Here is a 58,077-nt window from a genome sequence, read left to right on the forward strand (position 1 = left end):
TGTAGGTGCCTCTGCCGTATTTCTAGGTTGTCTGTCTCCCAGGTGGCCCTCTAATGATGTCAGAGGACTTTCCTGGTACAAGTCCCTCTGCAGGGAGTGGAGGCTGCACCTGGCTAGCATAGGATGGTGGTGGTTGAGAGCAGCACACCCTCCTCTTCCCATTCCAGCCTGGGCACTTTGCTTTGGGAGAAATGCATTTATTTGGTGACCAACTGAGAAGCAACCATCGATGCTCCTGCAAGATGCTCCCAGCACATGGTCCCACAGAACAGCCACACTCCCTTGCGGGGAGGTCCAGCTCCTCCATGCTCTGTTGGCAGGATGCCTACAGGGAGAAGTTCCCCAAAGCCAGGGGGGAGCAAGAAGCAGATGGTTCAAATCTGAGCTGTGTTGAGTCACTGCCATTATGGTAGAGGAATGGCCATTTCTGCCTGTTTCTGGTGATACAGAGGCAGCTCAGCAGGTCCAGATGAGATTTAGCTGGCTATAGGGCACATCTACCTTACAGCATTTGTGGTGCTCAGATTGACACAGGAGATCTGGGTTCCCAAGAAAGTCTGGAGGGAATTATCACTACAGCAGGCAATTCTCAGCTGGGGCTTTGCAAAACCACATCCCAGCAAGAACCTAGGCTTGGATCCAAATGTTCCCAAGGATTCAAGTGTCCTCTGGAAAAGATGCTGTGCCCAGGGATGCTGTGGGATGTAGCTCTGGGAACTGGCAGCTTCTGCATCTCTGGGTGCAACAGAAAGGCCTTGCTTCATCTGAGCGAAAGAAAAACATCTAAGCCATAGGTACGGACAGTGTTAGTGTTGCACAGGTTTATTTTGACTCATCACATCTAAAATCTCACGTGTCTGCTGCAGGTGATTGGGGTTAGAGCCTCATCGCTGGGAGCATCACTACTCTTCAGCAGCTCCCCACCACAGTTTTTTGGGTGAAGACAACTTAAACAAGATAAATTCAGGCCAAAAAACATTCAAAACCCATGATGAGACTTCAGAGGGACCTGACTCCAGCCTTTCACTGGTGTCTTACGGCAGCTCATTTGAAATCCATTACACAACTAAATTAAAAATAAACATTTACAGAAGAAGGAGCGGGTGACAGTGTGTGGTCTGTTACTGTGATGAGATCGATGTCCAGCCTTGGTAGTGACACCTCTGCTACTAAACTAACCCATGCTAGACCTGGTCTCTGCCCCTGAGGCCAGCTGACCCTGTCTGGCCATGACCATGAGATTAAATGCTCTTGGCTATCAAATTTGGGTGGCTGCATCCAACTTGTCTGTCGGGAAGGGGCCCTGGTCTTGCTCATTCCTGAGCCATGTCCTGGGATTGCTCATCCCACGTCAAAACCAGACTGGGGACTGTATTTCACCAGGCTTCTGTGCCTGTGCCCGTTCCCTGACGCGTTCGGTTCATGGGCATAGGCCCAGTTTTTGTTTTGATGAGATGTTGCAGGAAATGTTGAGCCTCCCGTTTACTGCTAAGAGCTTAAATGCAGCTGTAGATGTGTCAGATGGTTTTAGCATGAAGGGAACAGCTCTTCCATCTCCCCACTCCCTCTCCATCGTCAGCAGCCCCAGGAAGGGCGAGTGCAAGCCGTGGGGTGCCCGCCTGCAGCACAGCAAGAGCTGATCACCAGACTGAGTTTGCATATGCATATCTGAAATCTGACAAAAAGGGGTGCTGGCAAAGAAAAAATAATTTTTAAAATTGCATTTGCATCAGAAATGTGAAAATGCTGTTCTTCACTCTTCGACTCTGCACTGCTGCATCTCACAGGGCTCCCGCTCCCCCTACACTTGGTGCTGTACAGGCACAGACTCTAAATTACTGGGGGGGTTTGTAGCACCCCTGGTCTGGCTGTCATTTGAAAGGAGGTGGGAAATCCCAGCCCTGCCATGCATTTTGTAAGGCCTTTGTTGGGATGCCAGACTCAGGAAAGGGCTGTAAATCTCTCCCCGATGCCCGTGGGGGAGAGGAGGGATGGTTTAGGCAGGAGAAGGGTAAAAAAAAAAAAAAAAAAAAAAGGGCTGTGAGGAGGTTTCTCTCACAAAAGCTGAATGTGGGAAGGGGCCTGGATGATTAGGTGTTGATGGCCAACCTTAACCCTTCACAGGACCAGGTTCGCACACACGGCCAGTGGTACTGAGACACCCGATGTGCAATAAGCTGCACGCAGGGACGGGTGTGTGAGATTCTTTTGAGAGCTGTCCCCAGGCTTCAAGGGGTTAACCGTCAGCTTCTGGTGAAGGAAAGAAACCCCCTCTGTCCCCTGCCTTTGCTTCTGGCCCCGAGTCAGCCAGCAGCTGGGGCACGTGCCTCTATCAGTCCCTCCTTGGAAGCAGTTAAAATCGTTTCCAGTCCCACTGGGGGAGACGTGGGAGCAACAGGCGCTTTCCCAGTACAAAAGACAGGCAAAGGCTGGTTTCTGAGCTGGTTTCTGTCCGGAGATGGATGGTGCCAGCAAGCGGGTACTAACCACGGTGCCCCGAGATACCCACCCCAGGGCATCCCGGGGATGCTGATGCAGCCTTGCAAAACTCCCCCTCCACACACACGCTGACCCCTGGGCGAGCCGTGGCATCTGGAAAACGTTATCCCAAATCTCTCCCGAGCGCCAGAGGACCCCAGGCTCCTTTGGAGAAGGGCTCATAGCTCTCCACGGCGTGCAACGGGAACAGCCGCGGGGACACCAGCCCAATTCGTGTCGGGAAGAGCCACAGGCTCCTTTGGGAATGCACCAGCTCTCCGGGCATCTCCTGAAAGTCTTTTGGGTCCCTGCCCTCAACAACACCCCTTCATCCCTGTTACCCACGCCGAGGGCATCGCTACCCCTCCTCCCTCGTTTGGGTGCCGGAGCCGGAGGATGTTTAGGACCCAGGCTGTGCAGCTCCTCCCTTTCAGGTCTCTCCAGGGTTATTGCTTGGTGGGAGGTAGGTTCAGGGCTTGGTGGTATGAATGAAAGAGAGAGAGGAAATCTGGACTGAAAAGCTCAAACTGGAATAGCTCGCCTGTCTCCAGGCAACAGGCCTGACGCAACCGCTGGAAAAAAAAAAAAAAAAGTCCCTTAAATAAAAAAAAAAAATCACACACACACAGAGATTTCTGAAGCGAGACAGAGAGGAGGATGAGACAGTCTCCTGGAGGCACTGGTGGCACCGCTCTGCAAATACCAAGTTGGAGACCCGAGGCAGAAGGAGGGAACCAAGATGTCCGTGCAATCTTCCCTCTGACTCGGTCCCCGGTAAGTTTGTTGCTCGCGTTGACTTGGCCATGATGGGGCTGGGGTGAAGGGGGAGCACAGCCACCCTGGGGACACCCCGCTGCACCCAGGGCAGGAGCTGTCTGAGAGATGCCCCATGCTAGAGGGGCCCCCCCGGCTTTTCTAGCCCCCGCGGAATGGGGTAGCAGCAAGGACCAGATCCCTAGGGAGCATTGGGGTGGGGGCGATGGGGACCCCCATCCATTGTGAAGTTCAGCACTGGTGTGCTGGCTATGACGTGGTGGGGCTGGGGGGCTTGCACCCTGTCCCCCCCACCCCAACCTCCTGCCTTGCCGAAATCCTCTGGAGATGGCCGGCACGGTGGCTCCCAGTTGATTGGGATGGGGTGGAGTCCCCATCCCTGGGTGTGTTTAAGGGTCGTTTGGATGAGCTGTTGGGGGATGTGGTGTAGGGGAGAACTTTGTAGAGTCGGGCTGATGGTTGGATTTGATGATCCCAGGGGTCTTTTCCAACCTGAATGATTCTGTGATTCTGTGTGAAATCAGGGCAGGGTTTGAGTCCTGCTTTACGATGAGGCTTGTGGATTTTTCTCTCAGCTGGGAGTGGGGTGGGGGTACTCACCACCTTCAAGGGGGTTTTTCTGCACTGGATGAGGTGTAACAGGGAAGAATCTGGCCAGGTTTTGGGACGATCACCTGTTGCTCCCTCTGCCCCCTCCCCGAGATTTCCAAGAGCCCTGGAAAGGTTTGTCGGTTTTTGCAGTGCAGACATAATGGGATGAAGCGTGGTGGCCTCGCAGGGCGTAGCTACCTTTGATTTTTGAAGCAGGCACTGTGTGCTGAGCAGAGCAGGTTTCCACCTGCTCAGGTCTGGCCCTTGCAGCTCACGTTAACACTGAAGGGAGGGGGAAATAAAAAAATCACCCAGAACTTCTTCAGAGCCCTTTATAACAGCTTGGGGCTAATTGCTAAAATAACACCATCGGCCCACACCCCTCCCAGCACAAGTGTTTGTGCAACCCCAGCCAGTGTGCCCTGGTGCGATGCACACCCTTGCACCCACACCACCCAAATCCTACAGCCTGCACCCTCTCCAGTCCATGCAGACTGACACCTCTCCCACAGCGGGCACCCACGCAGGGCTGAGGAGACCCCTCCCTGTTTTCCTGTGATGCTCCCTGTATTATTCGGTACTGCTCTGCTTTTTGGAGCTTTTCTACATCAGGGACCTTAGTGGAGAGGGGGACAAAATGGATGAAAACCAAGTGCCTTGTTTCCAGTGAGGAGCTGTGTCCAGCTGAGTCCTTTGGCTTTGTCTGCTCATCCCCTGTATCCTACAGACTCCCCACTTTCCAGCGGGAACAAGCCTGTTTTGGCTGCTGTGGGTTTTCTCTCTGCCAGCCATCATTTTAGCATACTGGGGCTGTTGCTGTTATTTGCATCTCAGGTCTCCTCCGCTTTCAAATGCCCATTGCAGTGGTACCTCTTCACAGGGCCATTTGTACAACACAAAAATAAAGCAGAATGGGAGGGATCCGGCTTCTCCCAGGCTCTGAGCTTTGCAATAGCTCCGCAGCCATTAGGTGTTTGCAAAATGTAGCAGAGACACTGCAGGAAAAAAAAATAAATACTCAGCCTCAGAGTAATGTAGCCTTTCTGGGAGAAGGGAGGGGGGGGGTCTGTTTGTAACCAGCTCGCCTTAAATAATATTAAATAACAAAGTGCAGCTCAGCAGTGGGAGAAGGCAGAGGTTTTACGATCATTGCTGGGGCAGCCGCCAAGGCGGGTAATTGGATGGGACAGGGAGCATGTAAAGGGGATTAAGGGATCGACGGGGGGCTGACCCCGCTCCCCCCGATCACTTTAACTGGGAGCTTCGGGGTCTTGAATGGGAGCTGGCCCTGGCACTTGTCTCTGCAGAGGGTAAGCTCAGTGCTGGGCAGAATGAAGCCCAGCAAAGACAGAAAGAGGGTTTTTTTTCTGAAAACACACCCTTCTGCCTTCCATGCTGCATTTAGGGAAAAATAACTCCTGTGCTTGTCTCCTGAGAAGAGAGCATTTCTCAGCCTGACCTGGCCCATTCCCAACGAGTCCCAGCCCTTCACATTACCCTGGGTGCACAGGCACGGAGGTCTCCGTCTGCTCTGTCTGCTCTTTCCTTGCTGAAACACAACTGTGCTTGGGATGGCAGCAGGGAAAAGAAGGGAACGAACTGGCTCTGTCAAGCCACAGGTCCTTTGGGGTCATCTCTGGGGACAGGTTAGGTGTGCCACCTCCAAGATTAGGTCCCAAAACCTGCTAGGACCCTGGGGCAGTGCATGGAGAAGCAACCCTTGCCCATAATCCATGGGTCCCTTCACCTCAACAGACCTTACCAGAACATGACTAGGGTGGACAGGGTGTCTTCACCAAGAGGATGTAAACTTGCCTTTGCTGCTACTGCTGCTTAATCCCTTTCTCTTGAAGAGTAATTACACCTGATTTTGGCTGATGGGCTGAAAGCATTGACCCCGTCCAGCTTGCCAGTTTGCTAATACTTCCCACTCACTGGAAGACTGGTTTGTGGGAATGTCAAATATCTGGCAATGCCTATCTTCATGCAGGATTTCCACACAACCGCTGGAAATCTGCTGATCAAGGGAAGCTGAGCTGCTCTGAAAATGGAGCTGCTAGGGTCCATCTGAAGCAGGCAGCAATCTCAGCCTTGCTTCCTTGCAAGGATTTTGTGCAGGGGATGCAGGAGGGATAAGATGCCAGGAAGGTACAGATGTATTTATTGAAACAGGTTCTGACTCTACTAGTGATGCTGGAGATCAGCCAGGGAGAAGTACCTTAGGGCAGGGAGTGCAAACTGGTCCCCTCTTATCTCTGCACTTCTGCTCCACTCTTGTCAGGCTGGCGGGTTTTCTGCAGTCCCCCACTGCTCTCCCCTCCTCCCTTCATTGCAGTGTTTAGGGGTTTTTTCTGGAGGTTATTTGGGCAGAAGGACATGCCAGGGGGAACCTTCACCCTGCTCCAGGTCATACATGAGTGGGAAGCCCCACTTCTTCCCTCTTTCCCCCCATGTATCTGTGAATGTCATGTCCACATCCGAAGGGCTGAAGCAGGAAGGGCTGCTTCCCCGCTGCTGACCTTAGCATCCAAGCTGTCTGGAAGGTCTTCTGGGGGTTTGTTCATGACAGTAAATGGACAGGAGTGTCCAGGTGCACTCAGGATCCCATTAAGCTGGGTGCTGTACCCCATATCTGATCCCACTGAGTGGGGCAGCTCTGTGACCACCTCCTCAAATGCCTGCAAGAACATTGCATTCTGGATCAACCCATGGACAGAAACTTGGTCTCCTCCTTGGGCTTTTCTCATGTATTAGGCTGGAAGTCAGGTCTGTGAGGGAGTGAAGGGACACAGTCAATGTGGGCAGCCCTGCAAGGAGGCCTGAAGGTAAAGTTACCAGACATGAACGCGTCTCCATGCTTGTGATACCCAGCTTGGTTGTTTCAGTGTCATCACCTCGTCCCTGGAAGAAGGGACAAGCTTACAGCCCACATGAGCATAGCCAGGAGTTCTCCGTGGGCGCTATGTCCAGTGGGCACTAACTGAGGGCTGGGGGTTCTGCCATGACCCCCCCAGCCTTGCATGGGCAGACCCCCTTCCATCCTGCCCCAACCATGATGAGCAGGCAGAGAGCATCTGATCCTGACAGCACCAGTTTCCGCAGGGGCCTCTGCCCTGGGGGGAGTCCTGACCTCAGGATCAGGCGGATCTTCAGGCTGCTGGAGTCTTCTCCTTTTGGGGGGAGAGAGGCTGAAGGTCACTTTGGGACAGGCGAGAAAGGCTTTTGGGAACCAGATCAGTTTTCTGCAGGAGCAGATTTCAGGTGCCACAGAAAAGGATTGGGTGGCCCAGTGCTGGGTAATATAACCCAGGGAGATCGGCTCTCCTCTGAGTCAGGGGGATGGCCAGGGGGAGCGATTTGCTCTCCATCTCTGTAGGAGCCTTGTGCAGAGCAGCATGCTGCAGCCGTGCTGCTTGGGGGGGCTGTGGCAGGGGACCCCAGGGTGAGGAAGAGCCCAAGCTCACCAAAACCCACAAGCACATCAGCTCCCTTCCTGAGGTCATTTTGGCATGGGGAAAGGAGTGATTCATGTGCAGCCTTCCTGGAAGGGAATTCCAGGGACCTGCAGAGTTGACCCAGATGGGTCTCTCCTTCCCTCACCTGCTGCCCTGGACCTCAGCATCTCCACTGCCTGGAGGATGCTCAGGAGCCTCCATCCACCACCGTGCAGCAGCTGGAGTCCTCCCTTACTCCATTGCTATGGCAACCCCCTTGCACAGGCATCTCCTCCTCCTGCCCCGCTGCCAACCTGCTGCAGACCTCCGGGGGGGGGGGTCAGCCGTCCTCCCCCCATCCCTGTCTTTGTGCTGTGCTGAGAAGGAAAACAAACACCGCTCTCCCTGCATGGGATATGCACACTGGGTGCCCTCTCCCCCCACCTCTCCATCCACCTCGGTGTTTCTTCAGCCCACAGTTCCAGGCTCAGGGTCCTCCTCACCCACTGCGACCTGTGGAGCTCAGTGAGGATGTTAGCAGATGCGATTTACTCTAGAGTTTTCTTTTGTAGGAGAGTGCCCCTGCACTGATTACAGTGAGAGCGTGGGCATCCAGATGAGGTCGAGAGACCTGAAGATACCGGAGGTGAATTCTGTACAGATCTGAGGCAGATCCTCAGAGCTTTTTTCTTTTTCCTATTTTATTTTTTCTTTTTTTCAGTGGCATGAACTGCCTACTCAGTGAGGGAGAAACTGAGGCATAAAGGAGGCTGAAGTGCTTTTTAAATGCTGTTAACACGCTGAGCCGTTACCTCAGCCCTGTTTAACCCATGCCAGAAATGTCATCCGTGGGCTATGCAGGCACCCCTTCATCCTGCAAAACGGCTTCCCTCAGCTGGGCTTTGTCTCATACTGAGGTTTTTTTCTTCTCAGAGAATAGACAAGCAGAGTAATACAGACTCTTACAATCACTGCTGCTCCTCTGTAATAAAAAATGATATTACAATAAGCTGAAGTCCACTAGGAATAGTGAAGGGAGAAAAATAATTTCCTCCCCACACCTCTGCTTTGGCTGATTGTTTTATTTATCCTGCTTTTTCCCATCCATTTCCATCCTGAGCGTTTCTCCCTTCTTTATTTCCTTTCTTCTCCTAGACTTCTTGCTCCTCAGTGTGTGACCCTCCAAAGCACCACATGCCCTTATTTACATCCCTGAATTTAGCAGGCTGTACCTGTGCTGGCCTGGCCTGGCACACACCAACCAATGCTTCTTCATGAATGCCTCACGTTCGAAGCTGATGGGGAAAGTACAGATGTATAAAACTTCTCAGGCACATAAATTTCCCACAGGATAAAAGGCTGTGTCTAGCATCATTTTGTGCAACTTCCCTTTAGACCATGAACCACATCTGAATAGTATCCATCATCAGTGACAATGAAGTGAAGCTTTTTCTCACACCCCTGTACACCTCCCCTTGCCTCCTTACCCCATCACACCTGTTTTTTTCAGGGGATGTTCACACTGTTCTCCTCATCCCCTGCTGTAATGCATGAAGTGTGTGATGGGGACAGGTCTTCTGCATCTGCTTCAGGGTTGGAGGAATGGCTGCAGAGGGAAGTTGTGGTGGCAGATTGTGCTCCTGGACCTGGTTTCTTAGAGCACAGGACAACCCATGAGCTTCACAAGGTGTGTCTGGCGTGGGAGAGAGCAGGAGTTGCATTGCTGACCTGTAACCAGGCAAAAGCCAAGCCTCAGAGCATGCCAGCTCCGTGAGTCTTGGCATGGTAGGACTTCACACACAATCCAGTTTGACAGTACTGTTATTCTCCATCCTGGACATATGTTTCTGCTAATCCCTTTGCGTTACAGCTGGCAGGGTAGGTCAGTTAAGCTGTTTTCCCTGATGGAAACCTAACTCAACAAAGAAGCGAAAGGTTTTTTTGTTGCCTCAGTGACCTGATCTGCCTTCAGGATTGGTAGGATTCACAAAAGGGAAGGGGGAAGCCCCTGTGCAAAGGGTCTTAGTGAGGTGGGAGCAGACCCTCACCCCATTTTGGTGTCAAACTCCTGTTACCCCTATTTAGGCATAGAATGAATGCCCTGAGCCTGGCAAATGTGGTAATGAAGACAAGTCAGGGGTTAATCACTTAAACTCCCTTGCCAGCCTAGGGGAAAATTGAGCCTGGGGCTGGGAGACTGGGAGACTTCTGTTGACTTGAACCAGAGGCCAGGTTTGTTTCTGGGAATTAGGTAGCTCTCAGGCATCGAAGAGGTTTGTATTACAGCCTCGTACACAGACATTTTTCACACGCTTAACAGTTTCACATCTCTTTTTCTACAACAGGTCTTTGATCCAAGTCCAAGATATTGATAGGAAATTAGAGGCAGCTGCTTTCTGTCATTTCTAAGTTCGGACAGGCTGGGGAACAGACGTGTCTATTTAGGGGGTGTCCCTACAGAGTGAATGAGAGGTTTCATGTTGCACCTGGGAGGAGGTGAAGGATGGGTTGGATCTGCGCGGCTTTCAGGGCAGAAAAATCAAATCCCTCCACAGCTGCTGGGAGGCGGTGAGGGGGAAGGGGAGATGGCAGTGGGGTGGTGGCAAACAAAATGCTGTTGTGCTTTCATAGTCTGATGCTGTAAATGCTAACTGAGCTGTACTCAGGGCCCAAATAGCCAGGGCCTTTTTCCACCCTGAGGATTTTATATATGCTGAAGAGACAAGGGTTTGTGGGGGCTCTGATTTGTAGCTGTGGCATTCAGAAAAATCAGCTTTACAATAAAAATATTATCTTTGTTAGGGGTTACCAAATCCAGTAGCCCAGTGTGGAGTTGCAGCAGACTCTGCTGGGCTTCTGGTTTTGACCACCCCTACCAATCTCCACCTCAAAGGACAGAAAAAGAGCTCGGAGGTGAGGGTTTTTAAGTCATTAGGTGTTTTCCTTTATTGATTTCAGTAGGCTGGAGCTGGAGGCAAGTGAAATTTTCATCGACATGCCCTCAGCTCTGTAGAGCATCTGTGCAAGAGCTGGTGCAGGACCTGACTGTCTGACAGGGCAGCCCTCTGCTTTCCCCGCCATACAATCTGTTTTTCAACAGAAGAAGGAAAATTGTTGCTGCTCCAGGAATGAGAGCTGTTGGCTTCAACCTGATATAGTATCTGTGTTTGCTCCCGCTCACCGTAAAACTCTCATTAACATAAATGGGAGCAGGAACAAGACCGTAACATGACTAATTCTCCACCCCCAGACTGTCTGTGTGTATATTATCAACTCCTCGTTCAGCTCATGTGCCTGCACACAATTGTGGGATAAATCTTACTCTCAGTTGGTGTTTATTTTAAACTGAATCTTCTTACTGAAAATGTTCAAGAGGCATAATTATGGTCTGGATTTCAGAGTTACACACGTCTTTGTGGGTGCAAATAGCAGGGAAAAGAATGGCTGAGTAACTCATATTGCTGTGGTTTAGTGCATCCTGCTAGAAAGCTGCATACGTCCTGGCTGGTCTTTCTGGGCATGTTACCAGGCAGGCAAAAAAGTATTTTGTTTTGTGTTCAATGTGTAGATGAGAGCTCTGGATCTATTCCTAGCTCAGCCATAGATGAGCATACGACCTTGAGAAAGTCTCTTATCTGATCCTACCAGCAAATGAATGCAGAAGCTGCCTGAGCTTAACTCTTGCGGAATTGTTTGAGTCCTCTGTTGCTTTAGGTCCCACGGTTTGCTATACCAGCTTTGGGCAGAGCTTCTCTGAGTCCACATGCGGTGGCAGAAGGAGAAGCCGGGAGGAAGCTTCTGGCTTCTCCTCCACCAGCGTGTTTTCAAGGGGACCGTTCCCAATGGGCAGACAGGACATGGCCAAGGATGAAAACCGCAAGTCCAAGTCTCCCTGAGTGCAGGTATCTGAACCCAAACCATGCCAGCACCCCAGCTACTGCCCACACTTGCCTGGGGACCAGGCTCCTGCCCTGAGCCCCCTGGACAGATCTTATGGCTGCAGATTGGCATCTTTAGCAAACTTCGACCTAAACACAAAAATGTAAAACTGGGGGGGGGGGGGGGGGAAGCCACTTTTCCCAGCTCTCCTTTTGTCTCAAACTCTAGGGAGAAGTTTGAGTGGTCTTACTTCACCTGGTCCTGTTTTGTCCAAGTGGAAAGATACAGGTTTGCCAGCCAGAAAAGCAGCAAAACAGCATGAATAGACACCCCAACCCCCAGCAACAGCCATTGCTGTGTCCGGAGGACGTCGAGTTGTGTGAAACAATTCCAGATGGGTCTGTGAATGTGTCCTGGACTCCTTGGCAACCCTTTTATGGCCCCTTGAGTTAAGACTGGAGATGTAGGTAACCAGAGCTTCCCTAAAAGCTAGAGCCTGTCTGTTCCTGCCCCAAAAGCAGTCAGATAGCTGAGGTGAGGTAACACTCCCTAGGAGCACCTTGGCACTGTGCCTCTCCTAAAGCCCTTGCTCCCTCTGCTGCAGCAAGAGCTGTCTCTCCCTTTTTACTCCCTTTTCCTTCTCAAACTGGAAACCAACCCTCTGCTTCTTATTCTAGGTGTTCTTCCAGGGACAGCGCGGTGCTTGAGCAACAGCCACTGCCACTGCAGCTTTCCTCCAAGGGGCTGCGTTTGTCACGCTGCAGGAGCTGGTCCAGCCCTGAGGGTTTCCCACCTTCATCCCTGGCCCTTTGCAACACACACCTATGCTCTTTGAGTTCCAGAGAGGATGTCTCTACCCAAAATCCAAATAGAAGAGGCTCTGGACAACACAGATACTGGCTCTGGAGGTGCTGCTCCTCCTGATGACCATCTGAGAAGCCTCAAGGCATTGACAGAGAAGTTGAGACTGGAGACCAGGCGCCCATCCTACTTGGAGTGGAAGGCAAAGCTGGAGGAGCAGGCATGGAAGAGCCCTCAGCCAGCGGGAGAGGAGGAGGCAACCGAGGCCAAAAAGGCCATGGGGGAGCCTGTCCCCTTGAGGAAGGTACAGCTGCACCTCAATGGAAGCCCTGCCCAGGACAAGGTGACTCTTACCTCAGGGAGAATAGGTGGCTTTGAGAGCATTGACGAAGCTTTGACATGGCTCAGAAAGGAACTGGTAAGTGGTTTCCTGTCCCTGTTAGATAGCACAATTTTCAAGAGGGGAAAAAAAAATAAATGAGGAAACAAGTGACTCCTTGTTCCTACCTGCCTTCAATCCCAGGTGAAAAGACAACAATCAATCATTGCAGTTTTGGTGGCTGGTGGGAGCAGGAGCAGCCCAAGGAAGGGAAAAGGCAAATGTCAGAGCACCATAACCTCAGAGAAGGAGCTGGGTCCATGTGAGCATCCCTGCTGTCATCCAGCAGGCTGGGGAAATATGGTTGCACTAGTTAGGACTTTTTAGCAGTTTGCCCCCTCCCCTGCTTCTCTAATTGTATCTCAGTGCTGAGATGAATACAGCAGGTGTGAATACACCACGTATACATGGGCACTGCTGGTGCAATAGCCCATCTCTGGTGGGGATTGGGAAGGGATGCTTCGTCAGGGCTGTAGGAAGGAGGCGTGACTAGATCCATCCCCTGGATCTGCTCTTGCAGCTTGTGGCTGTTGGTGGTTTAGGAACTCCCTCAGCGGGAGACTGTGTGCTGACCACTGCATTTAACAGTCATTAGTCGATCTAACCTCCAAGTGTTTGCCTAATTCCCCTCCTTTTTTTTTTTTTTTTTTTAAACTCATAACTCTCTATAAGGTCTTGTGGTAACTTGCTTCCCCCAAGTCATTTCTGCACAGTGAGACCAAGTGTTTCCTTTTGCTTCAAACCATCTAATGAATAATATTCCTTTTTCTGTTGTATGCATGACGCCGGAACCTTATCTCAGACCCCTCCTCATCCAGTTCTTACAGGTTCATCATGTGTTGGTTCCTGCTTCACTAGAAGCTGGTCCACATTTCCATCATCCTCCCATCCCAACCTTGGGCCCTATCTTACACATGTTTATTTCTGATATTTATGAACTGGCAGATTCGCAGAGAGAAAGACAAGACAAAAATGCTATACCTGTGCTAGGAAAGCACACAAAGCCAGGGCATGGGCTCTGGAAGCTTATATGTTATGTTGCCATCATGGTCTTTCGCACAAATTTGGCCTGGGCCAGCTAGTGCTGATGCAAGCAGATCCCAACCCAGCTCAGGAGTCAGCACAGCCTGGGGATAATTCCCAGGAGGAAGCGTGGATGCAGCACATCTTTTCTGGAGGCCACAGCATGTCAACAGGATGGACATGACCAGATCAGGGCAGCTGTTTTTAGGCCTGGAGAATGGGTCCCAGTGCTCTTCACAAGTGTAGGAGCAAGCAGACACCAAGACCCGTGATCCTTCCCTTCTCCTCACTGGAATAAAAAATCTTTATTTTTTGGCCCACATGACTGGAAACAACTCATGTCACGTGACTTTGTTTCTGTTGCCTAATTGGAAGTTTGCCTGTGAGTCCCACCAGCATTTGCAACTCTATTGACAGCAGCAATATTTTCAACAGGGTCCCAGGGGACTGGGACATCACTTGCGGTTCAGGCGCACTTGTGAAAATGTTCCAGTGCAAATGCCTTCCTTTTGATAAGCACTGAAAGTCTTAGAGCAAAACATTGCGCAACAATGAATAATAGTTCTTAAAAATTCTCTGCAACTTTTGCTTTATATAATATTTATTTGTCAACTTTTTATTGCCCTTGCTGTATTCACCCATCTAGATTGATCTCTAGAGAAGTTAGTTGTAGAGGTGGTTCTGGATGTCACAGTTTTGGCAATTGAGTTGTTCCTCAGGCTTTCAGAAGGTGGGTGCAGTGCTTTCAGGAATCCAGGACTCTTAGGAAGAGTTTTGAGCTGATCTCCAAAAATCACTCAGCGCTCTGGAGAATCTCAGCTCCAAATCTGAGACCTGAATCTGGGTCCGTGCTTGTATCTGTGATGCAATCTTAAATTCACAGTGCGCTTGATGTAAGCCCCGAATCTCAAGATGCCCAAAGACAGTAAGAAGCAGATTTACCTTCTCAGAGCCCCAGATTTTAAAACGTTAGGTTTGTGCTTTCAGTTTCTGCCCGTGTAGAAGTATAAAAAGTCTCAGTTGTACCCTTTAGATTGGGGTGTGGTATATAAACCACCATCTGACGAAAACTAAAAGTTTAAATTAAAGAAGAAAAAGGACAAAGCAAACCCTAATTCTTGCTCACTTTCCATTTTCTTGCCTCTTAATTATACCAGTCTTTGCTGGATCTGGACATGCCTCATGTAATTTAGAACAATTTCCCCAAAAGAGAGAGCATATATTTGACTGACCACACAGCTAAATAGCTATGTTGGAGGCACTATTGTTGGGTAAGAGCTGCCAGCAAACAGCGAGAACACAGCAAGGCCATCCCATCACAGGATGCTGGAACAAAAAGATGCATTTCACATTACATTTCAAGGGTGAAACCCAGTTTCTTTTCAAATAAATGAACAAGTTTCCACGCATCCCAACACAACCAGGATTTTTCCTTGTTTATTCCCATGTTGTCACAGTAAAGCAATCAGGAAGGCCTCATAGTGGGATATGGTTATGTCTAAGTTTATATATTTACTTAAGGCAGGAGCCAAGGCCAGAAAGGGCAGCATCCCTCAGCAGCACCCTGCTTGGGGCAGCCAGGCAGCACACCAACACCCCACACCTTGGGTAGGGTCACCCTAAGCAGGCAATCAATCCTTCTGGTCTGATTCAACGTAGGAGACCACAGACCAGGGAGCACCACGCAACCCAGCCTTACCCCAAGCAAGTGTTGAGTATCCTGGGCAACATTCTCAAGAACATCCAAAAATGATCCAGTAGTCATAATTGGGATGAAATCTGCCTCTGCCATGCTGTCCTCTGCTGCAGGGTGAATTCTCCCTTCACTCTACACAGTCTTTCATGAGAAGTCAGTTTAGAGTATGTAGGATTCATCAATCCAACAAAAGGGCAAAAGATGGTGTATGTGGAGATCTCTATGCAGGGAAGAAGTACACCAGCCCGTGTCCTTACTGAATGAAATGCAGTGATGCAGTGCGTGCAGCTCCATCACCTACACTGTTCAACCCTCATCACAGCAACCAGTGTGTTTAGGCTGGGTTATTTCAACAGCATGGCCCCAGCATGGGCTTGGCTCGTACCAGATAGCACCCTGCCAAACAGTTAGAGCTTCAGCAGTTTGTACATGCTGGGGACTGTTCCCAACAAGCAATTTGTACGGGACCACCCAATTTTGGAATTAACTCTATCCCAGCCAAAATCAGTAGTGGCAGCAAAGTGAATTTAGTAGTATGTGTATGCCCAAACTTCCCCTTGGCCATGGTGCTACAGAACAGGCCATGGCATGGATTAGTTGCTTTGTCATGTGATAGTCCAGGAGTGCCCAGCTTTAAAATTAAAGTTACCTGTAAAATCTGAAGGATTACTCCCAGTTCTCACAAAAGGGGTCATCCGATGCTGCAAGGAATTTGCATCCGTGTCTCCAGTCTGCTCTGGTCCAGGTTCAGGCGGGTTCAGTCTCCTCCTGTTCAGTAGTGAAGGACAAACCCAAGGTCTTACTGTGCATCTGCTGTTTTTGGTCTTTCACCCCACATGACCTGTCCCAGGACCTGATTCTGCACATCAAGTCCTGGCCCTGGTTTACAGGACTGACATATGCCCACTGAGCTCCAGCCAGCCACGTCAGCTGGGACCTGCTGAGAATCTGGCCCCGAGAAGGTGATTTATTCAGACATGCAAATTCCTGCTCTTGTTTTTGCACTGAGGCTCTGTGTAGGTGTACGAGCAAATTGCAGCACTCAGCATGTGCTGAACTGCCCCGGGGCTGCAGCACTTTCCTCCCCAACTCCTTCTGCCTCTCCTTTGCCCTCGTGTTTGCCTTTGCGCTGTCAAGTGTGGCTGCTCTTCATCAACACTGAAAGTGAAGCCACCACCAGCCAGGCTATGGTGACAGACCCAAGGATCAGAGTGGTCAGACTGTATTTTCTTCTTTGTTTATGAAAGTTGTCAGAACAAATGTTTACACATTCAAAAATTAAGCCCTCAGAGTCCTTTTCCTCCTAAATGTGGTTAAAGAACAAAACTCCGCTATGAGCTGGGACATCTTAGAACAGTTATGACTTTGTTCCAGTAGGAAAATATGCTTTTTGTCTCAAATTCATCAGTGTTAGGCACTGAAATCTGAGGTGTGTGAGCCAGAATGCAGGAAAGACTCTTGAAAAGGAACACAAATGTCTGATGCTCTTCCCTGGGAAATTGTAAAACACCTATGTCCTGTTGGTCAGACATTTATTATTAAATATTAACTGCTATTATCTCTGGGATACTGATACCGGCTGAAGAAGTACTTCAGTGAATTTAAACAATGATGTGGCACCAAAACAGTGTTGACATGAGCCTCATTGCAGATTGCTCTGTGATTGTTCAGAGGTGGGGAGGAGGAGAAGGACTCTAAAGCATGGATATGATGATGGAGACTGGCCTGCGTTGGAAGTCCTCTGCTACACAGCAGGTCCAGGAAGGATTTTTCTGTGTTTTTATTTAAAGCAGTGAAAGGACGTGGGCACAGGCACCAGAGCAGGGTCATCTCTAGTGTTAAAATGCTAGAACAGGGGCACAGTTTAGGAATTATCACACAACAGGACTGTGCCCAAGCGACATTCACCCTGTTTTGGAGAGAGAGGGAGTTTCATGGGGTGGATGTGGATTTAGGCATGTAGAAGAGATGTAAGGGCAGCTCTGAGAAATTATGTGCTCTCTCCTGTGTAATCCCACGTGCAAGCCCACTGAGATGTCCCTCTGTTCACCTCACTCAGATGTTAAGCTGCCAGGCTTTTCCTCTGTCAGTGGGCTTTCTCCAGGGTACAGAATTCCCAGTCCTAGAAGCATTTTAGCACCCCATAATTTAACAAAAAAGAAAGGTAATTACCTCCCTCAGGAATGGTCATATGATCTATTCTGAGGGAGTCAACACAGACTAAACTCAACACTGAAGAAGCATGAGATTTGGGACCCACATCAGGCTCTGCATGTGTCAGCTGACAAAGGTATCCTGGACTTTGGTGGTGTGTAACTCCCAGGCTCTGCAGAAGGAGATTAGATACCTCGTCTGGGGCTGTGGGCTGCACCACAAGGGTGTGAGCATCTAAAATTAGACATGGTAGGGTGGCATCTGAGCACCTTTGAAGATGAAGCCTCAAACCAAAACACAGACTTAACTGACTTCTCTGAAGTGTTTGGCAAGGGTCTAATAACTGACTTGTGCTTCTCCGTGTTTGAATCCAAGTGGCTGCACTCAGGAAAGAAACGGTTTAGATTTAAGTTTCTTTTGATCTTCTGGAAATAAAAAGGACTAGCCTCATGGGAGCAGTCTCTTCTCCATGGACTGTCACCCTGAGCTTCATGGACCACAGACTGGAATGATGTCCACGGGGCACTTCACTTTTGGGAAGAGGTCCCAAGGAGTTCCACACCTCCATGCCATGAGGTGGTCTCTGCTGATACATCCCCCCATAACAACACAGGGAGATGGACCTTTGGCAATGGGAACATTATTGCTCTTCCTCTCCATGACCATACAGTTAAGGCAAACTTGAAGACAAGTCTAGGCTACACCCTGAACTACTTATTTGGGCTAAGTGACCTAGACTGGCCGGCAGGCAAGGATGCATCCAAAACTTTCTCTCGCTCCCCATATTAAATATCCCTGGGAGACTTTAAGGCTCAATCCAAACAGAAAATCCTTCCTGGCCTTCCTTTGGGCCTCTGTGGTCCAACTTTGTGATTCAGCCTAGGAGTTGCAGTAGCTCCTCTGCCAGGAAGGACCTGGGTTTAGTTCCGCCTCCACCTGGGGAAGTTGAAACCAGCAGCTTGTCCATCCCAGCAGCGTGCTCCAACCATGCAGATGAAAAGCAGCTCTTTGCCTGCTGGAGCTGGGTGTGCAGAAAGAGGCAGACTGTGTTAAAAAGTTGTTCGTGTGAGCAAGACATACCTGAGGCTGTTCCTGCATTTGGTGTGTGAGACTTGAAGGAAGCAAAATGCACAGCTTCTGCTGGGTGGTCCCCGTGGGTTTCTCCAGGACATTGCGCAGAGTGTGTGGGATCATGCTGTCATCTCACACAGATGAACTGGTGCATGGAGTTATGCTGTGGTCACTGGCCCTGTGGATGAGCTGTGCAAACCAGAATCCCACGTCTTCCCATGATATGACACCTCTAATCCCATTATTTCTTTCCAGGAAGCTTTGTGGAGTTTTGCTGTGCTCCTTTTAAAAAGACATCATTAATCACTTCTAGAGATGGTTTGGCCCTCAGCATGGGACTGATTGAATGTTTCTAGTATTCATGAGGAACCTCTGGGAAAGAGAAGGAGAATGAGAATTCCTGGGTTCAGACCCAAATTCTGCTACTATTCTGAGTGGTTTTGAACAAAGCAAGGTTTGACAGGACAAGTCCATGGAGGGAAGACAGGGTGTTTGCATCTCAGGACAAGCCTTGGTGATGAGCAGGAAGAGCAAGAGAGGCCATGCCCTGCAGAGCAGCCCACCCTTCCTGCCCACAGTGGGGCCTTTAGTGCTCTGCTCCCTACCTAGCCATCGCCTCCTGGACCTCCATGGGACCCATCACTGTGTAAGGCACTCCTGAGCCCTCGAGAAGCTGAGGGGGCCTGCTGAGGGGCACAGGCAGTGACAACCCTCATCCCCTGTGCCATCTCCTCATTGTGCATGTCATCCTTTAGTCAACCACTGCCAGGCTTTGTTCCTCACCCATACACCTTTCTTTCCTGGAGGTCAGAAGAGGACTTTATCCCCCTGGGAAAGCCTTGGCTGATGGTGCACATCCAACAGGTCACCCTTGCTGTCAGGCAGGGCTGTGTCTAAGATGGTGTCACAGCCTCGATGATCAATGTAGATGGGTGGTGGTTTTGCCTCATGCCACGTTGCCCCCACCCTACAGGCCATGTGGCTGCAGAAGAAGCTGGTTCAGCAAATGCCAGGGCCAGTAGGTCCAATGGGGGTAAGGAAGGGTGACTGGAGATTGAGCACCTGAAGGACATGACCTGGAGGCCTTTGTCTTCCAGTTTGCACAAAAGCAGGAAGGTTTCCTCAAAAGATAGGGACAGCAAGAACTGGTCAAATGCAAGTGAAAAGCTGGCTTGCAAGGGAAAAATAGCAATCTCCAACTCACATCCCTCTCCACAATGGCCTCGTAATTCATTTTTAAACACTTTTTGATGTTGAGTTTTGGGAGTTTTATCTCACATTCCTCAAAGCCTTTAATGAAAGCATTTGTTGACATTTCTTATGTAGCTTGATAAACTGACAAGAAACGACAACCAAGGGTCAGTTCAATAACACCCACGATCGCCTTCCTGATAAAATGTCAAGATGCAGTATTCACTGTGAAACAGGAAAAAATATCAACAGTTTTTTTTTTTTTTTTTCATTGCAACTCACATGGGGGAAGAAAAACCTGCCGAGTGGCATTACTCTGCTGGAGGCACAGGCTACAAGGTCTGCAAGGAAATAGTGATTTTTTTGAAGAAGTTAAATGGCCACAACCCTGCCAACAATTCAAGAGAGATTTCATGAGAGAGAGAGAGAGAGACTCTGAGATTTGTACAAAGGTGGCTTAATCCTCTCCAGACAACCAAGCTGGAGTCCCATTGCTGGCTGAGAGCACCAGGCAAGGTCCTTCAGGATGCCTTCATGGTGCAAGAGTGATAAAAGCCTTGCTTGGCTTGGATTAACTTTCATTATACTCCTGTCAGCTCTTGGCTTAGGTTCTGATCACAGCATTGCAAAGGGCTTCCCAAAAGCAGCAGAAAACAGCTGGAGCGGAGCCAGGCTTCCCTCCAAGCCCTTCAAACTCCTACAGTGGCTGCTTCACCTTGCTGTGAGACCAGCAATGCTGCAAGGGGCAATCCTGACATCTTTGGAGGCATTGCCTGGAGGAGGAGGGATTATGCCACAAGCTGGAGCAACCCTGAGGATGCTCTGGTTGACAGCCTTGTTGCAGCAGCCCATGCATTAGGCATCATAAAGGTCTTGCAGAAATACCGTGGCCACCTGCAGAGCCTCCCAAGGGTAATTTTCCCTCCTCCCTTCCCTTCTGCAGTTTGATGCATGAGCCACCAGACCAGGAATAAATTTATCCTCTGCCCCCCAAAGCTACATCTGTACTTGTAAACTAAACAGCTCATTTTCAGGCCTGGAGGCAAACCAGTATGGTCTGACCACATCCATGCTGTTAAAATCCAGACAAGATGACTGTATCCCAAATGCCTACTGAGGATAAATCCATCTATGTTAACTCCTGAAGAATGCCTGTGGGGAATTGCTTAGAACTATGACAGCTGGCCTCAGCTCAGAGGATGCCAGGACCTTGCTCATGATCAAGTGGAGACACTGTGTTGCAATGCACTATTTAATGTATTGCTGTAGATGTAGTCTGGGTCTGTTTCTGAGCTCATTCAAACCACAGGGAGCCAAGAAACCAGGGATGCAAATCAAAGGAGTGAGGTAAAGGATGGATTTGGGGTCAGGGCAGCTCCACAGTGCAGCTGGAGATGAGCTCAGGTCATCGTCTCATGCACTGAGAAGTCAGTGAGGACAGTACATACCCAGGGGGACACTGGGAGGAAAAAAAAGCCAAAACCAAACAAAACAAAATCAGGAGGCTTGGTGCCAGGGGTCTCTTTCTAGTGTCAGTTCATGTCCTGTGATGGAGGCAACACCAGGGAAAGATGTAAGACATCTCATCTAGGACTGTTTTACAGCCAGTTTTCTCCCTTCTTGTCTCCAGCACTTAAGGAGAGATTTAAGCCACAAAGTTTACTAAGAGCTGTTCAGCTTCTCTCCCACCACTCTCTTTTCTTTGTGGCTTTTGTGGTTTGTTGCTTTTCTGTGAGGAGGGAAGTGGGGTGAGACATGGGGATTGTTTTCTCAGCATCTGTTGTTCTAGCTCTGCCTGCTTCTGTTCCCCAGACAAAAGCTGATTCTTGCACCAAGTGTTCACCTCCTTCCTTCATGACCTCCAATATCCTGTGGCAATAAATTTTATGCTTAATTATAAGTTGAAATTAAAAAAAAAAAAAAGCCCTTTTCTTTCATCACTTCTGAATCTTCCACCTTCTGAAGTTAGGTGCCAGGGGAGAAAAAAACTCCTCCTAAACACTTAGCTCATTAGCCTGCAGGATAGTTTTTCTCTCTCCTGTGGGAAACCGTGGAGGTCCCATCCCAAGAGCCACTTCAAACCAGCAAGATAAGCCATGGGGGATGTGGAGGGCCGCATTCCTGGCTGTCATGAACCAGCTCTGATTTATGCAGACTGGAAACTCGGGCCGAGTAATTGGGGATCGGTTCTCTGGGGTTCTTCTAATTGCTCCTTTCCACCTCTAATTGCTACTTCTCACTGTGGCTGCTCCCTTATGAGCAAAATTAATTTGGGCTTTGCTTAAGGTTGATACGGAGGCTTGGAAGCTTTGCTGATGGATACCTAAGACAACATCCTTCGCATGGCTGGCTTTAAATCCAGTTTCCCCGTGCTCTTGAAAACCTGAGCTGGTACAGACTTCCTGAACGCTGAAAATTAACCATCCTGAGCTGGTATTTGACTGGGATGCATTGTTGGCTTGGAAGATTCCTATCTCCCTTCCTTTGCAATGGTGTATCAGATCTAGCTGAGTTACGTTTCCCATTAGCAGGGAGCAGCATGATAAGCAAATTTGTTGTGTCCTTGCCAATACCCTTTTCTCTCCCCGTCCTCCATCTTGTGTTTCAGGCAGAAATGCGCCTGCAGGACCAGCAGCTTGCAAGGCAGCTCATGCGCCTTCGTAGCGACATCAACAAGCTGAAGATCGAGCAGACCTGCCACCTGCACCAGCGCATGCTCAACGACGCCACGTACGAGCTGGAAGAGAGGGACGAGCTCTCCGACCTCTTCTGTGACTTCCCCCTCATGAGCTCCTTCAGCCTCTCCACACCGCTCAAGCTCATTGGGGTCACCAAGATGAACATCAACTCCCGCCGGTTCTCGCTGTGTTGAAGTGGGGAAGAAGAGGGAAGGATGGGGGAGAAAGAGAGAGAGGACTGGGCAGCACCAGGGTTCTCTCTGCCTGACGCTGGGTGAAAAGAGGCCAAAGAGGAGCAGAGGGAACAGGAGCAAACAGGGAACCCACAGCTGGTCTTGGTGGCAGGGTAGAGCAGCAGAGCTGGGCACTGAGATGGCCCAGAGATGCTTGTTGAGAAGATGGGACCTGCATGGAGGAAGCGTGGAGAGCATCTGAACCTAACATGTGCACTTAGCCTGCTCCTTTGTGAAGTCCCTTCTCCTTCTCTTCCCCCCACAGTAACTAAGAAGACACAGCTCCACTGTGGTTGGTTGTACTCAAAAATCAAAGGAGGAGATCAAAGATCAGCCACAAAGCACAGCAAAATCCCTTCTCCCTTCCCCTTTACCTCCTCCCAGGCTAGAGCTGTCTCTTCAGAAAATAAGTCACTCTCCTCCATGGTTGTCTCCTTGGGCATCAGTCCTCAGCCTCTGCTGACCCAAGCGCAGGATCCAGGGGACTGTTTCAGGTGGGAAGCTGATTTTCATTAGAAAGGAGCCCTTCCAGGAGGTGAGGTACTGTGCATTAAACGGTATGCAGCCCCAAGAAGTGATGAGAAGACGTGTTTATTCACTTGCTCCATTGAGTCCGGTGTACTCTAATTTTGCTTGTGGTATAAATTATGGACAGATCATGGACACATTTATATAGAGACTCCAGCCAGAAGTCACCTGTGTGCCCTAGGAATTATACCCAGAGCAATACGTGCTTCTGATTTTGCTGTCAGCAGTGGTCACAAGACACCATGTGGTTACCCCCGCAAGCAGTAAAAGGAGGTAAATTACGCCCAAGATGTCTCATATCAGAGAAATCACCCCAGTCTGACATTCCCCACAACAGCAGCACCAGCAAATCCTGGATTCTCTGTAGCAACAGACATCCATCAGAGAAAGGAACTTCAGGAGGAGAAAAGGGACTTTTGTGTAACAAACATTAAGTGCGACTATAATATTAAAGAGAGAAATATTGCTGCGATGAGCTTTGAACTTGCAGTAAAAACACAGGATTCCCTCCCTGCTTGGCAGTATGTAAGATGGATGCTATATTTTCCTGCCTTTCAGTGCACACAGCTGCACACCTGCCTGTGCATGGCACAGAGGCCAGAGACACCCGTGGTGTAGCCCAGCAAGGGCAGGGACTCAAAAGATCTAGCCATGGCAATCTTGGGACACCAGGCAGTCTGTCTAGAGGGAGTGTGGGTGCCTTTAGGCTCTCGCTCCTGTGCCAACACCACTCCTGACCCTGTCAGTGTGGTACAATCTCTCAATGGATAGCCCCAGCACGTGCCCGAGCAGAGAGCTCTGTGGCTGAGTGAACGTGACTGTGTCCACACAGCACCAGCTGAAGCCCTGGGGATGAGCGGGAGATGCAAGCCAGCACTGAGCTGAAAGCTGTGTGTCTGTGTTGATGTGCCTGTGCCTGACTGTGTCTGTAAACTCTGTGTGTGCATAAAGTGGTGTGTGTGTGTGCACATGGGTTGGAGCAATCCCAAGCACAAATACAGGCTGGGCAATGAGTGGACTGAGAGCAGCCCTGCAGAGAAGGATTTGGGACTATTGGATGGAAAACTGACTATGAGCCAGCAATGTGCACTTGCAGCCACGAAAGCCAGCTGTGTCCTGGGCTGCATCAAGAGAAGTGTGGCCAGCAGGTCGAGGGAGGGGATTCTCCCCTCTACTCTGCTCTGGTGACACCCCCCCTGCAGTGCTGTGTCCAGCCCTGGGGGCACCAACATCAGAAGGACACAGACCTGCTCGAGCGGGGCCAGAGGAGGCCACGAAGATGCTCGGGGGGCTGGAGCACCTCCCCTGTGAGGAGAGGCTGAGAGAGTTGGGGGGGTTCAGCTGGAGAAGAGAAGGCTCCAGGGAGACCTTAGAGCAGCCTTCCAGTACTTAAAGGGGCTACAGGAAAGGTGGGGAGGGACTCTTGATCAGGAATGTAGGGATAGGACGAGGGGTAACAGTTTAAAACTGAAAGAGGGTAGATTTAGCTTAGACATGAGGAAGAAATTCTTCCTCATGAGGGTGGTGAGGCACTGGCACAGGTTGCCCAGAGAAGCTGTGGCTGCCCCCTCCCTGGCAGTGTTCAAGGCCAGGTTGGACGGGGCTTTGGGCAACATGGGCTAGTGGAAGGTGTCCCTACCCATGGCAGGGGGTTGGAACTAGATGATCTCTCAGGTCCCTTCCAGCCCAAACCATTCCATGATTCTATGTGAGCCCGCAGGATCTCTCTCTCAGGAGGTTGAGTGGTGGACCCATGTCTTTGTTCCTAAACATGACATGAAGCAGAATCTGGTGAGACTCTGCCATGCCTGGGAAGATCCAATAAGGCTTCAAGACTTGGGGTTTCCACAGAGAGCTTAGGTCGATGCAGAGAATACAAATAGTTCATCTGCCTGCACATGTCTCTGTGGGAGGAACAAATTAACGTCACGAAGGGGTTCATAGCCACATGGAGCTGGGGACTGGTAGGGCACTCTGGAGCTGAGTTCAGTCCTCTGTCTCCCATAGTACGTAATCCCTCAGTGATGCCTCCCACTCCAAAGTTCACTGAGTATCATTTCTTTCTGCTAAAAAAGGAGGTATTTGGGGCACTGGAACTCTATCTATACCTGTAAGTTAACCAGTACCATGCCTGGGTGCTGAATCTTGTGCTGCCCAGGTGGTGAGGTTTAATTTTGTCCAGACTGTCAGCTGGCCTCTGGACAAGACAATGAGCCACGATGCCGTTTAGTTTACTAGTAGAGAAATAGCCTTATCTCCCCATGGACATCTTGAAAAAGAAAAAAAAAAATCTCATTAAAATTCTTCTTTGTTTACTTTTTTAATAAAAAAGAAATCAATTCATGTCCCACATGTTGATTTTCAGAGGCATTTTCGATCAAAAGATAGCAGTGATAAATTTTCAGTGAAAATAATGCCTTGAAAGAGGGGGACTGGCTCTCTCTAGGATCAGCTAGAGTCAGCTTATAGGGTGGACCTCCCTTTGGGCTCTTGTCTGGTACCCAAATGCAGGAGGTTAGTACAAGCACAGTCTGAGTAGGCCATTATATATGGCATTAGAAATATCAGACGTCTGGGTTCCAGACATGTATTTTCTGCATTAAGTGGAATGGGGGATGGTAATAACTGCCAGCTGTTCATCGAAATGCACAATTTTTTAATTATAAAATAATGTCTGTATTGATTTCTGCCTCTGGTGTCTCATTGTGTTCAGTGGCTCCAGCTCTGCCTGGAAGCACATGGTTGGGAAAGTACCAGTCTGGTGTGTTCAAGGTTTACAGGTGTGCAAGGTTTCCAGTCAGGTTTTTCTAACCACGCACACCACTGGGACACCCCTATGGCTCCATCAGCAATTGCTCTGCTTTGCAGCATGGAGGAGATAGGAAGAAATTAAGGTGAGTGCATTTATTGTGTATTTGGACAAAACTATGGGAAAGAAAGCCAAAAAAAAAATAAAAATCACTCTTTCATGTTAGGTGTTGTTTTGTTAGTGAGCCATGGAGTCAAAAGTGGGTCCAGGCACTCAAAAATATATCAGGCTGGGGAAGAAAAATAAATAGAAGTATGCCTGATTTTTGCTGAACTTTGTTTAAAGAAAACTAGTCATCCAAAGGTTGGGTGAGCCTTGAGAAACATGAGTACAGGTCACTGCTCCCACCACAAAATTCCCACAAAGGAGCCTCCAGGTCTCAGCTGTCTGCAGTGAGATGATTCACACCTTTGAGTGCCGGTTCCTGTCCTCGTACAAGTGGCTTAGAGCCATGTTCCTTTTCCTAGATGTCTGCAGAGAAAGGCTGATGGCAATCAAGATGGATGCTTCTGGGGTCCATCCTGAAAATACCCTTTAATGTGACCACATGTGTGGACCACCAAATCAAGGCTGTGGTTTCTCCATCTGGAGCACCAGTGGCTGCTGCTCCATCTATTTGAGGCAGGGATCTACTGGATGTTGATTCAAGGGTTGTCCACAAGCACCCAGCAGTGAGACATCTTCCTTGTGAAATTAAAGAGCAAGTTTGAGACTAGTCTATGTGAATAATTAACTGCACTTTTAATTTAGATGGATGGACTGGAAGACCATGGATTTCTCCCGGCTAACTAGAAAGACCAAATTTCAGATTATTTTTTCTTGCCCCAAAAAGCTCAATGCAAGTTTTGGATGGGGGGAGTCAGTCTAGCATTTTAATTGGATACCTTTTGCTTTTACTTAAAACAGTTTTAAAAATCTTAAATTAAAACTGAAATCATTAACACCTCATTTTCATTCAAACGTTGTTCTGCAATAAATGGTCAAAATATTTTCCCTGAAATAGCCTTAATGAAATTTTTCCACTTTCTCTTTTTCCGTGGGTAGCAGCTGTTCATCCAGCTAGACCCAGTACCTGACGTTTCAGTCAACTCAAAGCTCTGTATATTTTTCAGCATGAAGAAGTTGGTTAAAAATGAATTGGCCCAGATTGATTTCTGACTTCCTTTGGGTCACTTAAAAGGAAGCACAAAGCAATTTTACACATTTTAACTTACGGTCAACAGGCCGCTCTCCCTGGCATGGTCTGTCATGACATACTAATGGACAAGACCTTGCTCGTCTGTCACAGCCCTGACGCAGCAACAATAAAAAGGGTCATTGTTCCTAGGAGAGTGCCTCATTCTTCACTCTTTTGGCACAGAGAAGTACTCTCGTATAGTCAGTGAGTGATTTGTATTTTGATGTCTCCCACAATGTAACCCTCCATAAAACCCTTAATGAAATTCAATAGAGATATAGATATGCCCCAGTAGGTCCCACTTACATGGGGAAAGCCAGGGAATTACATGTCTAAGGACTTAAAGACTGAATTTTCAGATTGCCTCTGCTACACAGTATTTCAACTACCACAGTCTAACCTCTTTTACATATATATGGGATGAAAACCCAGCTGGAGTATTCCCAGCACCTTGTGGTTTTTTTTCACAGACTGACACTATCTGCTAAGTGGGGTTTATTTTAGATCAAGGAAGACAGAAGGGGGGGAAAAGAAAAAAAAAGGATTGCAATGAGGAGGTGGCAGGCTACACACCAAAACCAGAATCAGACTCACTTCCCTTGCTGCAGGTTTTACAACCAAGTGCTGTGTCTGAGGAGATATACACAGGGGGGAGAGGCATCCCAAAAGCTCAGGGAGAAATCGCCCCTCGGGCATTGCTTATAACCCAGCTGGCATCCAGAGGAGCCATGCAGGGGCCCAGAGGAGGAGCAGCACTGAAAGATGTGCAAACCACTCCTGAAATCCTCACTGGTCTCCATGCTACCTGGGAAAACTGGAAAGCTGAATAACACCAGCACCTCCCTCCCCTCTCTGACCAGGGAACACCCTGAGCCTCAGATGACCGCACTCACTTGTGTGAAGCTGAGCCCCAAGCTGCAGTGGTTGGATGTGGATTTTAAGGTAAGTGATGATCAGATCTGGGGCAAACTCTTGAATTCAGGATTTCATCTCATAGAATCACAGAATCATAGAATGGTTTGGGTTTGAAGGGACCTTTAAAGGCCATCTAGTCCAACCCCCCTATCACGGGCAGGGACACCTTCCACTAGCCCAGGTTGCCCAAAGCCCCGTCCAACCTGACCTTGAACCCTTCCAGGGAGGGGGCAGCCACAGCTTCTCTGGGCAACCTGTGCCAGGGCCTCACCACCCTCACGGGGAAGAATTTCTTCCTTAGATCTAATCTAAATCTACCCTCTTTTAGTTTAAAACTATTACTCCTTGTCCTATCCCTACACCCCCTGATCAAGAATCCCTCCCCCCTTTCCTGTAGCCCCTTTCAGTCCTGGGAGGCCGCTCTAAGGTCTCCCCGGAGCCTTCTCTTCTCCAGGCTGAACACCCCCAACTCTCTCAGCCTGTCCTCACAGGGGAGGTGCTCCAGCCCCTTGATCATCTTTGTGTCCTCCTCTGGAGTTACTCCAACAGGTCCATGCCCTTCTTATATCTCTCATCAGTTCATTATATTTTATGAAAAAGGACCAAGAGACCAGCTCCATGCACCCATTATTCAGAGCAGCCAAGATCTGGACTTGCCCCGTCCTTGCAAAAGGCAGATGGTGCAGAGCCCCTGTGGTCCGATCCTTGGGGCAGCCAAACCAGCCTGGTTTTTGCTGCCTTCAGCATCTCAGTGTGCTTCAAAACACTCTGTGTCAGCCACCACGAGAGGTCTGCAACGCCCAAGACCTGAGAGGTTGGTGGAAGATGCCCAGAGCTTCACCACTGCCCCTTCCCCAACACTCCCTCTCTCTGGTATCTGTCTCACGCCCTCCCTCCCCCTCCTGCCTCTTGGAGGGGGAGGAGAAGGAGGGGGGTTATTACACAATGTGTTTGTTCCACTGACGATCACCCTCTGCCAGTTGGAACAGGCTGCTCATAAATTGCAGCTTTCTGGAGGGGTTTCAGGAACTTTGCATTCTTAGATCATTGTCTCTCCTCCCTGGGAACAATGAGGGTAGGAAGAAGCTGCTCCAAAAATGCCATGTGCTACAAGGGGATTTCTTTAGGATGGGGATTGCTTGGGGAGGCAGAGGAAGTTTCCCCCCAACAGCTTTATCTTGCAGCCTGGGTAGCTAAGAAGGCAACTCAACTGGAAGCAGGGACATTGCTAACAGTGCTCTGTGGAGATCTGCAAGGGTCAGCTCCTCCCTATCACCCCAGAAAGGTAGTTAGAACAATTATCCTCTGATTATAAGGTGGAAATGAGATGTGGGATGGCCCATGTTGTGGCTGCTCAGTCTGAGACACAGCCAAGGACCTTCTGGACTTTCAGATGTAAACACCTTGGCATGCTCAGCATGTGCTTTGCCACCCTGGGAGTTCCTAGGTCTGAGCTTTTAGAGAAAAGCCTGTCCTGCAGGTGAATTAAAATTGGAAGCCTGTTGCAAGGCTTCTAACCGAATCAGAGGGATCAAGTTCTTAATGCTATAAAACTCATCCTGTGAAACCAGCAGCTTGTTAGACTGCCCTGTCCCCCTTCCCTTGCTGCCAATTCCAGTCAAAACTTCGGTGGCTTTGGCACGTGGCTTGCCAAGGGTTAGCTCTTCCCGCTCCACTGTCAGTGTGGTTCCTGGCATGGTGCTGGTCCAGTCCAGCTAGTACTGATTCAACCAACCAGCAGGTATGGCTCAGGAGTTAGTGTAAACCAGGGACCATCCCAGGATCCATCCAGGGACAAGCCATATGAACCTGTCTGGGCTGTACCAGTTGGTCTCAGGGACAGAGGAGGGATGCTGGTGCTGTTCGGTTCACCGGTAGAATTGCAACAACTGCATGAAGAAATGCAGTCAGCACAGTGTGCAACTAGCATGTCTCATAAAACAGCAATCACTAATGACTCGTAAGTCTTGCGAAGGGACAGTTCCCCAGTGCACTTTTAAGCCAAGGCTGTAGAGACAAAGTCTTCTTGATTCATGATGTACAAACCTCCCACCCAAAGGTAGGATCACTCATTTGGAGAGGAACACCAAGAGCTACATCTTCACCAGCAACCAGGACCCCTTCTCTGACCTAAGGTCAAGTGACCATCTGGCCACATCCGTATTATTAACAACAAAATGGGGCAACCACAGCCAAACTAAATCTTAGGAATGGTCCCTGACCCATGCAAGCTGCCAAAACTTGCCTGGGGATTGTTTTCCCATGCCTAAACCATGCCAGGGACTATGATGGTCACTGAACAGTTGAACTCCAACTCCTGGAAACACTCCTCAACCCTTTGGTTTGCTAGCACAAATATAGCCACAGCACAAAAACTAGCGAAGTCCTGAGGAAGCTGTTCTTCCCTGCTTGGGTCTTTTCTAAGCCCACCCAGCATAGACAGAGGACCCCAGTCCTCTCAGATCCCCATGGGAAGGGTTGGTCAGCTCATTAAGAAAGGTGACTAGAAAATCTTAATTATCTTCGTTAGCTGCCAGTCTGCTCTGAACAGTGGCCACAGGGATGCCAGGATGCTCCCTAGACATCTTGGTAACAGATGTAATAAAAAAAAAAAAAAAAAAAAAAAAAAGGGAATTACTTATCAGACGGTTTCTTGTCATGTAACAGGAAAGGACAGCAGAGGAAGGGTGCTCCAGGGGCCCTACAGGGAGGAGTGGCGGCCTCCATCACCCCTCTGAAGGATGCTGCATTGCGGAGTTCCTGGAAATCCCTCCTGCAAGCAAAAACCAACCACCAAAAAATCTCCCACAGTGTACCCTGGGTGGGATAAGCCATGATGACACAACAGCCAAGCTGAACTTCTGCCCTGGACAAAGGGGAAAGCCTCAAGCAAGGGACTTGCTATACGTAGGCAGCCACACTGCCTGGGAAAAGCCCTTCTTTGCTTTTTTGGCCGTTTTCTTATCCATTTTTTTTCCCCATTTTCTTATCCAGAGAGAGGAAGGCTCCCCCAGGTTGAGCGTTGTTTGAGAGTAGCCAGGCCAGAAGGGGCGTGTGATGCTTCAGCAGTCAGAGCAGTCCCCAGAAGAGTGAAAACTCTGGATTTCTCTCTCCATTTCTGTGCCTTCACCAGTGACTCTTCAAGGCTAAATATACAGAGAGCCTGGGAGCCAGCTAGCTGGGTTTTCTCAGCTTGAACCAGTCACAGCAAGCCCAGGTTCCTGCAGGGTCTCTGTCTTCCTCGTGGTTGTCCAGCTGTTGCTTTGGGATGAGCAAGGGCATGGACTGATCTTGGTGCATGCAAACCTCAAGATTTGTCAGGTATTACAGTGCAAGGTGAAATTTGCCCCATCGTTTGTGGTTTCTTCCCTGTTTCGGGGTTCAGGCAGAGAAGATTTAGTACCAGGGCTTCAGTACTACGAGGTTTCTTTATACCCCTGAAATGCAAGCCTTCTTACTGTCCCCAATTTAAAGTCATTGCCAATGAACAAGAAAAGCAGATTCTTTTGCATGCTTTCTATCACGCTGAAGTCCCACATCTCTTTCTGCAGAGCAGCTTGTACACCAGCCTCCATAGAACCATGGCCTGTAGCTTGGAGTCCCTGGGTCCCCGTCTTCTTGCTCTTCATATATCCAGAAATTAACTTCCCGAGGACATGCTCCATGATCTTTCTAGGGCCCAAGGTGAGGCTGACCTCTGTAGATCTTCACATCCTCCTTTTTCCCTTTCTTAAGATGTGTATAACACTTGGAGACACCTGATGGGTGAACAGAGGCCAGACACCATGGTTTTTTTGTGGATGACAGGCAGCAAACTCACAATCACATCAGAGAGCTCTATCAGAGCACTAGGATTAACTTCATCCAGTCTCATGGATGCAAATACATTTCATTTCACTAAATAGTCCCTAACCCTTTTCTTTCCCCACTGCTGGCTGTTCTCCTTCCCAAATGCTGTTGTTATGTGCAGAAGCTTGGAGCAAGTCTGACCTATATAAACTGAGGCAAAAAAGGCATTCAACCTTTTCCATAATCAACCACTGTTAGGCTATCCCCCCATCCAACAATCAACCCACATTTTCCCTGAAGTATGCTGTTAAAATACTTGTAAACACCCTTTTTGTTACTCTTAGCATCCCTGGCCGGTCTTTGCTCCAGCAGGTCTTTAGCCCTTCTGTTTTTATCCTGAAGTACCCCAGCAATGCATTTGCACTCTTCTTTCATTTTCTCTCCTTATTTCCATTTCTTCTATGCTCCCTTTTAGCAGCTCAGTTCACTAAGAAGTGTCTTAATTAGCCAAGCAGGCTTTGTGCTGAAATTCCTGATTTTCATGTGCAAAGGCAGGGTTTGTTCCCAAGCTCTGAATAAGTTTTCTTTAAAAAAAAATCAGCCAGCTGTCTTGGACACCTTCTCCCCTCATAACAACCCCCAGTTCCCCAGATAAGATGAAGTCAGCTCTCCCAATGCCCAGAGTCCCCAGTCTACTGCTTGCCTTCTCAAGCCTCTCTCCAGATGCAAGCCCAGTCATCTCAGAGCTATGAGAGACCAAGCTGCCACCCCTGACCACAATTGCCCTCCGCTCCTCCACATTTATGAGCAGCAGGTCAAGCACACTGATGAACGTGGACAGGCATTGATCAAGGACAGCTGATGAGCTTAAAAGTTAGCGAGAGGAAGGCAAGGGTGGTAGTTAAAGACAGATGACAGACCCTGATGGTGCAAGTTTTTCTTTGCTAAGAAAACTGGGTTAGAAACAGGGCCAGTCCTGCTCTCACTGGAACTGGCCTGGATCTCTTCCAGGTGCCAATCTACCTGCTTGCTAACCACTCTCCACCCTGATTTCCTTCTCTCCCATAAGATGACCCAAGCGTGGTGGGATACCCTGGATTGACTTTATGCCTCAGGTTTTTTGCATGGTTTAGCCACATTACTTAAAACCTAGATGGGTTCATCACTCCAGCTCCACACATGGCTGCACAAACGTGTGTGCTAACACACAGGAGAGGAGTAGGAAGAAGGGGATGGGGACAGGAGCCCTCAACCGCTCTTTGTGCTGCTAATGGAGCTACAAGTCTCCCTAGTAAAGGAAACACAGCCAAGGGTGAGCCCCACAACCAGCCCTGTGCTCCCTGGCACGTACCAGCAGCGCTTTCCCAAACCACACCTGGGAACTGATGGGCTGATCTCCAGCAGCAGTCTGATACAGCTGCCCTGCCAGGGGAGGAAGGATGTTTAGTTACAGGTATGGATGTCATCATATGGATGACATCACCTATATCACGCCACTTGGTTCTTGGGACCAGAGGGTAGTTCCTGATCTGTTTTATTTACTAGCATAGACATAGTTACAGACCCTGAATCCAAGGTCTTTCATTAGCCAAAGGTTCATCTGCAATGCTTCAGTCAATGCTTGTGGCAAGTGGGATTTGCAGATGCCCCCTCCCCAAGCACCAGACCAGCCTGTGTTTCCTCGGCTTGGCCAGACATCCAGCCCAGACTGCCCAAGAACCTACATTCTGTAAAGAGCATGGAGGTGTGCTTTTCCCCTGATATCATGCCGCTTTCCTCTCCTGTTGCTCTAACCGGTGAGAGAGTCTATCATCTCAACCCTGACCATCAGTATCACGGCCCGTAGGAAATAAGGCTTTTGATGAGTTCAAGCCTGGCAGATCTGAGGCATGCCATCGTGGCCCAGCCTCCCACTCCTCTGAGCTTAGCTCGCCTTTCTTTCCTAGCAATGCCCTGCGGAGAGTGTTTACTCCTGCCTCCCCGCTCCCCCCTGTGCCTCTTTGTTTTCCTTTCACTGCTCAGCGGCTGCAGGGGTTTGATCACCTGCAGCTTATTAATTACGATGTGAAGCTCTCCTCCATCTCCGCAAAAAAGCAAAGAAAGAAAGGTCCTCTTTTAGCTTCTCCCTGGGGACCCATTTTGTCTACAAGCCTCCAATATCCTCAGAGAGCAGCTCTGCCCCATCCCCTTGTGCATCCCGCTCATACAAAGCCCTCTTTGTGCTGGTGCTGGGCTCCAGCCAGCCCAGGCTGCAAGCACATGCTTATCTTTAAGCGGAAGCAGCAATACTGACTTCAGCAAGACTGCTTGCATACTGAGACGAGTTGTGCATCATGCCAGGCAGCTGAGCTCCTCCTGCGGGTGCTCAAGAAATGTCCTGCCCCAACCCACACTGCAAAGTCACCCCTTTTCCATGCCTTCCCCCAGGGCTGCACTCAGAGTTGTGAACATGAAGCCTCTGGGTGAGGCGATGCAGAGGGGATGGTCCTCCTGCTGCTGTGGTTGTCTGTCATCACTTACTGGCACCAGCCAGAGGGACATTGGGCTGCTTGGCCAGGATCTGGGGGGCTCTTGCCAACACAGGATTCCTCAGGCTCACCCCAGTCTCCCAGGGTGATTGCTAAGGGGGCAGGGGGAACGGCAAGAGTCTCTGGCAACATCACAGTGCCAACACTCCTCCTGGGATGTAAATATTCAATTCATCATGTCCAGGCACCTGGAGGGTTTTCATACATCGTAGAGGAGGCTGTTTCCCATGGGGGGAAGCTGTCTGAGTGGAGAAGATGGGTGGATTCAAGGGCTGCTCTTAAAAGAGGCAAAACAGTTTTCATATCTGGAGTGGGCTCAGTAAGAGGGATTTCAGAGACGGGTTTTTGGAGATTCCCTCTGGCCTGTTTTTGCTTGGAAAGGTGGCAAATTCCCCAGTTCCTACTGGTTTGTCCTCAGCAGGCTGCACTTGCAGACCTCTAGCCTTGCCACAGGCTCCAGCCTTGCTTTAACACGGTTGCTCACAAGCAGCAAGCTCAGCGTGGGCTCTTCCTTCTCCCCTCTGCAGATCCCCGAGGGGAAAACACACTGCTTCAGGAGTGCCCTTAACCTCAAAGGAGACCACACCTGTGTGTTATTGTAGGGTCTTTTCTAAGGGGAACACTCTGATTTGTAATTGCCAGGTTGCTGCTGAGAAGATTTTTGCAGTCACAGCCTGAATTTTTTTCCCACTGGGCTGTTTGCAGATAGAAATCATCAGCTTGGGGGTGGCAGTCCAGGTTATTTACCCACCTCCAGAACAAGCCTTGAATCTTGATAGTATAAGCCCTTGCCTGGCTTCTTACAAAGAGGTTCCTTAGGAGTTTTTCTGGCTTATTTTTGCAAGCTCACATGCACACCAGCTCTTGCTTGCCCATGCCAGCTTACTGTTCACTCCCAGCGAGTGTCTGTGCATGTTGCCAGTGGGTTTTGTAATGCTGGTGGTGTAGGAAAAGGAGCAAAGGTGTCTCTTACAGGTAAGTCTTTTGCAGGAGGGAGAAACCTGCATCTTCTGTCCCCAGCCAGCACTGCCTGGAGGGAAGGAGAAGACCAAAGCTACTCCCTCCGAAATCCAGGAGGAGAGCAAAAAGTGAGGGCTTGAGAGATGTGCCTGAGGCAGACAAAGGCTCACTGAGGAGGGGAGGGAGTGAGGAGCTGGCTCTGAGGCTGCCGGCCGGGTTGCCATGGATTTTGTACTAATCGGCCCCTTCCTTGCCTGGAAGCAGAGGGAAAAGGGAGGATTTTGAGCATGGAGGAGCTGCCTTCATACCTGAGCTATCTCCTGCAGCCATATGTCCGGTGGTTGTGCCAGACTGAAGGGCCAAAATTCGCTGTTATGGGATATTTTGGGAAATACGGAGGTGATGTCCCTGCGCCAGGGCCACCTGCTCCACGGCATGCTGCTGTGCTCCTGGCTGCAGTTCGGCCCTGGCCGTGCTCTCCTGCGGGGCTGCCCATGTGCTCTGCATCATGCCACGTTTGCGGTGTGGATGATGGGAAGGGGAGATTTGCAGGAGTAGACAGCAGCACCAGGATTTTAGGGTGCCCATGTGGGCTGCAGGACGTCTCCAGACCGCAGATAAACCTCCAAAGCCCTCTTGTTCCCCTGCAATGTACATATTAACACTCTTCCCTACATGAAAATGTCCCTCCTCAGGTTTCATCTGTCTACAAGTCCCAGGGTGTGTGTTCATAAGCACATTTCTCACCTTGACGTGTGCAGGATGCTGTTGTCTAACTGGAAAAGGGAGGACGGAGTCACGTCTGCACTAAACCTCCCTTCCTCTGAGTGATGGCTTTTTATTAAGACCTGGTTTTGAGAGCATCAGGAAAGCCACCATGGTAAAGCCAAATGCGATGCTGGCTTCCCCGAGAGCACGGCTGTTTTGCCAACTCAGGCAAGGATGCTTACAGTGAAGTACGAGGAGTTGGAGCTGGCATCAGGCATTCAGAAAGGCAATCGCACGTCAAAGAGCCTGGGGTTTTGAGGGCTCCATGCACTGCTATAAAGGGATTATAATTTATTAACATGGCTGCCAAAACTCATTAATTGGCCTTAGACGTGTAAAGAGATCTCTGGCTGGGGATCAGCTTCCAGGAGCGTGATGTGTCTGCTGGGCATGAGTGTGTGTGTGTGCCCCGATGTGAACCACGGTGTGTGTGTCTGCGTGTGTCATGGTGTGTGGACGGGTGCGTGTGTGCTGCTGTGTGTGTGTTCTGGCACACACCTGTGTGCCACAGACGTGTGTGCCCGTAGATGACACTGAACACTCTCACATGTGTAACACAGACTTTGTATGTGTGTGAGGATACAGGTACCATGTTCAGAACACAATAAAGTGATAATAAACAGTGTGTGTGTGTACCACAATGCTTCTGCACACATGTATCACTCTGTGTGTTGAACACAGCTGTGTACGTGTGAAAACTGTTTCCATGTGATAAGTGTAGACCACAAAGCGTGTGCACATTTGTATTTGTGCATGCACTTGGGTATGTGTGCGCATCAGCGTGCACACATGTGTGTGTGATCACAACGTGTGGTGCGTAGGGCTGGTACGGTGCATGTGGCTCACTGCAACACCCATTTTCATCTTCATTTTCAGGATGTTGCCTTGAAAAGCAATAAGGGGCAGAGCCGGGCTCCGGAGCGGAACACACCGATGCTCTGGGGTGGGGTGGCAAACCAGCCGTGGGGATGCGTCACCCTGGGAGCTGTCAGATGAGCCAAGCATGTCTGTGACCTCCAGCTGCGTGGTGCTCCTGTGGCCACAGCAGATGCACAGTTACAGGGGACCACCCCGCTGCTCCCGGTAGCCCTTGCCAGCTCAGGCAGGATGGAGGGTGACGAGCTGTGCTGGCTGTTGTTGGGGTCAGGAGGTGAAGTGCATCTCTGTGGTACTGATGTAACACCTCAAGAGTCGTTGTCAGAAGATGGATCCTCATGGCACCTTTCATTCCCAAATCCCCCTCTCCTCCACACCAGTACCCCAAGCCTGCTCCTTCCATCGCTGCAGCTCCTCTCCCCTCCCCAGCATCTCCTCCAACACCTTTTTCTCTGAAATGCCCTCAACTGTGGCACTGAGATAAGGGCACACACTTGAAAAGGATGCAGATGTTCTTCATTCAGTCTTGCCTTCCAGCCAGCTTCCAGAAACTCCTACTCCAGCCCCTCTGATAGATGGAGGGTAGTGCTGCTGCTGCAGAAAGCCCTGCTTGAGTGAGGAGCTACTCACTGGCTCACGTTTTGTTTCTCCTTCCTCCACATCCCAAACAGTCAATTATTTGCCTTTCCTTGCAGCATCCCTTTGTAGAAATAATGCCGGGGCGGGGGGAGGGAAATGTTCTCGGCTCACGCAGCCTATTGTCCTCTGTATCAGTGCAGATCTCATTAAAAGAGAGGACATAATTATAGAAGAAATAAATAAAAACTATGCTGTTCCTGCATTACTGTTTAGTCATGTTCCCAGATATTTCTCTGCTCAGTTGTTAGTGCTCATCCTGCACTGGCTGTATCCAAGGCGATCCTTCCTCTTGACTGCTGTGGGGTTTGGAGCACTATATACAAGCAAACTTCAAGTCTGCAGCAGGCAGGAGCTGATCTTTGTGCTGCTCCTCAAGGATGATGAGAGACAGAGCAACAGCTGCCCTTTTGGTGGTATATGTCCCTTTCTGGAGGGAGCTGGTTCACCACATCCACCTGCCTCAGGAGGTCTGGCAGGCTGGGGCTGCACCCATGCACACACCACTTTCAGAGCCGTTCTGGGTACCACCTTCCTTTTTCCCTGGATTTTACATAGTGACTCTTGAGATATTCATCCAACTCCAGTGCTGCAAAATCCAGAGCTGATAAGCATGTGGGCTGGGCTTAAAACAGAATCACAGAATCATCTAGGTTGGAAAAGACCTTGAAGATCACCTAGTCCAATCGTTAACCTCACACTGACCGTTCCCAACTCCACCAGATCCCTCAGCGCTGGGTCAACCCGACTCTTCAACCCCTCCAGGGATGGGGACTCCACCACCTCCCTGGGAGCCCATTCCAACGCCCAACAACCCCTTCTGCAAAGAAATACTTCCTAAGAGCCAGTCTGACCCTGCCCTGGCGCAGCTTGAGGCCATTCCCTCTTGTCCTATTGCTTGTTACTTCATTAAAGAGACTCATCCCCCCTCTCTGCACCCTCCTTTCAGGGAGTTGGAGAGGGCCATGAGGTCTCCCCTCAGCCTCCTCTTCTCCAGACTAAACCCCCCCAGTTCCCTCAGCCGCTCCCCATCACACCTGTGCTCCAGACCCTGCACCAGCTCCGTTGCCCTTCTCTGGACACGCCCGAGTCATTCAATGGCCTTTTTGGAGTGAAGGGCCCAAAACTGAACCCAGGAATCGAGGGGTGGCCTCACCAGTGCCGAGCACAGGGGTAAGATCCCTTCCCTGTCCCTGTTGGCCACACTTGCTGATGCAAGCCAGGATGCCATTGGCCTTCTTGGCCACCTGGGCACACTGCTGGCTCATGTTCAGCTGGCTGTCAGTCAACACCCCCAGGTCCAAAACCTACAGACCTAACTTAAAGGACCTCTGAACTTTTTAAAACTACAGCAAAAGCTCCCAACTCAGTCGATTCTGTGGGCAGCTGCTTTATACTCCGAGGCTGTGGTGTTCAGATACCAAAGCCCATAAACCAGAGGTGCAGCTGGTTTGGATCTGCAAGATCCCCTACACAAAGCCGTGGTTCTCCTTCCAGGTCCTGGAGGATGGGTGTCATCACCCGAAGAGCCTTTACTGGCCCATCAGTCTGGGCAACAGCAGTGGTTATCCTTATCATGGCAAGGGCCAAGTGGGCACAGGGTTTCGATGGGAAAGGATGAAGGCACCCTCCCCTCCTCAGGCTCTCATTTTGAGGGCACATCTTCATCCTGGGCCCCACTTTTAAGCTTCTGCCATCAGTGTAAGGCTTTCCTTAGTGAGACTGTGTTCAATTGTTACAGATAGACCAACCCTCCATGAATTTCTCTTATCCCCTCCTTGAACCTCCATACCCTCTGGGCTCTGCAGGGGAGGATGCAGTAGCCCAGGAGTCAGGAGGTTTTTGGGGGCTCCCAAAGGCTTATGCTCGAGTCCAGGCTGGGAGATGTCTCTGTTGCACATGCTTGGGCCAGTGCTCAGCTACCACATCCAGGAGCAGCCATTCCCCACCACACCTTCATGGTTTCAGCCCTGGGATGAGATTCATCTCACCTTCAGTCCTTCCCAAAAGATGACTGACCTAGGGGGGATGAGATGTGGGGAGGATCAGAGCTCCTCCGGCTATTGAAACTGCAACATCATTTCCAAAGCAAGCAGCTTCCAACTCAAGCAAAAACAACTCCGGGCAAATCCCCTCCTCCTCCTCCAGCATCCTTTCACCCCAGCAAGGCAACCTCGACCAGGCATTTTGCTCTGGGAAGTAAAGGGAGGCAGGGAGGGGCTTGCAACTTGAGACAAAACTGGGTTAATTTGGCGTGGAAGTGTTTTTTGTCTCCCTGTTGCTCACTTGTCAAGGGAAGAGTGTGATCCTTCCCTTCTCTATTCATATTCCAAGCTCATTTGCTGCAGTGGGAGCTGCGCGGCCACCAGCGGGGCTGGGAAGCACATCTGCATTGTGATGTAGTCAGAAACTCGGGTCTCTGAATCAATTACTGACCTTCTGCTGCTCCAGAAATTGCTCAGGATGGATTTGCATGTTGGGTGTGCGGAGACAGAGAGGCTCAGCCTTGTTTTCTGCCTCTCTGCTTCTCCGGATTCCTCAGAGGCAGAGCTGTGATTTATTTAGTGGATCTGATTAATTATGCCTCATAAATTGTCCCGATTTGTCCCGATCTTCATTCTCTTGGTATCAGTTCTGACTGTTGATGCACAAGCTGGTTTTGGAGTGTTTCTTTTTCCTACAACTCTTATGAATGACACTGATTGTGTATCCCTCTGTCATCCACACCATCTTCCCTCCAAACAACTTTGCAACTTCCTGATCCCTGCCAGATTTGACAGGGCAGTGAACCTCAGAGATGTCACATTCCCACAAATGTTTCTCAAGTGCTTTTCCATCAGTGTATTTATCCAGCAGAGGACATGTTTGAGACTAACTATGTCCATACCATAACCAGTGCCTGGACTTGTCTTCTGTCCCAAGGAATCTCTGGCTGTATCAAGTGGCCATGAAGGAGATGGAGACCCCCCTTTCACTGCAGACCTGCCTTTCACCAAGTCCTAGGGAGCAAGTGATGCAACCAGCAGGGATTCCATTTAAAACAGATGATAACACAAATTAGCTCTTGGCACAGTGGGCATCAGAAAGTATCAAGATGCTGGGAAAAGAGCAAGAAATAATCATGGGCAGCAGGGCCATAAATGGATATTAAAGATTAGGCTGGATTGTCCTCCCTAGTGTCCCTGACCCCAGGAGTGAGGATGCTGAGGAAGCACTCAAGGACTGGCCCACAGAGAGGTGCTGGGTTCATGATCTCTCCCTCAAAAGCATCTCTTTGGCCAGCATGGGCTCAAGGGACCGTGCTGTGGCCACCTGGAGATATTTCCTATGTCCACTCCTGCTTGTACCACCCAGATCCTCGCAGTTCCTCTTGGGACTGATGCCCCTCTGCCCAAAGGGCAAAGTGGCAGATGGGGGAAGGCAGAGATGTGTCATAGTGCCCAGAAGACCTGCAAGGATAGAGATCTTGGAAAACAGAAGAAACTTGGGTCTCAAGAGGAGGTGATTTTCCCCTGGGAGCAGCTCTCCATCTCTGCATCACGTGCAGAGCAGAGCTGATTGCCGGTGTTTGCTGAGCTGTGAACACAGAGAGGCTGGTGGTCATTTGTCTCAGTAAACTGGTTATTAATTCTTGCAGCCAGAAGGGGATGCATTCACATTTCCTTGGCAGTATTATGTGCTGGCAGGAAACAAAAAGGCAGAAATGTCAGCTCTCCCCACATTTAGAGAGCTCACGGACATGCAGCCAGAGCCAGGCTCTTCTCAACCATTCACAGAGACACTGAGAAAGCACCTGGGGTGTGTGTGGTCACTGCCAACACTCAGATCTACCTAAATTACAGGAGTGAATTCTAGCCTTTTCAGGGGAAAAAAAAAAACCCAAAACAAACAAACAAAAAACAAAAGGCAATTAAATCCAAGCCTGTGTTTATTTAGAAATCCCTATACATACAAACATGCCCACGCACACAGTGTCAAATAAGTAAGTAAATAGGGGAAGGTTGCTTTAGTTCTCCTAGGGTTTTACCTCAGCTCACTGCTGGAGATCAGAGCATCTCCTGAATAATATCAGTACTCAGCTCAAATTCCCAGCAAGCATCAAGGGGGCTTGGAAGCTGCTCCCTTCCTCACATAAAAGATCAGCTTTGGAGGAGGGCTTTGGGATTTGATTATTTCAGTTTCTGTTAAATCCTATCCTTCTTTTCCTGGTTGCTTGTGGCTTATGGGAGATGGAGGGTGGTGGGAAATGCCCCCATCAGGTGAATGCCAGTGGGGGAGGCTGGATTTGGAAGAGAGGGGCAAATACTACAGCGATGAAAGCACAAAAGGATCCCTAAAGCTTCATGCTAGTCCCATCCCCATCCCTCTGTAGTGGGGAATTCCATGTGTCACCAGTGTTGCTGCACTCAGAGCTCCACTGTTAACTGGGCAAGCTCAAAAGCTCCATTGATGTCATTCAGATATCCCCCTTGCAACTGTTTGTCCAGGGAATCTGGAGGTACCAGGAAATCCTGGGGTCATCTGAGCCAGCTCAAGCAAACTGCTGAGCCCCAAGGACACAAAGAAAAAGCAGAGATGGAGAGTGCCAAAAGTAGACTGGGGAGGAGGAACCTTCCTGGCTTTGCACATAATGTTTTCAAGGATCACAATTTCCACTACAACCTTTGCAGAAGGGGGTGGGACATCCATTCCCAAGATCAGATAAGGCCTCTCTGCCTGCAGAGATGAAGGCAGAGGATTCACTAAAAAGGTTTCTGCATCCGCAGCAACCTTCGAAAAATGGCTTTTGATGAGGAAAAAAGGAAAAGAAGCTCCATGCAATGGGTGAATCTTTACAGCATTCAGGTTTGTGACCCACAACTCCTAGGCTTCTTTCACCCACTCACACAAGACTCCCAGATAATCCCACAACCCGCATTTCTCCTTCCTAAAACCCCTTGATCTCTCAGGTGCAGTACTTCCGCTCTCTTCTCTCCCCTGTCCTCCTGTCTCCTACCCATCCTTGGCTCTCTGGCTGTGGATACACCGTGTCTTGGCCTTCTTTGGAGCTCTACAGGTGCTGAGCAAGAGGGCAGAGGCACTACCCAGCTGCTGTGTCTGTGCTTTAGTGGATATGAAACAGTTTGAGGCATTGCCACCCCTGCCCTTCCTTCGGTGCTGACAGTAATGCATCTCCTGTCCTCCAGCCAGCAACCAGTTTTACTAAAAACCTGCAAGAACCAAATATCTTTGAGACCTGCACCCCTAGATCAGACGTGGCTGAGGTTTGTCACATATTTCAAGGTGACTAACCTTGCAGACAAGCAAGTGTCATAGGTCTGTATGGTCATGTAAGCCCCTTTCTTTAGGAAACCCAACAAAAGAGTATTTCAGAGCCTTGAGTTGGCTGTTGGCTGTGGTGTGGTTTCATTTCCTCCAAATGTTGCTATGTAAACACTAATCAGTCCAAATTATTCAAATCACAACTGTCGAGCATGGAAGTAGCATTAATGAGGAAAAAAAGGGAACAGATCGGTAGAGCAGAAAGTGTCCTTTGGCTGGAGGTTGGTGGCTCCCATCCAACATATGCAGCTCACACCCCTTCCTCTCCCATAGCCCTCAGAAATCTCTCTTGTTGGGAGAGAGCTCTGGGCCAGGTTGTCCAGCCCCAGGGTTCCTGGCTGGCTAAACACGAGGGGATATATCCCATGGAGAATATAAGGACCTTGGGATCTGACTCCAAGGTGAGATGTCCCAGAGACTGAAAGGGCTCTGTCCTGCTCTGCTGCCAGGCTTCCAGCCAGTGCAGGACCACCTTGGGTGACTACTGCAAAACCAGGATGGGTGTGAGTGCAAGGCTCTGTTTTATCCTTCCAGTGTCCCTGTGCAGACTCATGATTCATTTAACTCATCTCCAAATCCAGTTAAGCTTCAAGGCACTCTCAACACCTATGGATCCAGCCATGGTCATGGTGGCTCCTGGAGGCAGACTCACACCAGGTCATGGTGCCTGATGTAGCTCGGGGTCATCTCTCGGAGATGAAGTGGTTGCAGAAGTCTGTCTCAGTGCCAGACGAGCCTTCCATGTGGCTTGGACTAAGGAAGGCACAAGCCTCCAAAGCCCAGGCCTGTGAAGGCCATGGAAAAGGTCATTTCCCCACACAAATCTGGGTGTACCCTGGCTACAGAGCTGCATGCATTCATCACACACCACACCACCTGTCTCCACAGAGCTATATTAGACCAGGGAGACTATACTATGTCAAACAAGGGAAAAAGGCTCTCATCCTGCCTCAAAGATTTACATGGCACGGCCAGGTCCTTCTTGGCCTCCAAGCACCAAAACATGGCCACCTCACATGGGCTTTGACTACTCCTAACCAGCACATTGTTACCTGCTTAGTACCTCATGCAAAGATTACAGCTAAAGACAAAAAACACTGTTCCTAGACCAAAAAGGGAAGGCAGATGTTACAACAGGCTGTTGTTTCCATGTTCGGCAAGACTGGGAAGTGACACAGGGTGGATTCTTGAAGGTCTCTCCAGGCCTTTGCAGACACTCTAAGGGGCTGAGCATGGTGTAAATAACACTCAAAGCTCTAGGGAAATCATCTCACATCATGCCAACCCACTCAGGATAAATTTCTAAGCTGAAACAGCCCCAGTGTGGCCATCACTAGCAAAATCCCTCCCAAGGCAGAGGACACAAGTGCCAACCCCTTTTCCTCTGCCAAGCCCTGCCCCAGGCTAGCAGGTAGGGAGGTTGATGCTGCTGTGTCAGCCTGTGAAAGGAAACTGTATTGGCTTTGCTACAGGGCAGTAGCTTCTAGAAAAGGAGTAGAAACAAGTTCTCTGGTGGTGTCCCAGAGAGGCTGTGGGATGTCCATCCTTGGAGGTATCCAAGACTCACCTGGACATGGCCCTGAGTGACCTGATTTAGTGAGACCTGCACTGAGCAGGATGTAGGAGAAGATGAGCTTCAGAAGTCCCTTCCAACCTGAATTATTCCATGATTTTAAATTGCTGCTGTGGTCTGCACTAATAAAATAACTACTACCAGTCACCAGGCCAGGAATAAGTTTCAAACCTGGGGACTACATCTGGTGAGGTTTTTTTTAAATTAACTTCTCCAGACAGTTTTTGAACATCAGTGACACCAATAGCTGAAATAGCTGTGAACCACTCATCCACAAATGTCATGGCAGAGCCTTGCAGGAGGCTCTTCAAAGGTGGGAATGGGGATCTCCTGAGGGCTGTTCAGATTCAGCATATTGTAGCAATTTTCAAAAAAGCAAAGCAGGTGTTACATGTGAAAAGGGTAAACCAGACTCTGAGGAGGGACAAAAGGACATTGTCCCATGGAAAGCTGCTGGTCTACGGAGAAAGCCGTCCAGAAATCACCTGCATCCAGTATTACATCGAACTGCAGCATATACTAAAGCAGGAAACCACTAAGTCAGCCCTTGAAGCTGGTGTTTAAACTATCTGGAAAATATTCCAGACATTAAACACTTCAAGCTCTTAGAATAAGGTCAGAATAAGAGAAATGACACTTGGGAAAGGAAGGAATGAACCCATCAATTTTTAGCCTCAGGAAGAGCAATTTTAAAACCTTCAGGGAGAAGAATTTCAAATTTGGCTGGAGCACCATGAAACACTCTACCTAAGGTGTTTGGGTTTCCCTCTTTTCTTTGCTGGCAGTCATGTTTTCCACCTGTCTGGCTCAGAAACATGGAAAATTTGGGTGTTTTCTTTGTGGCCCTACTCCTTTCTCCTCTGAGGTATGAAAGGGTCTGTTGACTTCACCTTTGCTTCAAAGGCAGCAGCATTTTCAAGGGACAGAAGCCAATGCCTGTGCCCAGAAACTGGAGGAGCTGTCTGTGTTTCTCAGAGACTGAATGTTACCCTGTTTTCCACCCAGGCTCAGTTCAATTTGAAAAGTGCTTAAAAATGGTTTCAGTTACCAGAACTGTGGAACTCCTTGCTGCAAGACATTGTTGCTGCTAGAAGTTGACATGAATTTGATGAGAAACCAGGTTATTTTGTGCCAGTGAAATTCAGTGTTGGTAAATAAGCAGACAGAAACCACAGACAAATTCAGGAATAAGCTGAGGCACAGCTGAGTTTGGAAGAGTACCTTGGGGAAGTTTATTTTAGGTTTGTCTTATCCTTATGGTATTCTCTAGGCATCAGCTTCTGGACACTGTCGCAGAGATGGTGGGAAGCTACACCTAACCCATGAGGGCTGAAGTTTGAAAATACGTTTGACCTACCTAGTTTTCTATGCCCCAACCCTACGAAGATGTTTGCCTCTTTGGTCTCTGAACTCATTCAGTTCAGACTCCAGATCTTTGTGCCTTGTCTGGTCTGTTCTTACTAAGCTTGGGGTTTGGCTTTAGAGGGGTAATTTCTCCCAAACAAGACACCTGAATTAGCCTCAGATGTGCTTGGCTCCAGCTTTCTCCTGAGAATAGATGGGAGTGGTGGGGTCAGTGCGTGCAACTCCAGAGACTCCCAGGTCAGCTCCTGGTTGCCCAGCACAAAGGAAACCAGCCCCATCCCTGTCTCCATACACTTGATTTCCATATATCTATATTCTGCTCTAAGTAGATGTTTGCACTGGAGCTAAACTGAGATTGGGATTATATTTACACGCCCAAAACATCCTCTACTGTTGACTAAATCCTTGTGACTAATAAGGACGCTCTCTGCACTCAGGTGGGTGCAGACTGCCTCTCCTCCAGTCAGACCTTGCAGCAAAGTCAGTGATGTGGGTCAGGGCTGCCGCTCAGCCTCCAGCACCCAGCAAAGCAACCCTGGGCATCCCTTTCAGATGCAGACACCCAGAAATCCTTGCATTGAGTGTTTCTTGTGGGCTTTCTGGAGTGTTTGTCGTTGGAAGCATAAAGGGGTGCAGGGGATGGAAATTAAGCCATCTGTGCCCAGCTCCTGCATCCTACTTACCACACGGCAAACTGGTTTTCAAAACATCATTGATGCTGTGGATTGGAGCAATGGAAGATTTATTACCTGCCCCCCAGCCTACTTTGCCTGGAGAGTTTTGGGGTGACAGAATTAGCATTGCTGATTAATTATGCAGGCAAGATGGGGAAGGAGGAGGAAAAAAGACCTGTGGTGTTTGCAGCATGAGCCACTGAGGCATTTCACAAGGGGATGGAGAGCAGCAGTATGGGCTGAGCCCCAACATCACATAGGCAACCTGCTTCAGGCCACGGCACCCTTGGGGCCAGCCCTGGCTTGGGGCTTGTCCTTTTGGTAAATTAGTGGGCAGCATCTTCCACTCCTCTCAGAGAAGGAGTCGCCCCTAATTTAGCCATCCCCTGCTTTGCTGGGCATCTACTCAGCTTTTTGTAGGATGCAGCTGAAGCTGAGTGATACATGCAGCATCCTATAGACTACACACAGCCCAGCAGCTGTCCTGAACCCTGGGTGAGGGCCAAGGGGCACTTCACAGCACCCACTATCCAAAGCCAAGGGACTTCTGAACTGGTCTCAAGGACCTGCAGTCTTCAAGGATGTGTTTGAATGTTCTGTCTCAGGAGCTGTGGGGTGGCATGGGAGGGTTTGGCCCATTGATCCCAGTCTGCTGTAAGTCTGGCATGAATCAGATACTTAACCTGCTCAGGGACCCATCTTACACCCCATAACGCCACAGGGCAAAGGTGGTACCAAGAAGCCTTAGACTTGGACGAAGTTAAATGGTAAAGAAACAAAGAGCAAGGATTCTTGTTCTCCACCATGAGAAGATGTGTCCGAGATCAGGTCCTGACTTGGCAAGCATGCAGACCCCTGGCAGAAGGACCTCCGTCTCTCAGAGATCATACAGCCAAACAGTGGGGAAGAAGTCACTGTTCCCAGTCTCTCCACCATCCTACCACTAACCCTTTCCCTTACAGATCTGAGGTAGAAATCCTCCATTTTGTAAGCAGTGGGCCAAAACCATGTGAGTGAGTATGACAATCCAGTGGAGATGGCCATAGTCCAGCGAGTGGGTCCATCTCCTGGCCTGCAGGGACTCTGTTTGCCAGCACAAATGCAGCTAATGAAACCCACTTCAGCCTGCACCCATTTGCACAAAGCCTTGTAAAAGATTTATACTGGACTTCACCTCATATTAACCCCATGTTCTTTCAAGGAAACATGCCAGGGACACAGAGTTCCTCAGGAACCAGGGCACAGTTCATTAGTGTGTAATTGCATGAGCAATTACATCAGAAAAGCTCGGAGAAACCTAAACAGGAGGGCCAGCCCCAGCCACAAGCTACTAGATCTTATCCATGTCCTTGAGCAGCACATATGAGATGCAAAGGGAAGTCTGATGGCTGCAGGAAGTGTAATTAGCTAGCAGTGATGAGTGGGAGACTGGGAACAATATTAGTGCAACATATATCATCTTTTAAACAAGTCCTGTTTACTTATAACAGTCTCCCATGACCTGTGCCCTGAACTTAAACCTCCCCCTTTGCTCTTTTATCCACCCATCTCTTGGTTGTTGCACTGCTGGGTGAAAGGGAAGGTCAGTCTGTTGGTTAGCAAGCTTGCTTGGCCCTTAGGAAATACAGATGAATAGATCTGGAAAGGGCCTTGAGAGTCTGTTCAGATCATTTCCCTGCCCTGTGGGAGAAGAAAATACATGTAAACCAGTGCTGGTGGCATCTATCTGATGGTCTCATCAAGTATCACACCTAGGTCATACACATCTCCTTGTGTCCCACCTGTCCTGGGTTTTCTCTACTATAGACTGAATGATCCCCTTTGTCCCTGTGTGGTTCCATGGCTCTGGATACCCCAGTGACCCTGCTCCATCCCATAGCTTTGCCTTTTTGCCCCGGGATGATGCTCATGATGTAGGGAGGATCATCTCCATCCCAGTCCTGGTGGTGTCTTCTGAAAAATCCTCCTTTCTCCAGAAAGTCCACCACTCCCACATGCACATGTACAGTGGATGTTTGGGTCAGTGGGACTCATCCTGGCCAAATCTATGCCCACGGCCAAACGGGTAAGTGGTTGCAGAGCAGGAGTACAGCTCTGAGCTGGTCTGCAGCTTCATACTAGCCCTGATACTGCCCTTCCCATGCAGCTGAAACTAAGTCAACTCTTTAATTATGTCATGTTTCTCAAAAAAGGGACAATTTTCTAGGGAATGTGCTTAAGTATATGTTCAATGTACATCCTGAAGCAAGCACTTACAGTAAGGCAGGCTGCCTGGTGGAGACAACAAGACCTCCCAGCGCAAAAAAAGGGACTTCTGAAGGGATGGGACCGGGGCAGGGTGGGTCTTTGGTGGTGCTGGGGGGAAGGTGATCTGCCCCTTGCTCAGCTTGCCCCATGAAAGGGATACAGGGGACAGCCATGGGTTGGGCCCTGCCATAAACTATGCAAGTACACTATAAATAGATGCAGTTTCCTGCTGGAGCATGTTTTTTGCTGTTTTAAGGGCCTGAGCCACGTCTTTGTGCTGAAGTCCCCATGAAGCCAAGGGAAGTGGAGGATCTGCTGTTGCAAACAAGAGTGGTCCTCTCCATGCCAGCGCCCAGGCTGACCCCAGAATCAGATTTTCTCCAAGGCAGAGCCCCTGTCACCGTGCTGTGGCCTGGGAAGTGGATGCCAAGACTTTCTGGGGTTGAAGACAACTCACCTCCTCCTTGTTGATGAGCCAGTTCCTTGACATTCCTCCCTTTGACCTGCTGCATCTCCCTGGGAGATGAGTCCTGTTGAAATGGCAAGTCCCTTGAAACAGGATTAGAGATTGGAAAAGGATTTCTCACCAGAGGGCTCATTCAAGAAGGGAAGATCCTTAATCTCCATCCATCTTTTAAAGTAGCCCAGGGAAATACTTGCCAAGGATGAGTTTAGATGGCATGATCCTACCTTGGAACAAAGGCACAGGAATGGGAGCTCTCCGGCCAACTCTTTGACCCTGTGATCATCCCCAGACTCAAAACAGCACTGACAGCAATGGCACAAATCTTACTGCGAGTCCTTCCTGCTGCTGAACTTGGCCTTAATCTCTGCCCCCTGCAGGAGGTTTTTGCAGGAAGGTCTGCGCCATGCTCAGCTGCAGTGATCACAGGCTCCGGCACTGGAAGCGGGGGGTTAGTGTCTTTGGACTCAATCTCACAGTTCATCTTGCAACCAGTAATACCCTGCCCTCAATTACCTGCCGGTCCTTCCCAATGACACCATGGAGTGGTTTTTCCATCAGCTGAAAAAAGGGGGACCTCAGGCTGGAAAGGTCCTTTGGCCTCAAGCAGTCCCTAGCCAAGCTACTGCAGCAATCCCTTCCCATAAACCCAGCCGTGACCTGAACATGTGAAATGGATTATTTAACAGCACCTTAACTTCTGATTTACATCCCACGGTGGGGGTCCACTTGCCCTTCATGCAGAGACTCACATCTCCTGCCCACCCAGCTGGTGGCACCGGGCACTGGGTCCATGGCACTCACATGAGGGGAGAGCAAAGCAGGGGAGAGCAGCAGGGCTGTCCTCCCCCCTGTCCTGCCTCTCCTTTTAAACAAAACTGAATTAGGGCTGAGGGAGCCAAGACAGTTTGCAGGTACCACTGTCTGCTGCAGCTCAAACTGCCTGTTTTTCAGAAAGCAGTACATGGAGTTATACTTCAGGGCTACTGCCTCTGACCTCAAAACCATAGAGTATTTTGTGCTCCTATTTTGATTGGGACTTGCAGTTTCAAGGAATGAGCATTTATTGCACCCAGACCTCCTGGAAATCACAGAAGCCATTTTTAGACTATGAATAGCTCTTAAAGCAGAGCTCACTCTGACACCAGACTGCTTTCTGTTAGTAGGAGAGGCCCTTTGCTGCCAATCTGTGCTGCTAACCCATCATTTTCTACATTCACGCATGTACAAACACAGCCCTTTGTTCCCTTGAGATGAAGTTGGGTTTTCTCTTAACAGCCAGTGCTCAGTGTTTTTCTCCCTCTGACCTGCAGATCCACCAGCACTGTGGCTGAGGAGGCCCCAAAAGGTGACATCAAGAAGACCCTTCACCTTCTGGCTCCTGGAACGGCCTCCAAAGCTGGGGTGAAGACCCCTCAGGCAGCCCAGGCTCTCCTCAGGCCCCTTTCCCTGATGGACTGTAATGAGGGTGGGCACTCTATTAAACCACCCCACGCATTTGAAGCCATCCTAGTCCTCCCTTGTTGTTCTCCAAGGTCCCCAGCCATCCCATGCTCCCCTCCTCCCTCCCCAATCCAGTCAAGTCAGAGCAAACACACAGAAAGAGAAAGAAAACTTATTCCCAGCTCCAGCCCATGGGGAAAAGGTCTGGGGAGCTAATTATAGACTAATGCATCAGAGCTATCAATAATTCAAGAAGTTCTGAAACTGAGCTGGTGATGAGATGCAGGATGGTGCTTGCTCAGCTGCTGAAGCACCCAACGCTGCTCTGGCCCTGGGGTCAGGGTGGCCAAGCCGTGGGTGAACACATGGGATGCAGTCCTATCACTCACGCATTTCAAGAGGCAGATACCAAATTCGGGCTCCCCATCCTTTCTCCTGCTTCTCTGACAAATGAAGGTGGTAGGATTCTGCTTCTCTTCAGGCTTCAAGCCACCAGGCTTCAGCTTGCGACTAGGCTCTCCTTCCCAAGAAAGTCACAAGTCTTATTCATCATCTCTTTCCACACTCAGCTCTGTGCTTTTCTCTACTTTGAGTAAGGTTTTGAGCTTGCTGGAACAGGATTTTATTTGTAAGGTCGGGGTTAGTGTAGCCGTACAACACTGTGCATTTTCTGGCACTGTAGAAATGCTCCACTCTTACCATCCTTCAGACGATGGAGTAAGGCTGTCACATCTTTCTGAGCACTCCTTAAATTCAGAGAGAGCGGGGAGAAGGAAAACTGGACAGTAAAAGGCTGAAGCTGAAGTTAACACAACAGCACAGGGAGCATCTCTTGCTAAACTGGGGATTCAACTCAGCCTTGGAGGCATTTCTCATCAGCTGAGCTTCGGGCAGGACACGTGCCCATAGCTTCAGCAAAACAGAGGGATTGCATTTGCTAAGGTAGACAAATCCAAGCAATTTTGATGTCAGCACACCCTGAAAACACAGTCCAAGTGTCTCCTGCCTGTCTCATGCAGACACGCACCTGGCTAAGCTCTCAAACACGCCCAGGTTAGTGCATGCCTACATCCAGCCCCACGGCCACACACGTGTACCAGTGCACGCACAGCCTGGCCTCACGGACACACCACCATGTGCTGACACACACAGGAGCACGCCAACGTGTTCAAATACGCAAAAAGTATTTAGAGGCAGCTGAATTCAGGTTCCTAACACCACAGAAGAGAGGGCAAGGAGAAATCCCACCCAAAGCACATAGCACTAGCCGCCCTCAATGCAATTAAAATTCAAGGCAAAACTCCCACAGGGCTTAAAACTGCTGTCCTGCAGGGCACTGGTCCGTTGTGCTGACTACACCAGGATGTGTCCCCAAAAATTAGGTCCCTGAAGGACCTGACTTGCTGGACTTGCTCTGAGCATCTTCAAATGTGGCTGGGACCAGCTCCAAAGAGGGAGGTGGGGGTGGGTGTAGTGTGGGGTGCCCCTATAGCAGCTCTCTCAGGCCTTCCTGGCAGTTCTCGCAGCTCTCAGCTGAGGCTCTGGCTCCCTCTCCTGACCTCTTTTACTGGTCCAACCATCCTCCCAAAAATTGATGGGGAAGGCACTGGGGTTGCTTATAGACTATCAGGTCTGGGCCGCAGGCATGAACAAAACCACTGAGTGGCTCAGATGTCCCTCAAAATCCAGTTTTGGTGATGGTTGACCCACAGAAACCTTTGAAGGAACAATCGGGTGCAATGTGCTTCAGCAAAGCTTCTTCCAGAAAACCATATTAAGCATAGTGAACTATAAATCAAAGCACCCCCAGCACCATGCCAAGCACAGCCATGAGTATCAGATGCACAGCTTTCCCCCAGACCTACAGTGAGCTTTCCCCACGTCCATCTCTTGCCAGTGCATCGGGGTTTGCACGAGAGAGGCCCTCTTGCTTCTCTAAGCCCCATGGGCCAGAGGTCTCTCCCAGGGTGGGTTTTACAGCTCCCTAACCCCATCAAAATCCACACCATGGGCCCTGTGGGCCAAGCCACCTGCAGCTCATCCTTGAGACCTCTGCGTTGAGGATGGTGAAACCAGGAGAGCAGCAGCAGAGACAAACCAGAGAACGGAGCATCCCTGAGCCAAACCCAGGGGACCAAGCGGGGTGGTGCCCCTAAGGGAGGTTTTAGGAGAGGGATGACAAGGATGAACATGTTTAAGCAGATATTAGTAGACCACAGGAGCAAGGAAAGCTTTCTGGAAAGGAAGACATCAACTTGCAGGGCTGTGCTTGGTTCCCTCCTGATCAGGCTGGTCCCCCATGGGGGTGCCAGCAGCAGCACAGGGACTTGGTGTGGGGCTCAGCTTCCCAGTCTCCTTCTCCTGGCTGTCCTCTGCCCCTGCTTCTACTCCTCTGACGGGCTTCCACCAGTAGATGGCAAGACAAGCCCACATTTTGGGGTGAGAGCAGCTATGAGACCCAGGGAGAGAGACCTGTGCCAGGGAGCCGCTTCTCTGATGTCTAATATGGGGTTCAGCTTACCTGGTGGCATCTCTCTCTTGCTCCTGCCAGCTGCCTCTGCCCCAAAATTTTTACAAGCTTGGCATTTTTTGTCTCTGTAACTCGTGGTGCAGCCTGGCTGAAATCACTCATGGCATGCAGTTGTTGCTGGGGGAGCGCTGACGAGCAGACAGACAGACAGAGTCAGGCATATAATGCTTCATTTCCTTAGGAAGTCGACTAAAAAATGCCTATGGCACTGGAGCTTGGTGAGGAGCAAGCTTTTAAGTCCTTTAGAAAATAACCAAAAAAAGCAATGCTGGCCCCGTGCAAATGCCCTTGCAGGTCACCTGGCTGCATTCCCTGCCTGAATCTGGCCTTCTCAGGAGAGATTTGGTTCACACACCCACAGTTCTCATTTTTAATACCTTTGGGATTTAGCCCAGGGACCACTTTCCTCTCTCTCCATAAGCTTCCCATCCTGGCCTCCTGCTTATGGGGCCACGTGGGTTTCCGAGGCATCGAGCACAGCTTAGGGCAGGAAATCTCTCCCTGGGGCTGGGGACCATGCTGATAACCATTCCCAGCTGCTGGCACAGGCTCAGCAGCAGCGTGGCACTTGCTATCCCCTAACAGTGCTTGGAGTCACTTTGGGGGCTGCAAGAGTCACAGCGTGACCTGGGCTCCCCGAGTTATCACCATGCACGTGGACCTTATCAGACACCCAGGTTTAACCTCTCCGACACGCGGAAGAGATACAGGGGAAAAAGAAAGTTTAAAGCAAAATGCATCCTGTTGCAGAGTAACTGCACTGCTCATGTTATAGAGTAAAGGTGGATTCACCCAGCAATGCCAATCCACAGCTGGATGGGGAAAAAAATGAAGGGAAAATAGTGATAAAGTTTGCTTAAAAAAGTTGATGAGAATGGGAGAGCTGATTTCACATAACCATGTGTATCCCAGTTGTGCACAACCATCAGTTTCCCTTAAAAAAAAACAAAAGAAAAAAGCAAAGAAAATCCAGTATTTGGGAAGTTTTGCATCAGCAGCCCCTGCAATGCATCACGCACAAGGCCTTTAAAATCCAGGGTGGTGAGGGGAGAGGGTGTGGCAATGCAAAGCAGCTTTTTAGGCCCGATCTCGCTGTCTGAGGATGGAGAATCCCCCACCTCCCCAGTTGTCTGAAATCGCTCCTTGAGCAATTTCTCTGAAGTCACAGAAGAAACCTGGGCCAGATGTACTTCTGACACCAACCTTGGCCATGAAAAAGCCCTCTCCAAAGACTTCTGCTCCAGCAGTGTTGCTTGCCCGACACACACCCCAAATTGGGACAATCACTGCACACCCAAGTGTTTTCTACACCCAGAGGAGCAGCATCACTCACCACCTCCATTGCTGCCTCCTGGCCAAAAGCAGTGCTAATTAATTAATGGCTTCCTAGGAGAGGACAAGTCAAGCCTTAAATTAAACTTTCCGCTTCAACAGGCATCTCAGCAGGGATGGAGACCCCTACTCTGGCCAGACGACAAATAAATCTGCGACAGGCTCCACGTGTCTCGGAAGAGATGGAGCCGCTGCTTCTTGTGGTATGGCAGGTGGCTGTGATGGGAAGGGATTTGGAAACTAGCATGCAAGCAGCTCATGCCTCGAGCTCAGCGAATATCTAATCACCATCCCTGGGAAAAAAAAGCCGCTGTGAAGAAACGTCAGCCAAAGCAATGAGCAGAAACTTCTTGGCAATAACTGCAAGGTGTTGGAAGAGCATCCGGGCTTTAAGTTCCCCAAGTGGAGCTGTTGGCAGCATCACCACCAGTGTGACTGGCTCTCCTCTTGCTATGTTTCTATAACTGCATTCAAAATTTTTAAATAGGGCCATTCTTTCAAAAATGCTGCCTGGTGCTGAATTGAGAGGGAGTTCTTTTAAGAAAGAAAATGATCCCTGAATTTTTTTACTTTTTAAACCCCTACATTTTGGTAAATAAAAAAGGACTTTTTTTTAAATTTAAATTAAATTTTTTAAAATAAATACATAAAACCAGAAAATTGAAGAGAAAAAAGAAGCAAGCCAACATCAACGTCACAAACATTTTTTTTTTCCCCTTTTTTGATGATGGAAAGTGCTGGGAGTGGGAAGAAATTTGGAAAACTCTTCCCGGCTAAAGCTGAATCCAACCATGGTGACTTTGCTTTGCACTCCCTGCAAAGGAGAGATGGTGGAGGGCAGCACCAGTGCCCCAACAGGTACATGTGGTGGAGCTGGGACACTGCATGTGGTTGGGTTTTTTGGGGAAGGTATCTGTCAGAGAGCTCTGATCACACTGTCCCACTGGTCACCCCAAGTCCCAGAAACCACCTGAGAGGGTCTCAAATCCTCGTGTTCTGTCTAGACAGCATTTCTAGGGAAATCCAAAAGGCCAGGGCAGGGGCCAACAGCCAGGTTTCATGCCTCCTCCCACCTCTTTGCCTTCACCTTTGGACTCCCCATTGCACAACATCTCAGCTGTGGCCAACTCCAGGACTTCCCAGTGTCCAGGCTACATGGGGCCTTCACACCTTCTCCATTTGGCCTCTTTTAGGTGGTCCACTGAGTATTGAATGGTTCACAGAGATAGAGGAGAGATGGAAGAAGACCCTCTAGGGACAAGCAATGGGGAGACTTTGGCTCCTGTGTTTCTGCCAAAGGAGATGGCAGATGGATGCCCACCAGGGTGATGTCTGAGCCCCAAGAGGGCCAGCCAAGGGCAATCCAATGCTGGTGGATCACAGCCTCCAGCAAACAGCTTAGGGGCTGTGGACTGGGATCCCTCATCCTCCTTGGATTCCCAGCCCAGTGACACCTTTTTTCTCCTTTGCACAGTGCAACTGTTCTTCCCCATCACAACCCCCTTCACTACGGTAGCTGTAGCTCTGTTGCAGTCTCTGGAGAGTCAAAACCCCTCCAAACTGCCCTTGCACAGACACACTGTCTGGACGGGGCCATGCTTTGTCACCAGGGACTGAGGTACAAACATTCCCATGTAATGCAGATCTTGCTGGCTCCAGTCTCCTGCCAGGTGAGGACCCACAGGGGTCACTGGCAGGCATACGTGCCTGGCGACAGGTAGGAAACATGTCCCCCCTCTCTCCCAAAGGTTCAGCGTTACCCTGGGCAAACAGCCGAGCGCTGTTGCCAGGCGGGGAGACTGGAGGTGGAAAATCTGCTCCTGGCACTGATCCCGGGACATGCTGCCAACAGAGCAAATATCGCTGGGCAGCCATGGGTCATCGGCAGCTCAAACATCTGCTCTATCATCTACGGCATGTCTCGGGTGAGACCCTGCTGCTCTTGTGCAATGGATGGGGCAGTTTTTCCATCCAGCAAGAAGACCACAAGACTGAGAGGTCAGCTGGATGAAGAAATAAAGGTGTTGCAGTTTTCTTGACAGCTCATCAGCCAGCCCACAGAAAAAGCAGCTGAGCAAACCTCTGGGTAGATCCTGTCCTCTGCTTGGTGTCATCACGAGGCTTTGCAAGTCCTCTGCCATTAAAGAGGAGGAGACATTCATGGACAAGTGCTGAAAGAAGTGGTGCCACAGTGCAAAGCAAGGACTGAACCTTGGCCATTGGGCGTAAAGAGCTGATGTCTGCAGGGAAGTTTGGGCATGCAGTGCAGTGGAGTGATGGGGCCATGCTGAGTCCCTAGTGAGCACTGGGCTCCAGTTGCTCCCAGCAAGAGCTCAGATTTTGCCAGAGTCCACTTTCTACCCCCATGCTGGATACTAACCCCTCCGGTCCCCATCTGCACACTGAAGCAGTAGCAGGTCCTCCAGGGAGGCTGCTGCATGGTCTGGTGGGGAAACCAGAAGATCAGCTGTACTGGGCTTGGATGAGCAGGATCTGCACCTTGTTGACTCCTCCTGCTGCTCTCAGTACTGGTAAAGGTGGCTGTTACCATTGGGGATGATTGGGGATTTTTTTTGTTTTGTTATATATGTCAGCTTTCATACTGCCTTCAAGTGAGGAAGAGATTGTAGGAGGAACTGGGGTTATTCCCAGTTTCCAAAGCACATTTGGCTTCAACAGGGCCAGCTGTGACACCTATTGGACCCTGGCGCAACTTCAAACCTCCTTAACCCCCACATAACCATGGAAAAAAACAAGCAGCTGTGGAAGGAGGAAAGATGACATAAAAAAGGAGTAATACGAAGAAAGGGAAATTGCTCATTTATTGACCTTTCCTCCCTTTGCATTCCCCAAAGGCAAATGCAACAGGGAAGAGCATGGAGGGACACGTGTGTCTCGCCATGAGGGGGCTGGACTGAGGCAGAAGGAGGGGGCATCTATTTGCAAAAGGAACATTTTTTATTTCATTATTAGACACCCACATCAATCAGCTGCAAGACACAAATCCATACCAAACCAAGCTTCCCTAGTGCTGGAGCTCAATAAACCACTTATACCATGAAACAGCATCCTTGGGGTGGTGTTTCTGTGTAACAAAACACACTTAGACACTCTGTGATGAGCTCCCTATAAGACACTCTACAGAAAATGTCATTTTAGCAGTTTATCACAATTTAGGAAATGTTGACAAGCCGTATCTGAGCAGTAACAGTGTAATTCTTGTATTTACCAAAGGAATGTATGAATATTGCTGCATATAGTGAAAAACTGTGAGTCCACTAAATTAAGCAAGATAATAAAAATATAAACAATGATCATAAATAAAATACTAATAAAATACTAAAACCCTGCACTTTTTAAAATTAATTGCAGATTTTTGAGCTCATGCAGTTCATATTCATTTTCAGATTATTTTTTCCTTAAAATTGTAAGGATTAGAAAGGTAGGGATCATTTCTAAACCTCATATGAGAGTCTCTCAGAATCACAACACTCCAGGAGGTAGGGCTTTAAAAAATGCACCAAATCTCATTAATCTTGGGCTTCAGATGCAAAGAACCAGCAGCATTGGTTGAAGGGGAAGCGGATGGTCAGTAGATGAACTCTGGACTTTGCTTTCCCTCCTCTGACACACTGCTTTCACAACAGCTCTGCTGATGACGGGTCTTTACCCTGGCATTACGGAAAGGCTGGAGAGATGAAGGACCTATTGCACCAGACGGGTAAGGAGAGATCATCCTTGCAACAATGTTCCTTTCTTG

General features: G+C 49.5%; 1 protein-coding gene across 1 annotated transcript; it reads left to right on the forward strand.

Annotated features, from left to right (window-relative positions):
* The first annotated feature begins 2,901 nt into the window (after window positions 1-2,901).
* On the forward strand, window positions 2,902-25,593 carry FAM167A (family with sequence similarity 167 member A). Its single transcript, XM_074820845.1, has 3 exons — window positions 2,902-3,252; window positions 11,834-12,375; window positions 22,080-25,593. The coding sequence occupies exons 2-3, from the start codon at window positions 12,004-12,006 to the stop codon at window positions 22,341-22,343; spliced, it is 636 nt and encodes a 211-aa protein (XP_074676946.1). The 5' UTR covers window positions 2,902-3,252; window positions 11,834-12,003; the 3' UTR covers window positions 22,344-25,593.
* Window positions 25,594-58,077: the final 32,484 nt, after the last annotated feature.

The sequence above is a fragment of the Strix aluco genome, chromosome 3 (assembly GCF_031877795.1).
Source record: "Strix aluco isolate bStrAlu1 chromosome 3, bStrAlu1.hap1, whole genome shotgun sequence".
In the NCBI taxonomy this organism is placed as follows: Eukaryota; Metazoa; Chordata; class Aves; order Strigiformes; family Strigidae; genus Strix; species Strix aluco.

Bases quoted from the DNA above. Each gene is read 5' to 3' on its own strand.
- FAM167A (XM_074820845.1), top strand. From the start codon at position 12,004: ATGTCTCTACCCAAAATCCAAATAGAAGAGGCTCTGGACAACACAGAT. The intron at 12,376-22,079 runs GTAAGTGGTTTC...CTTGTGTTTCAG, and splicing joins CATGGCTCAGAAAGGAACTG to GCAGAAATGCGCCTGCAGGA.